At 38.8% G+C, this 72089-nt stretch overlaps 1 protein-coding gene across 1 annotated transcript; it reads left to right on the plus strand.

Annotated features, from left to right (window-relative positions):
* Nucleotides 1-31717: 31717 nt before the first annotated feature.
* Nucleotides 31718-37296, plus strand: LOC138892797 (uncharacterized). The gene is made up of 4 exons (XM_070176536.1): nucleotides 31718-31790; nucleotides 32068-32549; nucleotides 36334-36440; nucleotides 36954-37296. Exons 1-4 carry the CDS (start codon nucleotides 31718-31720, stop codon nucleotides 37294-37296), a joined length of 1005 nt encoding a protein of 334 aa, XP_070032637.1.
* Nucleotides 37297-72089: the final 34793 nt, after the last annotated feature.

A 72089-nucleotide genomic window follows, 5' to 3' on the forward strand; every position in this document is an offset into this window, starting at 1 on the left:
CACAACAATAGCATGTGGTTCCACCACGACATATACAAGAATATGAACAATAACAATGAATATAGAAATTCTAAATAAGATAGATGTCTTAAAAATAACTAACTTCGCCTCAACATGTTAACGACTTTCACAACTTCAACACCAATTAACTTAACAATGAGAGAAATAATGTATAACCATGATATTAGATAAGACTAACTCACAATAAAAGAGATAACATCTAACAATGCATTTCAAATAATGGAAATCAGCAAGGAAAGGGATAACATGAACAATTACTTCGAGTATTGATAATCACTAAGTGAAGAGATAACACGAACAATGACTTCACATAATGATAATTAACAATGAAGAGATATCATGTAACAATAAAATAGTCAAGAAGTTCAACTAATCATGAGAGCAATTTATCAAGTAGGATGTAGAACATGTGCTAAACAAGTCAATTAAGGCTTGTAAGGTTAGACTAACACAAATAAGGATAGATTGACTATGAGAACTTAGAACATGATGTGGCATTTCAATTAAAGCATAGAAATAGTATAAGTAGCCTAAACCGGTCAAATACCACGTACAACCCGTGTACCCACTCGTCATCTTGCGTACATGGATTTCACTTAGCACAATTTAATCAAACAATACCAACCCTAAGGGTATTGACAGAATACACACGGCTCAAATCTAATAGAAATTGACAGAATATCATCAGGCAGGGCTAGGGAATTCAATTGCAGTAGATAAAGTTAAGATTTTTACACTTTTTTCAAAAAGTCAACAAAAGTATACTCGGGGCCCGCCCAGTCAAAACCCGACTCCAATGGTAGATTCTGTCTATCCATGACCCTACAAGTTCATATATATGATTAGTTTCAAAATCCGAGTCCAAATCTACTTTCAAAACTTAATTTCTTATTTATTAAAAACTTGACAAAGTTTCACAAATTTTCAATTTGATTCTCATGACTTTGATGTTAAAATCTAAGATATGTTGATGGAATATGATTAGAAGTGGATTAGAATCACTTACCCAAGGTTTGTAGATGAGAATCCCCTCTCCAAATTGCCTCCTACCGAGTCTAGGGTTAAAAATGAGAGAATAAGTTCAAAACATCCCGTCTCCCAGCCCTTTAACCAGTTGCAGATGTCGCATTTGCGAACCCTCGCAATTGCGGACCATGTCTCGTATTTGTGATCCCTGACAGCTTAAGTCAACATCAAAATTGCGATGAAAGCTTTGCAATTGCGAATTGGAATGCCCTCGCAAAAGCGAACAATCGTTCGCAAATGGGAACAGTGCCGGAATCATGTGGACTTCGCAAATGCGAAGGGGAGGTCACATTTGTGACAACTGCCCCTCCTCTGTCACCTTCGCAAATGCGAGCCTGGTGTTCGCATTTGCGATACTAGAGCACCAGACAATAGATTTTTACCAACTTCAGTCCGAAACACTCCAAAACATGTCTGAAACATATCTGAGCCCTCGGGTCTTTAAACCAAACATCCACACAAGTCTAATAACATCAATCTCACATTTCGCCCGGCATGCTCACAGACATAACAATAGAATCCGTCCGGCGTGGTTACATATATAACAAAACAATCTGCCTGACATAGTCGTAGGCATAACAACACAATCTGCCAGCGTGGTCACATGCATCCAGTCAAAATCATATCACACATAAGCAAATATACAAGAATACGTGTATGAAGATCAACGAATATTAGATTTCATGCTCCTGGACTAGTATAAGGGACAAACTAAAGTCTAGGCCTGTGCAAAGTATTCCATCATGGCTCAAATCAGTAATTTCATCACAGAAATAACAATTACCAAGTTTATTAAGAGAATTAGCTTCTTCGCAACCTCAAACATAGTTCAAATAGTTCAGAACAATGTTACAAATACGAGAAACATTATAGCTTAAAGCTTGACAGTCAATTCTAGGCATATCATAGCCTACACACTACACGAACATGGATGAATACCCTGGTACTTGCACATGGGCTCAAACCCCACACATATACGAACCCATATGTCACGACCCCAATTTCCCTCCATATGATGTTGGGATGGCACCTAGTCTCTACGACTAGGTAGGCCTAACAAATAATGATAACTTGGCAGAAACATCTATCAAAATATTTAACAAAGCTGAATACTGATATAACTTTCTGATACAAACATAGTCTCAACAATACACTCCCCAAAACCGGTGGAACTGAATCATAAGCTCTACAGAGTATAACTAGAGTACTACTACATCACTGTCCGTAAGGAAATACAACAATAAATGAGAATAAGGGAAGGTGACTCCGAGGCCTGCGGACACCGAGTATGCATACCTTGAAGTCTCCAATAAAAGTAGATAGCAGGTAATATCTAACGACCGACATGAGCAGACGTACATGGATCTGCATAAAAAAATATGCAGAAGCGTTGTATGAGTGCACCACAAATGTACCCAATAAGTATCAAGCCTAACCTCAGTAGAGTAGTGACGAGGCCAGGTCAGGACACCTATTAGGATATAAAAAAATACTATGAAAATGTAAAACGGATATGTAATGGAAAGTGAAGAAACAACTGATACGAAAAAAGATAATAGCATGAACTAATACTAGAAATCAACAATGGAAATAGCATAAAAGAAGTAACTAAACGGGATACAATGATCATGTACGAACAACAACTACTAGAACAATAAAGAATGAAACAACAAGAAATATTTCCATCAAAACACTTTACAACATGAAATAAGAAGAAGAATCACAATGAGGTACCGCCTCATGTATAATAAAATCATAATCGAGGTACCGCCTCGTATAATTAAGAATCACAACCGAGGTACCGCCTCGTATTCACATTTTTCAATTTCAATTACAATCTTTCCTTATACCTCCGCGTGTAGCCTTAATTTTGAAATAGGTTATGAAAATGGTTTTCCCAAAATAACTACACACACTTTAGCCCACTTTATGATGTTGCGTGGTTTCACGTAGTTTCACTACAAGCAACACGCAAATAAGTCCCACCTTATACCGCCGCATGCACATTATTACTAAGCCTTATACTGCTGGATGCGCGTCAATATCATATCACAATAACAATTGGCACCACAAGGGCCCATATGTCACAAATTTCCAACCACAACAAAAATATCGATGTTTCCACAACAATAGCCCATGGATCCACCACGACGCATACAATAATATGAACAACAACAATGAATGTAGAAATGCTCAATAAGATAGATATCTCAACAATAACTAACTTTGCCTCAACGTGTTAATGACTTTCACAACATCAACACCAATTAACTCAACAATGAGAAAAATAATGTATAACCACGATATTAGAAAAGAGATAACACTTAGCAATGAGTTTCAATTAATGAAAATCAGCAAGGAAATGGATAACATGAACAATTGCTTCAAGTATTGATAATCATTAAGTGAAGAGATAACACGAATAATGACTTCAAATAATGATAATTAACAGTAAAGAGATAGCATGTAACAATAAAAGAGTCAACAAGTTCAACTAATCATGAGAGCAATTAATCAAGAAGGATGCAGAACATGTGCTAAACAAGTCAATTAAGGCATGTAATGATAGACTAATACAAATAAGGATAGATTGACTATGAGAACTTAGAACATGATATGGAATTTCAATTAAAGCATGGAATTAGTTTAAGTAGCCTAAACCGATCAAATACCACGTACAACCCGTGTACCCACTCGTCACCATGCGTACGCGGATTTCACTTAGCACAATTGAATCAAACAATACTTACCCCATACAAAGTAAGGCAGGACACTTACCTCAGCTAGGCCAATTCAACATTCGAAAATAGCTTTTCCCTTAAAATCTACCTCCTCACGCCTCAAATCTAACATAAATCGACACAATATTTTCAAACAATGCTAGGTAATTCAATTGCAGTAGATAAAGTTAAGATCTTTACACTTTTCCCAAAAAGTTAACAAAAGTATACTCGGGCCCGCCCGATCAAAACTCGGGTCCAATGGTAGATTCTATCTACCCATGACCCCATGAGTTCATATATGTGATTAGTTTTAAAATCCGAGTCCAAATCGACTCTCAAAACTCAATTTCTTATTTTTCAAAAACTTTACAAAGTTTCACAAATTTTTACTTTGATTCTCATGACTTTGATAATAAAATCTAATATATTTTGTTGGAATATGATTAGAAATGGATTAGAATCACTTACCCAAGGTTTGTAGATGAAAATTCGCTATCCAAATCCCCTCCTACCGAGTCTAGGGTTCAAAAATGAGAGAATAAGTTCAAAAATCGTGTCTCCCAGCCTTTTATCCAGCTACAGATGTTGCATTTGCAACACAGGGTTCGCAACCAAGGCTCGTATTTACGAACTCTGACAGCCTAAGTCAACGTCACAATTGCGATGAATGCTTCACAATTGAGAACTAGAGGGACCTCGCAAAAGCGAACAATCATTCGCAAATGCGAACTGTGATGGAATCCTACAGACTTCTCTACTGCGAAGGGGAGGTTGCATTTGCGACAACTGCCCCTCTTGTGTTACCTTCGCAAATGTGAGCCTAGTGTTTGCATTTGCGACACCAGTGCACCAGACACCAGATTTTTGCCAACTTCAGTCCGAAACACTCCAGAACATGTGTGAAACTCATCTGAACCCTCAGGGCTCCAAACCAAACATCCACACAAGTCTATAAATATCATACAAACTATATCGCGCGATCAAAACATAAAAAATAACATCTAAAACTGCGAATTGAACTCTAAAACGCATGAATTTCAAAGAAAAGTTTCAAGAACTTCTAGAATTACAACTAACCGTCCGATTTCTATCAAATTAACTCAAAACGACACAAAATTTTGCAGACAAGTTCTAAATAGTATAACGGATATATTCCAAGTCCTAAAATCAAATTTCGAGCTCGATAGCTTAAAGTCAACCTATGGTCAAACCTTTCAACTTCACATTGTCAAATTTTGGCAAATCAACACAAATCAACCTACGGATTTCCAAACTCAGTTTCGGGCATACGCCCAAGTCCGAAATCACAAAACGAAGCTATCGGAGTCATAACAACACAGTTCCGGAATCGTTTTCATAAAAGTCAAAGTTTGGTCAACACTTTAAAATTTAAACTTCTAAGTCAAGAATTAAGTGTCCAAATCAACCCGAAAGCTTTTCGGAACGAAACTAACCGACCCCGCAAGTCATAAAATCATAAACACACATATGTGAAGCATGATAGAGGAAACGGGGCATAATTACACAAAATGAAAGATCGGGTCGTTACACCATAGAATGCAGCTATCACAAATAATTCAGGCAACTAGTGCCTCAACCAAGTTTAGACAGGATACTTACCTCAAACAAGCCAAAACAAATACCGAGCAAGCCAAACATCACTCTAGAAATGCCATCCTGCACGTATAAACCTCCGAACAACTCGAAACTAGCCAAAACAACTCAAAAGAATCAAATAATGCCATAGGAGACAAACCCAAACGATAAAAATCAAATTTTTAATCAATACTCAAAGTCAACCAAAAGGTCAAACTAGAGCCCGCACTTTGGAACCCGACAAAACTCATAAATTCTGACAACCCATTCGAATACGAGTCCAAGCATACTAATTTCACTCAAATACGGCTACGAATTGATGTTCAAAATTCAAAAATTCACTTGAGGAAAGTTTAGACAAAAACTCCCAATTTCTCTTTCGAAATTATCTACCAAATGCGAAAATTGAATATGGAATCATGGATTATAATCAAAACAAAGTAGAAAAGGCGTACCGCAATACATGTGGTGAAAATCGCCTTCAAAATCGCTCAAACCCGATCTCCATAACTCAAAATATGAATGAAATACTAAACTCTCGAATAAATAGACACTACCCAGGCATCTTCGCATCTGCGACAGCCCATCCGCTTTTGCGGTGTCGCTTTTGCGACTAATTTCTCCGCTTCTACGAAAACAACTAACTAGCCGACCTCTCGCACCTGTAGAATATGCTCCGCTTCTGCGACGTCGCAGGTGTGAGGAAAATGCTCTGCATCTGTGCTTCTTCCACTTTTATGCCAAAGCTACCGCACTTGCGCCTTTGCAGATACGATGAAATCTTCGCATTAGCGAACTCCTGCTCCAGCTCCAAATTGCGCTTCTGCAATATGCCTGCCGCACGTGTACCCAAATTTCCACTGGTGCGGTCATAATAGAACCCAACCAAAAACCAGCATCAACAAACATGTTCTTAAATAATCCTAACCACATCCGAAACACACCAACAAGTCCTAAAACATAACACAGACCTCTTAGAGGCCTCAGACTACACATAACAACATCGAAACAATGAATCGCACGTCAAATCATATTGAAGAACTTTTGAACTTTAAACTTTCAAAACTCGTGCCGAACTATGTCAAATCAACCTGGAATGACCTCAAATTTTTCACACAAATCCCAAATGACATAACAAAGTTATTCTAATTCCCATAATCACAATTCGAACCGTTATCATCAAAGTCAACCCCCGATCAAACCTATAAACTTTTCAAACCTTTAAATTGTCAACGTTTGCAAATTAACACCAAAACCTTCAAGAAACATTCAAATGCCAATCCGGGTATATGCCTAATTCCAAAATCACCATCCGAACTTAACGGAACCATAAAAACTTTAACCTGGGTCAAATAGACAAAAGTCAAACTTGATTAACTCGTCCAACTTAAAGCGTCCTAGTTGAGAATAATTCTTCCAAATCAATTTCGAATCACCTGAAAACAAAAACCGACAATTCACAAAAGTCATAATATATTATACGAAGCTACTCAAGACTTAAAATATCTGAACGAAATGAAAATGCTCAAAATGACCAGTTGGGTCATTACAATCCAGCACCGGTCACATGTTTGCATCAGGTGCCAGCTATTTGCTGACTTACATCCTACTTATCTTCAGTTTCACGTGTCACTTCATCATTTGTTCAACTGGCACTAACCAATTTTACCCCATACAGATAGTCTCCCTACTTTCCGTGATACAACTTAGTATTACCGGGAAGTAGATAAGAACTATTTTCTTGGCGGGAAAGTTCTTGAACGGTTTCTGACACTTTAAAGGATGCACGTCTCCTCACATTTAATGACCCAAACACGTGTTATCCCATGATTAGGCAAAGAATACTTCCATTTTTCGAGGTAATCATGACTACGATTTTTGCCGGCTATTACTTCTCCACTACTCATCATTTTTACTCTTTACCTTTTATAACTATTTCTTCTTCTCCCATTTATCGTAGAACTCTACTGCTAAATTCAATTTTCTCAATAAGATTTTCCTTCATAAACATGTCTTCTAACACTGCTACCCTCGAAAACTCTGGCCTTTACTTCGGTGGAGGCCAAAAGAAGAACAAAACAAATGAGACTAACGTCGAGTCGGAACTTCCTACCATAAACACCATCATAACCCTTCAACTTAGCATGAAATCTAACCTTCAAGAACAAAAAGAACCTGCAAATCCCAAAAGTGATAGATAATGGACTATTCGTAGGTATCCTTCTTCCATTCGTCCTCCTAACATCCTTGTCGTGAAGGAGGATTTCAATTAGAACAACATTGAAATTCTCATCCCTAATGAGGTAGAAAGGGTCACCTTCTCCAAACCAGGGTTAATGTATGTTTATATATACCCTTTCACTTTGGGAGTGGGTGAAGGAATTGACCCAATAATCTTAGAATTTTGCCACCGGTACCAAATCTACTTGGCACAAGTAGGCCCATCCATATGTCGTACGGTGACTTGCTGATCACGTACAATCCACACCCAATTAATGAGTATGAAACGGTCATTGCAATTATAAAATCCAACCCGAGCCGGAGTGGAATCCACAAAGAGTTTAGATTGGTGCTAAGATAAGCACTTAAGAAAGAACTTGAAATAACTAGATTTATCTTTCAAACAATAGTGAAAAATTGTTATCTTAATTAACTTCTAAAATATTGAACTAACTAGTAAACAAATAGAGAGCGAAATGGTTTTGGTGTTTTTATCAAATAAGTAAAAAGCCTAGGGATGTAACCTTCACCTAGGTGTAAACCTAATGGTATAGTAAATCTATGCTTGTGTTGGTAGATCGGGGTGTGTTATGACTCTTAACTCTCAAGTACCCACTCAATACCTCTAGGTGATTATGACCAAATTGGCTTTCTCAATACCAAATGGGTAGCAATCTAAACAATTGATATGAGTCCAAGTGAGATTTTCCTTATCTCTAGTTCATATCCTTTAATCAAACTAATCAAAACATCAACTAGTTCAATTTCTTGTTAGCCAAGTTTTCCTAGGCTAGGTTCCTCTTTCTCAAGTAAGAACTAAGTCAAATATGCATGAATTAATATTTGCAACTATTAATTCAAGAGGTAAAGTATAAACAAGGCTAAATAACATACACCTAATCAATAACAAGCATGAATATTAAATACCCATAAGTTTTACAAACTAGGGTTGGATCACAACCCTAGATAAAATCTAGCTACTCGTAATCAAAGTCATAGAAAATTGAAAAGAAGAAGTAATTGAATACATAAAGATAGAATTAAAGTGTAAAAGTAATAGGTCTTCTCTAAATGTAGTCACAAATTTTCCAAAATAGCAAAGTCTAACCGTTACTAGCTGCTACAGTACAAAAGATTCCCTAAAAAGTGTTTCTCATCTATTTATAATGCTATGAAATTTGCTAAAAAAATGCCCTTCGTGAGGTCTTGCGGCAGCACAATTCAGCAACGACCCACACTTTCATTTGGTGCTCTTGCAGTAAGAAGGATTATGCGTCCGCACTTTAGCTTCTGCGGCCGCACAATTTTGTTGCGGACCGTGCTTCAAGGAGGCTTCAAGCTTGGTCTTTTGCTTCTTCTCTAATCCTTTCAAGCTTGTCAGTGCGAGAAACTTCTGCAGCAACAAAATTTGGTGTGCATATCGCACTACTGCTAAGAGCTTAAAATGCTTCAATGGTTAGTCTGCGGCCACACTATTCTTTCTAGGGGCCTCACCTGCATCTACAGCCGCAGAATAAGTTGTGTGGACCGCACATGTTTTTGCACTTCTCCTCTTTGGCTATTTGAGCTGGACATCTCCTTTTGGAATTAGATTTCTTCATTGAGCTCCTATTCTCCATCATGCCTGCAATTCACACATTTTAATTAGATTCGGAAACAAAAATCACTACTTTCGGACTAAAAGCAAGAAGGTACTAATAAGTTGTTAAAATCCACACTTATCAACTCCTCCAAACTTAAGTCCTTGCTTGTCCTCAAGCAAATATATTAGTTCCTACCTCCCCTAACTGAAAGTTCATTTCAAAGAGTTATAAGTCATTTATACTCAGTTGGGACCAATAATTACCCACAATACTCATGCATTCTCAATAAGGTGACAAAATTTTCAAACTAATGCGACTTGCGTGTAACTCTGTATGACATTTGAGCTTCAAGAATTGGCTTTACTCATCAAGGAATCTTGTTTTTTCATGTAAATCATGGTGGACTCCAAACTCTTCCTCCTCTACCCTCAATTTGCCATGCTCACTTCAAGATTTAACACTCAATTTCTAGAGCAATAAAGGCTTCACTCTTCTCTCAGAAAGGGATGTCACAAGTAGAACTTCAAGTACCATAAGCTTGCCCCTTATATAAATCTCCACTAGTGTAAGCTTACTCGGTTCAAAATTAAGTAGGACTTCTTTCGGGTTGTAATGAAATGTTTTAGATTGGGGTAGGATACCATATGTGTTAAGTGGTTACATCCTCCCTTAAGCACTCCACTTTTTATTTCTTGGCTCACATTTGCCAAACCCTTAGAGGCATTTCTTTTTCTTGGGGGCTAGAGAGACTTTCTATCACTCTTTATTGTTCATTTCTTTCTTTTTCTCTCTTGATGATCATACTAGAGATACATGTCTCATTTGGATTTCATTAATCTCCCTTATTATTTTCTTTTTGTTCTTTGTTTTTTTACATTCTCTTTCATGGAGATCATTTCTTTTCTCTCCTTTCAATGCCTTGATACCGCTTTAAGATTCCTCAACTTTCTCCCCAAACTTAGGCTTTGAGCCACGTATTACATATGAGTGTTAGGAAGGTTCGGGTGCCAAGAGAGGATTATGATCAAACGGGTAAAGGCTTGTAGCATGGTTACCAACAAAGAAAGGGTAAAATCTCAAAGGGACTGACTAGGAATAACGATAACAGGGTGGAAATAGAAAGCGCAAACGGTCCAAGGAAAACCTACAGTCATTTATCAAACCAAGCAAACTTAGAATTTCACCTTGAAACACATTCGGGGTAAGTTCTAGACTATTCACTCAAGTACTTGGACTAGCAACAAGAATTCATCTCACCTCTCATGCAACTAGACCGTAAAAGAGGATAGAGTGTAAAACCCACAATGATCACAATCAAGTTAAAAGATCAGTATGGTCCATTCAACCACTTAATGATTATCAAAGTTAACTCAAGAACCTCAAAGTCACTAAACTATAGCTATTTCTTCCCAAAAAAACCTTGTTTAAAACTATAAGCAATCAGTTAAGCTTAGTTAGGGATTTTATTCATTACTACTCACTACTACTATTACCTAAACATGAAACTGACTCATTCCCTTAAGAAAGTTGTCACACTATCCATCCTCGGGAAGAGTCACCCGGTTCACACAAAAGACCACCTTTAAAAAGAACCGTGGCATTAAAAAAACCAAAGGTTTATTATCAACACTAATAAGAAAAACATAAAAGCTACAAAAACAAACACAATTAAAGATAAATGACTAAAGATGCTAATAAATGTAACAACTACTAATGATAAACAAAAAGTAGAATCATCCAATTATTACATCCCAATGTTGACAAGTGTATCAAATCATTATCAAATATACTCCACCCCCGAATAAAAAGAAGTATTATCCTTAATGCTTAGCAAAATTAGATCAAAGAGCAGAGAGGGCGAAGAAACTCCATAAGTGTTGTCGTAATCCTTACGTAACTCAAGCCATCTTCTCTACCTTAGATTCAATTTCTTCTCTTTGCAAATATATTGAAGTATCTTTTGGTCTGTGAATATGTCCATCTGGACCCTATACAATTAATGACACCAAATCTTTAATGCAAAAATCACAGCCGCAAGTTCTAAGTCATGTGTTGGATTATTTTTCTCATGATTCTTGAGTTGCCTAGAGGTAGATTATCTTGTCACATTGCATCATTAGTGGAACATCTATGTCAGATTTCTCTTTCATATGATCTCCTAGGAATTGAGTTCTACAAAAATTTCCTTGATACGGTTACAATATTTTTAGTACTTCCAAATTTCTCATCAAAAGACATTACTAGGTTAGTTTTCTTATAGAACCATCTGTTTCAAATGAATAATAGCTACTAGCTTGCGCGCACACCCTGATAACATCAACCTGCATGGCATTGCCTCCAATGTGAAGTAACATCATACTCAGACCTTTCTTAGCCACCCCTTTTTCTTATTATAAGTCTTATAGGATTTTAAGAAACCACTTTACTTCCCATGTGAACATTCTCATGATTCCTCTTTACTGCTAAACATTTCCCAAAGAACATATCAACACCCTTCATATATATTCAATTCAACAAAAGTCATTGGCCCGAATAGGGCCTTTTCTGAAACTAGAGATCCTCCTAAATTCTTCAACGACGACTTCTTGTTTTCCTTATAAGTGTAGGAATTAGTCCACCTGATTCCATCCTAGATGAGTAACTCACCTTATTCCCAGTATTGTAGACACCAATAGTGTTTCCTGGTATTGCAGCCTAAGAGCTATCATGTTAAACACGTTTGGTTCGTAATAAGTGTTCATCCTCTCTCAATATGTTTCGAACGTTTCCTTTTTTTTCCTTTAGGTAGATTGTGTTATTTTCTCTTTGATCGCCCTTTGGTCTAGAAAATATGCTGGTAATATATTTCCTTTGTGACTGGAGCATTCATTCCCATCCCATTTTGCCCTTAATTCATAGTTGACAGCCTTATTGTGCCACACACTTGTCTGCCTCCCATGAACTCATAGTATCATTGTGCATGGTTTGTTGAGTTAATCACATCACCACTTCATCACTAGTAGTCTCACTTTCCAAAGTAATATGAAGACATGAACTCCCTCTAAATCGTTTAGTTGATATTCAGCGTCACTCAAATCATTTGTATTACAGTTGACCCTTTATATCTTCTATTAACACTTGTGCTCTAGGCGAGTCCATCATTCTAAAACGAACTATTTTGCGATAACCATGACCATCTCAATTTATAGATTTTCTTCCAATTCTTCTCGCTTCATTCCTCCTAGTTAGTGAATAGCAATGCGCTCTTCCATACATTATGTGGTCTTTTCCTTAGTTGGGAATTCATCATGCTCGCTTCTCTACACTTGTTGGGATATCCGTAGGAAAGTGTGTTCATCCATGTATCACTTAACACTTCCTTGCTTGTAAGATTCTTAAGAGGCTCTCCATCAAGTCCACATGTACTCTTGGGTTATTATAACATCACATTTATCTCTCCCACTCGTTTTGTCTTTCTTAAAACCTTGGAACTTTAGCTAAATCGCAAGTCCGTGATTAACTCATTCTAAGAACTCGCAAGTCTTTCACGTTTGATCTGTAGTACTTCCTTGGGTTCCATTGTCCCTGACTCTCTAACAATTATAAAACACTTTTGCAAACCTTACTCTTAGTTTCTAATATCATTGACCTTGTCATGTATATTGCCACGTACAAAGAATTTACATTTCTTAACCTACCACATTATTTTTGTACTAGTGGTTTATCTTTTGCATTTCCTTTCAGAGAATCACGTTATCCCTTACCACTTTTCTAGACTACACATGTCTTCAACAAAATATCCAAACATCATAGCTACATGGCCCTACTCTCGTTTTATTGCAATTAAGTAGCCTCACCATGGTCCTTCTCTCCCCACTTGGGGTGAATGTTTCACATTTCGACACCAGTCTTGAATTTAGCAATTTGAGGGACATATGTTTCACATCTATACTCCTATTGTATATGATTGACTATTAGGGAGATTTAAGTCCCCATGGTATTAACCTCATAAGTTCTCTTCTCTTATTCATCCACACATGCTTGGGATACAAATCCCTCGTGTCAATATCCTTTTTGGAGTGTAACATAACTTCGCACATTACTGGGATTTTTATAACATTCATAGTGCTAGGGTCTTCTCATTGTGGGTTCAATTGACTCTCCTTTCATAACTTCTTATCTCCCGCGCGATACCTACACATTTATCATTACTCTCCAGGCCATGCCTTTCATATATCATGTGCCTATGTAACAAATATTTTTACATCTTAGAATCATATACATGGTTCCCACATTATCCACATGTACAAGTTAAGATTAGGTCTCATTTATCACGTCAATGCCTCTTTGGAGGTGGGTAATCACTTCTAGCACTCTTCTCATATAAAGCATGCTCATGGTACTATATACTTATCGTATATGGCCATACCATTCATTCAACCTGATACATGTGCCATCTATTTAATTTTCAGGCATTTACCCATTTGTCATGTCATATGATAACATTACTTAGAATAAACAAAAGAGTGTTTAAACTTACCTTGAACCTCAACGCACGAGTTAGAAGACAATCCCATAGTCAAGCTCTATCGCACGATCGAGAGTATTGAAGAAGGGTAATATTCCTAAAATGTCCATGTAGCATCCTAATTATAGATGTGGTCGACAACACACTGATAATAAGGACTTTACTAGACACGGCTCCGAGACATCCTAGGACACTTTAAAATCTTAGGCTCTGATACCAAGTTTGTCACGTCCCAAAAACGAGGAGCGCGACCGGCGCTCAACTGAGTGAACCCGCCCAAACAAGCCTGTTTGATTTCCTTCTACCCAACTCATCCATGAATGGAGATAATACATATTTTTATTAGTTAGACAAAAAAGGTGTTCATGTCCACAATACCAATTCATTACCAATAGTTCCATCATTTTTAACATCATAAATAGAACAAGTAATACAACCACAACATAACGTAGTTTGTCTTTCCCAGCACCAATACACAACCCATACTATGTATATGGAGCCTCTATAGATAAAGAAGAGTACAATGATAATGCCGACAACAAGGCCCCGGCTATACCTCAAACAGAATACACAAAGTTCAAAAGATACATGACCCCGGGATGAGGTGGGGCTCACCAAGTCAGCTGGGAAGAAGGTCTAATGCTATCACTGATCAACATCTCCTGTTGTGGAATAACCTGTATCCATTTAAAGATGCAGCGCCCCCGGCAAAAGGGACGTTAGTACCGTCGAATAGCACTAGTATGTATAACTAAACATCCTCTCAATAGAACAAATAATACAAACAAAAATATCATAATATCAATGAAAGCCTTAAGCAACATCAAACCTCAATTTAGGATCAAGACAGTGTTCAAATTAGTTTCCATATCTCACATTGGGAGATTTTTTTAGTATCGATATTCCATTGTTCTCAATAACATTATTCACAATACCAATACCACCGTACTCTAAGCACGGAGTCCGATCACGACCCAATCGGCTAGGCTATCTCATTAGAGATATCAACTGCAATTACTTTCAGTATCAGTACCAGTCGTAGTCCGATCACGACTCGGTCGGCTAGGCTATCTATTAGGGACATCGACAACAATCACAATTTCAATTACAATTTCCAGCATAATCACCACCATGTGTGCGACATGGTGTCCGATCACGACCCGACCGGTTAGGCTGTCTTATTCAAGACATCAACCTTTTTATATCAATCATCGCATTTCATATTACTTTCACATCTTTTTATTTCTTTGGCACTAATGGCCATAATTTATAAGAACATTCTTGGCACGTTGGCCATATTTAGTATAGCATGATCTCTTTTTCCCTTTCTAACATCAACATCATCAACAACAATTCAAATCAAGGCATGTAGTACACATGTGAAAAATTAAGAGTCTAAGGCACATAAAGATTCTTCACAAAATTTGGCATAATAGCCTTCGTTTGAATTTAACATGAAGTCGAACATTTCTAATGCACAACCCATATTTTTAACACACCCTCAATTGATAACATAACATAAATAAAGCATTTGGAATACTTGTTGAACATATATCTTTCAACCCAATCTTACTCGAAATATCCAATTTTATAATGAACCATTCGGGACTTACATAATTCACATGAATATCGTGGGATCCAATTCTAAGAGAAGAGTTTAGCCAACATACCTCAATCGAGCTTCCTTAAACTCTAAAAAATTTTGGAATTCTTAGCAACTTCAATCTGTTGTAGAAAGATAACAAATTGAACCAGAATTAGGATGATGCTCATGGTTCTAGCTCATTTGAGCATTTTATCAAACACTAGGTGTGCATTAAGGTTTCAAGGTCCTTTTATGGAGGATTCCATCATCCCACAACCCAATCTTTACCATTTTTAGCTCAACAATCTTCCTACACCCTTTGATAACACATGCATATAAATTAAAGAACTCTCACTGAAATAGGATGGGGCTGACTGTACTATAAATATGTGTGTCAGCAGCTCCTGAAAAGGGGCCTTCCACTGAATAATGCCTTGCACACTCAGCTTCTCTTCCACTCAGCTGTGAGCCCCACGCACTGATTATGACTGCCACTTTAACCATTTACTCAGCACACTTAGTATTCCCACCAGATGTATTGCCACGAGCCCAAATATTATCTTGCTAATTACCCATGTCTAGACAAATTCAAAATTGAGGGTTAGGGTGTAGAATCGTACCTCTAGGATAAAGACCTAGTGAGTTTCCCTTCTTAATCTTCCAAAACATGAGCAAGAATTGAAGAATCAATTACTGAGGAACACCTTCTCACTCTATGGCACTCTCTCACACTCTAAAATATCAGATTATAGCTCAAAAATATCCCAAAACGTGTATTTAACGAAGTAGAGTCAGGTTTTAAAAACCAAAAAATGGAACTTCGGAACAAGGTCTGTGATCGGATAATCAATATGCGGACCGCATATCGATCGTATAATTGCTGACCAAAACGACCATAAATATGTATGTGTCTGCGGTCCGCATAACTGTTTTGCGGTCGCATAATGCACCGCAGAACAGTTATGCAGTCGCATAGTCGACCACATAATTGCTTCCAGACTGACCCTCTCCTGCCTCACTTCTGCGGCCATTATGCGGCCCGTAAAGTGATTCTGTGGTCGCATGATGCATCACAGAAATGCACTATCCTTCCAAATATTTTCCTTTACTTTCCGGTGCATTGTTCAACCCAAAAAGTCCTAGTCCGGCACCATGAAATATTATTTTTCTTTTGCAAAATTTTACGGGGCCTTACAAGCAGTATGGATTATTACATGAGGATAAGAAGAATCCCAATTGCTGCGAATAAAAGCATCTCGAAATTGCTTAGTAGAAGGCAATTTGTACCGAAATATGTTTGGAGGACCTTTAGCTTGGTGCCTTGCACCTTTAAAAACTGAATACGCGATGCGAGAGGTACATGAGGTACATTGCGGAAATCACACTGGTGGGAGGTCACTAGTGAAAATGCTAATTAGAGTAGGGTATTATTGGCCAAAGATAGATGATGAGGCAGAGAATTTTGTAAAAAGGTGTGATAAATGTCAGCGGCACACAAATAATATACACTAACTGGCAGAATTGCTTCATTCGATTATTACACTGTGGTTGTTTATGAAGTGGGGAATAGATATCGTAGGTCCTCTACGGGTAGAGGGCGCTCAAAAGAGGGAGGCACGACCCGTTGATTTGCTTCTATGGTAGGACAGAGGTTGTTGCACCAGATGATGTCGTTATAGGTTTGGTTTAGATTTGTTATAAAAGGAGCATCATTCTTATTTTGATTGATGTGTATACTACGGTAGGACTGAGGTTGTTGCACCCGTTGATGTGTATACTACTTGTGATTCAGAGCTAAGGATGGGATCCTCGCGTTTTCATGTGGCTTGATATGTTTGAACTGGGTTGCATGTCGCGGTGAAGTTATATTAGGATGCGATCCTTGTGATTTGTTCATATGTTTTGATCCTCCATTGTGGAATTGATTCATAAGTATGGTACTAATAGGGAGTTGTGCCTGTCGAGCTTGTTTGAAAGTTCTCCCATATGTTCTCTTTTCATATTTAGTCATAACCGCATTGTGCTCTTTGGGTCTTTAGCTTGCGAGGTGTGAGTCCAAGTTGTGTTAAATGTGACAGTTGATTCAGGTGAATAGTTATGATGTATTCATGTTTCTTGCATCGTTGTTAATGTTGTGAAGGTTTGGAACAGGTTCTAGCTGATATGAGGTTAATTGCCGGTGCTGGGTTTGATTATTGGCAGCTATTATGATCAGCAATGTGGTTATGGGCATATGTGTGGTGTGTTACATCGTGTGGTTATACCTGATGGGTGTAGGCATGAGTTGTTGCAGCTGGTTGAGGATAACATTGTGTGTTGATGTGGGAATCGGGTCTTTTGGAAATGATCGGATGGGGAGAAATTTGGTTCTAAGGTGTACCAGTGTTGGTGGAAGGAATAATTTTCAGTTTAGATGGTGTTGTCGGGCCTATGTGGATTGGAGTGATGTCGGATCACCAGCGAGTATACGGACGATGAGTACATTCAGCGATTGATGACTTCGGAATGGTTCTTGGCACGTTCGAGAACGAACGTTTGTTTAAGAGGGGAGGATGTAACGACCCGACCAGTCGTTTTGAGAATTATCATCTTTTTCGGAGGCTTAAGGTCTCGAGAAGCTTCGTGTTATGACTTGCGTGTATGGCCGAGTTCGGATTTTGGATGATTCGGGAGTGATTTGGAAGAAAGATTCTTGCTTTAGAAGCTTAAGCGGTAAGAGTTTACCGGAGTTTAACTTTTGGTTAGACGACTCTGAAATGGTGTTTTGATGATTCCAATAGCTTCGTATGACGATTTTGGACTTAGGCGTGTGTCGGGATTTGGATTTGGAGGTCTGTAGGCTAATTTGATGCATTTCGACAAAAATAGGAAAGTTGATGTTTTGGAAGGTTGAGAAGTTTGACTGAGAGGTTAATCTGATAATATCAGGTATGGATTTTTGTTCCGGGAATTGGAATAGCTTTGTTATGTCATTAGGGACTTGTGTGCAAAATTTGGGTTCACTCCGGGTTGATTTGATATGTTTCGGCATGAGTTTTGGAAGTTGGAAGATTTGAAAATTCATAAGTTCGATTCGAGGTGCAATTCGTAGTTTCGATGTTGCTTTATGTGATTTGAGACCTCAAGTAGGTCTGCGTTATGTTATAAAACTTGCTAGTATATTCGGACGGGGTTCCAAGTGGTTTGGGTGAGTTACAAACGTGGTTCAGATCATTTTGTCTCATGATTTCACTCTCGATGGATCTCTGGTGCTGGTGTAGCCGCATCTACGGAATCATAGTTGCAGAAGCGACACCGCAGATGTGGGCTGTTCATCGCAGAAGTGGGAAAATGATGGGTGAGGAAGGATCGCAGAAGCAGTGTCTTTGAGCGCACCAATGGAAGCGCAGGAGCGGAGGTCTTGGGCTCAGAAGCGAGAAAGGTCGCAGGAGCAAAAGAGAGCTCGCACCTGCGATGTCACAGAAGTGGATGAATATTCCGCAGGTGCAAGGGGTCGGCTGTTAAATGAAGTCCGCGGAAGCGGAACTTGTGTCGGAGAAGCGACACCGCAGAAGCGGCTAATGTTTCGCATATGCTAAAAGGTCTGGGCAGAAGCATAAATTCGAGGGTTTGGCCATTTTTACCATATCTTGATTTGTAGACTTTGGATTTGGGCGATCTTTGAGTGGTTCTTCACGTGGTTGATTGGGGTAAGTGTTCCTTATCCAAAATTAATTATATTTCATGATTCCATAATTATTTTTATCATTAAATTACCTGAATTGAATGAAAGAAAATGGGAATTTTTGTAAAATCTTTCAAAATGTAAAATGAGGATTTGAAGGACGATTTGATGTCGAAATTAGATAATTTTGGTATGGTTGGACTTGTATCGGAATGGGTATCCGAATTTTGTAAATTTTGTCGGGTTCTGAGGTGCGGGCCTGGGGTTGACTTTTGAGTATTAATTAAAGATCGAAGCTTTATTATCCGAAATTGTTTCCTATGATTCTTATTTATGATGTTAAGTTATTTTGGCTAGATTTGAGCCGTTCGGAAGTTGTTTCACACGAGAAGGCCAATTTAGAGTGTCGGTCTAGCTTCTTTGAGGTAAGTATCTTGCCTAACTTTGTGTGGGGGAACTACCCCTTAGGATTTGAGTCATTTGTGCTAATAGTGTCATGTGAAGTCCGTGTACGCGATGTGACGAGTATGTACTCGAGCTTAATTGTGGGAATCTAACCGTTTCAGTCCCTTAGGTTCTTATGCTCATTAAAAATGAAGTTGTCTTATCATGTTACATCCTCCATTTACTAAATTTACCCTGGAGTCGATTGATTCATGTTCTACCCTTGTTGCCTATAAACTCTTATGTGCCTTAATTGAAGTTGTCGCCTCTTTTATTTCCATATTGTCTTTTCCACAATTACTTATCCTTAATTGAAGTATTGTTATTTTTCCGAAATTGCTTAACCTTTATTAAAGTTATTGTTGTTTTTTCCGTAATTACTTAACCCTAATTGAAATTTTGTTATCTCTTTCATTGTTGAATTACCCTTATTTGGAAATCAGTGATTTATGTCATCTCTCTTATCGTCGAGTTGTACTTATGTGGAATCATCGTTGTACATTATCTCTCCCCTTGATGAGTTATTCTAGCTGAAACCACTATTCTTTGTTTTGTCTTTCAGTGTGAGCTTGTTCTTTGTGTTCTGTAGTTCTTGTGTTGATTTACTTGTCGTACTCTCGTGTTATTGTTGGTGTTGTTGTTATACTCAGTGTTGTTGAGCTGAGGCTATGCGTGGTTATGGTATTGAAATTGTTCTAGGAAAAGTTGTGGCATATGGGCACATGCGGTAAAGGACCGTATATTGAGTTGTTATGTTTTGGCATATGTGATTTTGTTACTATTGATATTTGAACATGCGGCATGACAAGGCGGGCTTTATATATGTGAGTTTTGCATGTGGGGAGACAAGATTATTATGTGCATGCGGCGAGATAAGGCGGGCATTTACTTATTGTTGCGCACGTGGCTAGACAAGGTGGGCTATGTCGGGGATGATTTGTGATGACTTGTGATAGCCTGGGGCATTGTTATTGATAATATTTGTGTAGTAGTGTGCCTACCTTGTGTGAGTTATGCATTTTACGCTTTATTGTATCGTTTCCTATGTGCCATTCTTTGTCTCTACTCTTACATGTTGACTCGAGTTATGATAGAACACTCGCACAAGCATACACGTAACTAATCACCCATATCAGTTTGAGAAGATGAACCCTGATGTCTATTGATCATTCACATATATTCTCGTATACTTGCCTTCTGTGTGAGAGTTGTACTATTGGCACGTGAGTTATCCGTGAGGTTATGAGTTATTGTTATTGTTGGCACGTGAGTTGTCCATACGGTTATGAGTTATTGTTATTGCTGGCACGGTTATGAGTTATTGTTATTGCTAGAACGTGAGTTGATTGCTCGAGGACGAGCAATGGTTAAAGTGTGGGGTGTTGATGGTAGGCTATAATCTCGCGTTTTAGTCGCTTATTACACTCCAATTTACTACACTTTAATTGAGTTTGAGCATTAATCGCTAGTATTTTGCACTAATTGTGTGTTTTATGCCTTGAAGGAGTGATTCCGATCTATGTAGATGTTATGGAATGAATTCGAGTAATTTGGAGCTTTAAAGTCTGAGTAGAAGCCCAAGGGAATAAGTTGGGATCGCGTTCGGGGGTCGAGAACCACGTCGGGATAGCTAAAAAGCAAGAAAATTCCGTACTCAGAGAAAGTCCCACAGCCGTGGCGCACCGCGGCTGCCCAATGTTCCTGAAGCCTGTCAGAACACGCTCTCTGAAGTTACCCACAACCACCCCACATGGCGCGTCGCTCCATGCGGCGCGCATGTGCAATTTTTACAGAGTTATTATCCTAGTTAGTGCAAGAAAAGGTATTTTCGTCTGGGCCCGACCCTACTTAGTATAAATACATGTAAAAACGTCATTTTATGGACTTTTGACACATCTAAGACCAAAGGAGGCTAGAGAAAAAGTGGAGAAGCGAAAGCATAAGGGATTCATCATTCAATCCTCACTCAAGACAAGAGTTTGGACCGTTTTATGTTTTTCTTTATATTTGTGATGAATTACTCCATATCTCTGGACTAGTTCCCTTTAGGGTTTGATGGATTTGGTGTATTGATATTTGTTTGTGGATTATAACTCTAGTTTTTATGTATTGAATCGTTCTGGATATTTTAACTGTTGCATTTATATTCACATGTTCATGTAATCGAGAGAGGCATAACTTGTGATATCTTTGCATTATCTTATTGGTTGAATTCATTAATTCTTCTTGGTAATAGAAAGAGGCTAGTTGAATTGTTGATTAGACCTAGTTAGGAGGATAATCAAGAGAGGTTCTCCTAAAGACCAATCCACTACGAATTCTTGCATATCTTCACTGAGCTTAAATTGGTTCATATTGTATGGTTGAGACTTAATCGAGATAAGAGTTTCTACTAAATGTTTGAACTAAGAATTGAGTGAATTCGAGACACTCGAAAATTAGAAGTGAATTAACTAGAGTTAGGTCCCAGACATTTATCTTGCACCTATCCAATCAATCCCTATTTTCTCCCATCTATATCTTCCTTGCTTACTTTTGTTCGAGTGTCATTCGTCAATTAGCTTTAGATTCTTAGTTAATTTTAGTTTTAAATCACATAATTCTCAACTATTGATTATCTTGATTAGCAATCTAGCTACACACTATGATAATACTGTTTAAATCTAATCCATGTGGATATGATATTATATTATACTATATTCGACTATCGAGCATATTTAAGTGTGTGTTTTGTGCTCATCAGAAAGCGGTTGTTCTTATTGAGTTATTACTTGCTTTCCTTTTATTTAGTTTCACCGGACTTAAACTATGTCCAGCTCGCTCAACGGCGTTATTACCTGTTTGTTCCCTGTTGCTAATTCTCATCTCTAGTTTCCTATTGTAAGTATTGTTTTGTTATTTCTATCATGCTTACATTTATAATGATATTGTTCCATGTTAGTTTCACGTCTATACTTGTACAGGTTATTAAGTCCAGTAGGTGTCTTGACTGTCGCTCGTCAATACTCTACCGAGGTTAGTCTTGATACTTACTGGGTAACACTGTAGTGTACTCATGTTACGCTTTCTGCACATTTTTGTGCGGATCCAGGTACCTCGGAGTTTGTTGATCATTAACTAGCTGATCGGTCATTGTTGTGGAAACTCAAGGTATACCTGTTGTCGCGTTTGCAGGCCTCAGAGTCACCTTCTGAAATTTTACTTGTACTGTTTATTTCTATTCTGGAATAGTTGTACTTAGAGATTTTCTAGTAAACTCAGTAGAGCTTATGACTTGTACTACCGGTTTTGGATTGTTGGCTTTGTATAGAAACTTTTTGTCTCATATCTAATAATTGTTGGTTGAGTTTGCCATTAATTCAGTAAGTATTAGGCTTACCTAGTCCTTAAGACTAGGTGTCATCACGACATCCTACATAGGGAAATTGGGGTCAAGACATGCCTGCTCAAACAATCGGAGCATCATGTACAAAATGAACCGCTGGCTTCACCAATTAAGGCCCTGTACATAGCAAATCGCCTGCTCAACCAATCGGAGCACCTTGTACAAAACGAGCAGTCGGCTTCACCAATTGAAGTTTTGTATATAGCAAATCGTCAGCTCAATCAATCGGAACACCTTGTACAAATCAAACGTCGGCTTCCACAATCTAAGCCTTGTATATAGAAAGCTTTCCATTCCTCCAACATAACAATTTTCATCACCGCTCCATCTCAATGAAGGCCATAATAGACAGTCGCAAACATCGTCGCCGACGTTCTGCGAATCGATAGCTGCCACTTAGCTTCGCAATCAAGAGTATCTCTTGGGCATGCCTTTTCTTTTCCTTTGATATTACCTTGAATGTTTTGACATTTTGCTCATGCAGCTTCAGGCATGATTATGATTTAAGTCAATCGCTCCCAAGCAGAGATTACTTTACATTTCCCAGTGCAAAGCTCTCCCAACAAGCGGAGATGCACTTTACAAATCAAGCTCTCCCAACAAGCGGAGACATTTCTCAGTGCAAAGCTCTCCCAACAAGTGGAGACGCACTCTGCAAGTCAAAGCTCTCCCAACAAGCGGAGACACTTTTCAATGCTCCGACAGCTGCAGAACGGAACATAGCCTGGCTAACAAATTGAGTCACATTCAAGTATTCCATCATCCCGATCCCAAATAACGGCTTGCCGGCAGCCATGCATCATCATTCCTGCATCATTTACATCACATCATAATATAGTATGTATTGCAATATATGGATACGTGTGTATTTCATTTTTGCAGGAACAAATATCGCAACGTGGAACTTTTTCTAAGCAGTAGACCAAACTACAACGCCATGAGGGACAACAAACTCATTAGCAGGCTAAGGATCCAAGTTCATGCAAAAAACGACCAGTGGAACTCCAAATCTTCAAATCCGTCAAGTCAAGCCGCAAAATTCAAGCTATCGTGAGTGCCCAATCCTTCGTCTCATTGTATCATCATAATACGATACTGGGGCAGTTCCTGCAAGTATCGCTTCCTCAAAATCCTCACTCTAGAACTACATGAGGCCTGATCTTCGTTAAGCACGAGGTATGTAAGCAATTCAAAGCCATAATTCTGCCCCAACTTCCCATAATCTCCCCAAAATCCTCCCAGAATCTTCCTTAACTCCCAATACTGCAGCTCATAGTCTTCATGCCATTCCTGCAATGTATGCCTAAAGTCGGGACAAAATTGGCTTTGGTTCAATTTCTTTACCCGAAAATTCTTTCATCATCTCCGGTCAAAGAGGGGCAGCTGTTGATGGCCAATTTTGATCCTACCTTTTAAAATTAATTTATTTATACTTAAATATTTACAATGAATGTTTTGAAAGTATTTCCTCTCAATAATTACCTATTTTTACAAATTAATTAAGTGTTAGCTTTGAAATTAATAACCTAGCAAATATACTTATTATTTTAATATTATTAAAATTATTTTAAAATACACCGTAGAGGTTTTATAATTAATTCACGAACTACTTCTCAAATTTTTATTAATTAGATTATTATGTTGATAATTAAAAACTAGTGTTATAATTTAGAAAATAAAGTATTTTACAAAATAATCAATTACAATAGTTAGTAGTGTATTTGATAATTATAATTTTACTACATTTTATTGTAAATTAATTAAGTTTGATTAAATTAATTTTTAAAGGGTTAAAAACTAAAAGGTTACAAATGCAATTCATTAATTAAATATAAATTGGCTATTCATTAAATCAATTTCAGCCTAAATACCCAAACCCAAGCCAAATCTGACCCAAATCCAATTCCCTTCTCTCCACCATGGCAATCCCTTTCTCCTCTTCTTTTCCAATGAAATCATGTCACGTCACTTGTCCTACCCACTCACTAAACAAACACATCTGATCCAGACAGTCCATCTGTTTGATCAATGGTCTACATTTTAACTCCTATTTTTCTCTTAATTTTAAATACCCAGAAGGTTTAATCATCACCGTTTGATTCCATCATTGGGTTCCAATGGACATCATATTTCATGTTAAAATCTGTTAATACTTAAATTATCTGGGCCGTTGATCAATTCATCCAACGGCCCAGATCTTTTCCTCCCACTTTAACCTAGAGACCGTTTGGTCTCACCCCCGAACCCTAAAATCATTTCCCCCCAAACCCCGCCGCCTCTCTTTCCCCTTCCTCTCTCTTTTCTCTCAACCTCACAACCCAAATCAATCAAAAGACCTTGCACAAATTCGTGCAAGGTCATGAATTCACCTAGAGATTCATCCTCCTTGTCTCCCACATCCGTGATTCTCGTTGAATCTTTCCTCTTTCATCGATCTAGTTTGAAACCCCCCAAATCTGAACCCCTAACCCCAGAGATGAAACCTCAAATCGCCTTTGATCTTTCAAATCCATCGCATGCATGGTTATCCATTTTTCTCCTGTACTTCAGATCTAGTTTCTCTTTCCATTATCACCATTTGATTTCAAAAGCCCTAATCAAGGGGTCACAGACCAAAATATGAAACTTCAACTCGTCTGACTTCTTCCTTCGTTCTTTCAAATCGAAGCAAACATGAAGACATTAGCTAGCTTCATCATTGATATTCGATATCCAGAGATCAAATGCTATGACCTCTAGGTATTAGGGTTCTGGCCTATGGTCTCTCATTTCCCCTATGCTCAGGTAAACTCGCTACTGATTTCCCTATGTTTTTCTAAGATTTTCACTTGATTGTGATTTTATCACCATTCCTCTGTCACTCTCCACTATCGATTTGAATATGGAACCCAAATGCTTCACTGCCACTATAAATAGGGATTTTTAATGTTCTCACCTAACATACCTAACACACAGAAAAGATACAACAAAGACACCATGAAATCACTTATCAAATATCAATTTTAGTCTTGGGCAGTAAAAACCAAGCTAGGGTTCTAACTAGCTTCTAATTTCTTTCTGATTCTAAGTCTTACACTGGTTGGGGTTTGAGCTCTTGATTCTATATGGCTAAGAAAGAGTCTTTGTTTGGTTTGCTGCTCAAGAGGAGGTCAGTACACTTCCATCCTTTCTCTTTTAATTGCTTCATTCGAAAATCATGAACGTAGTATTGTTTTCCTGTTAGTTTTTTCATTTATAATGTTTGCTATTAGTCTGTAATTGTCTATTTTAGTTCACCATGACTTTGTTGTCAATCTGTGGTCAGCTATTATATTTCATTAGTATTGATTAAGTAGCTATGTGACCTTATGACTCTTGTTCTGTATTAAATTACCTATGTGGTTAAGCTACTTAATATGCTTCAATGATTTCTCATATCTACCTAGACTTCAGACTTCCCTCCAATGCTCTGTTTTAATCTTCATGCTTATCATGTCATGTTCTTCTGAGTTCTGTTATTCTATACAAAGGGTTGTTGTTATAATCTGCATGTTTATCATGCCATGTTTTTTTGAGTTCTGTTATTCTATACTTGGGTTTGTTGTTAGATGATTCTAACTAGGACATACATGAAAGTACATAGGGTAACTCTACATCACTTGGTTAAGGTTATGAAGCTTAAGTGTTCAAAATGCTTCCTTTCTTTACATAAGTACTTGTTAATCTTTAAGTATTCTTTGAGTCATCACTATGAAAGCTTTATATCCATGCCTAACTGTGAGTTGTAAGCAGTATCACTAGGATGAAATTTCAGTGAACATCAGTGATAATTCAGCATATATTTTGGAATGATCAACCTACCTTCTATGGATTATATTGTAGTTGTGTCTTCTGTAGTTGAATACTAACTATTTCTGTAACTTGAAATGTAATATCATCATGCCTAGATATTAACCTTAGTCTTAACATATGAGTTAAACCTGTCTAGTATGATTTTTCCCCTATTCTTAAACCCCTTAATGATAATGATAATATGATTTCGTAATGTTTGAGACTCATCCTATCTTGTGAGGTCATAACTTTAATTAAAGTCTCTGTATGTGTGGAAGTTTGGCATGAATCTTTATTTATCCCTCATGACTTCATACATTTGAACACTGTTTTGAAACTATACTCGGCCCTCTCTTTCCTCTGTTAATCTGGATTAAATCTGGTATTGGAGAAACCTTTTGTTGTTACTGATTGAGTACAATAATTTGCCTATGTCATTATTTGAATCTTTATTGAGGATTTTAAAGGATTCAAGTAGTGTTATTAACCTATGTGTATGCTCATGGTAATAAATGGTGTTAAATTAATCTGTGAACGATCCATTAAGACAATAGCATATGTTGTTGCAGCTCTAAACTATGGGCTTTATCTGTCTGTGAGATATATGACTCCAGTTGTTTGGTTATTTAGCAATAATAGTATAAGTGTTCATGTCTCCATATGTGCTTAGAAACTTCACTTTTAAACTTTTTCAATATGTGTTTCATTCACTTAATACTGGAAGTATAGTCATGAAGAATAAACCGTTTCTATGTGTTTCCTATGTTATTCTAGTAAGAGAGAGTATGCTCTCGTAGTAGGAAATGTCATAGTAGTTGGTTTGCATTGAAAGAGCCTCATTGGCATTCAAACCTATAGGGAAGAATGAGTTGTTAGTGGTTAGGAGTATTTGGGAGTAGAGTTTAACTTTAGGTTGGGCTACTCTCCCCGGCACAAGCATTGCCCTGGGCCTTGAGACACTTGGGAACTTTGAAGTGTCGGGGGATTCAAATGGGGAATCAACCTTGAGTGGAATTCTCTCCTTAGACCTTGGTTCATTGACACTTGTTATTCTCTTTGGGTTTAATGTATGATGACAACGAAAGGTTTTCAATGTGGATCATTTACTATACGTAACTTCCATATTTGTATGACTTTCTTAGTGTTCAAATACTACCACTTATCTTTCCTTTATCTTTTGCTTACAAATCTCATATATGGGCATGTATATAGTACTGTTTTTCTAATTACCTTCTCTCTTCTTTTTTGAACATGTACAATGATTTGGGCCTGCTAAGTTCTTTAAGAACTCAGGCCCAAGTCCAGCCCTGCTATATCTCAGAAGGTTTAGAGTGAGTTGTCGCTCGTCCCTGTTACTGCTGGGCCTGCCACTTTGAGGCCCAAACACCAAAGTCATTTCTTTCCCTTCTCTCCTTTATTCACTGTTTTTCGTTATTATATAGTTTCACTGCGTCATTATTCTTTACTGTGTTCCTGTTGTTTTATCTCACACTTATATGACAAGTATATATATTTGATTGAATGCTTTATTTTATCTCTTAATTCATGAAACAACCCAGGCAAGTTTTTAAAGAACCTTGGATTAAAAGAAGTCTTAGTTAGCAATTAATTCTACATCCGCTAATCGTGGGCTGTTATTAATTTATCACGCTTTGCTAACTCTTTTCTTACAGATTTTGAAGCGCAAAGGCGACAGTCTCTCTTTCAAAAGGAAAAACCAAAACTGAATCACGACTTTAACTTTTTCTAAAAAAGGAATCGACTCCTCTCTAAAATCAAAGTGTTGCTGCCCCAAAACAAAGACTTTCAAACTATTTTCTTCAAGCCTACTACTTAAAATCAAGGTACATCTTAGGTTCATTTTCACCTCATTAGAGTAATATGAACTTCCATATTTTAGGAAATAAAGTGCTTTAACTTAGATTATATTTTACACATTTTCATACAAAACATCCTATCTTTCAAAGTTCTTTTCAAGCATATATAGACTAACATTATTTTCCCAAGGCTCTTCTTTCATCCATCCTCTTTAAACTACACACTTCCCTTATAGATATTATGCCCTAATATATGGTAAGTTACATTCTTTAAATACTAGTTAAAGCATAGCACAAATAATTAGTCCTAAATCTAGTCTAAGTCCTATGGAGCTACCTCAAGTAGATTTTAAGGGGTGCCTAACACCTTCCCTTTAGAAGAACAAGAAACCTTACCCATAATATCACCGGTTACAAGACTAATAAGGAATATGACCGTTAGTAGTTAAATAGGTATCCTAGAATATCTTTAAATATTATGTGGTGGCTCTCTTTCATCAACAGCAGAGAAACCACAAGTTGAATCTTGTTTTGACTAGTGAAAAATAGGGTGCAACATTGTCAACAATATAAAGAAACGGATGGAAGCATCAAAAGGTAGGTGGCTTTAAGTGATACCTGGGGTATTATGGGCCTACAGGACAATGACAAAGATAAGCATGGGAGAAACTCCATTTTTACTTTTTTATGGTACAAGGCATTAATTCCAGCGGGAATAAGGGAGTCAAGCATGAGGTTCGAGCATACAAATGAAGTGTCCAATAAGAAAGAACTTCGTACAAATTTGGATTTAATAGAAGAACGAAAGGCAGCAGCCCTGAGATGAATGGCAGCACAAAAGCAAAGGATTGAGCGATATTACAACAGAAGGGTGAATCTTCGATACTTAAAGATTGGGAAATTTATCCTTAGGAAGGTGTTTCAGTCAACACATGCGGCAAATGCAGGAAAATTGAGTCAGAATTTGGAAGGTCCATATCGTGTTCAAGGCATTGCTGGAAAAATGAGAATATTAGTTGGAGACCATGGACGGGAAAGTGTTATCTTCCAATCGGAATGTGGTACACTTGAAGAAATACCTTTTGAGAAAGTATCCACGGTCAGGTATCTTAAAGTTCATTTCTTATTTGTTCATTTAAATTTTACTAACCATTTTAGATAATAGGCAAAAAGCTAGCTCGTACCAAATGAGGATATTAGACCCAAAAGACATGTGTAATACTTAATTATTCTCGGTCTAGGTTAAAATAATTATGATGGGAAGGATTAAGCAGTCATCATCTAAAATATTACCTCTGATTCATGTGTGTATTTCCATTTTTAGGGAAAAGACCATAGAGGGGAGATGATCTAGTGTTCAAATTTTCATACTTCAAAGTTCAAACATTGGGGAGACTATGCATATGGAAAAAATACACGTAAAAACATCATAGCTCAATGGCCAAAAAACCTTAAAATGGCGAATTTTCAAGCTCAAATATTGAATGGGAGGTGAGGAACTGAAGAATTAACAGGAAATTGAAGATTCAATAGAAAATTCCCAAGAGATATTAGGTTAAGGATACAAATATAGTCACAGGATATTATACTTGTACCTATAAACCAGCTATAAAGAAAACAGTTATGAAAATGATGTACATGAATATATGTTTCGAAAGTTCAAAAAAAACATCTTCAAATTACTTCATATCTCATATTTTTACACCTATATGAAGATGAGACGTCATCTTCATCAGTGTCGTTTATATAAAAGGGCCCTATTTTATAAATAAGACCGTGTATATTTAGTCATGGCGTATTAAAGCATTTATTCTACTTGGATAATGCAGGTAAAAGCTCAAATATTAAAGAGCAAAAACAAATATAAAATATGTTAAAATTAAACATTAATATTGATGTTTATAAAATATTCCAAGGAACAAATCAAAAAACATCCAAATAATATTGTTAATAAAAGCTAAGGAGCATCTTCAGAAGGAGCAGAAGGATCAACTTGAGGAGAATACGAAGGTTGGGGATCACCAAGATCAGCCTCTAAACCGTCTTTGCTTAAATCACCCTTGGAACTTTCGACAATGGGTGTAGAGAAACTTTGACATTGTTGAATACTTTCGATTGCATCGTTAGCCTTGGTAATCTTAGCCTCGAGGTCAAAGCCTTCTTGGCTGGCCTCGGTCAAAGTTTCAAGATGCGTGTTCAAGAAGGCCCAACTCACATCTAGAGTTAGTATATCCTCAAGAGCCTCGTAATCTTTTTCAAATTTTTCCACTTTAGCGCTCAAGTCTTCTTTTTCAGCCTCGGAAGCTTTATTAGAAACTTTCAATGGTTCAAGAGTAGCCTCAAGGAACTTAACTTTGTCGAAAGGGGAGCGGAGATCTTCTTGGGCTAGAGCCAATGTTTGAACCAAATCACCCTCATAAACTTCTTTTTTATTCAAAAGTTCTTCCAAATTTTGAATCTCTTCAGTAGCCCTTGAGTTCTACTTAGCAAAGGTGTCTTCCGTTCTATCCTTTACCTTCTCTGTCTGATTACCAAAAGCCTTCAATCGGTACGGAGACGTCTGTACTTACCTTCGAAAGACTATGGAACTGTTAGGAAACTTCACTTCTTTAATTCCTTATCATGCGAATTTGTTGACTTCAAAATTCGAAATTTTTGTCTTTCTATTCTCTCATATATGGTGAGGACACGCACCGCTGGATCGAACGATCAGACACATGCGCCCCCTACTAGACCCGCGAGAGGCCGGCGTAGAGGCCGAGGAGGGGCACGTGGTGCAGCTAGAGCACCTGCCCGAGCTGCGATAGAGGAGCCACTAGTAGCTCTAGTTAGTGGCAGGCACCTGAGGCGCCTGTTGCCACCCCCGCATTTCAGGAGACCCTCGCACAGTTCTTGAGCATGTTTGGTACTCTAGCTCAAGCGGGGTTGATTCCACTTGCACCAGTCACATCTTAGGTTAGGGGAGGAGACCAGACTCCCATAGCTCATACCCCAGAGCAGTGGGGCCATGTTGACTAGGTCACAGAGGTTACACCAGTGCAGCCGGTTATTCCATTTCAACCCGAGGTTAGGGTAGCAACATCGGAGCAGGAGCACCTTAGACTTGAGAGGTACAAGAAGTACCACCCTTCTACTTTCAGTGGCCTAGCTACAGATGATGCACAAGGTTTTCTATAGAAGTGGCACCGTACTCTTCGCACCATGGGTATTGTGGAGATGAGCGAGGTTGCTTTTACTACATTCCAGTTGCCGGGTCCAGTGTATCAGTGGTGGCGGGATTACAAGGAGGGTTGCCCAGTCGATGCAGCTTCACTCACGTGGGCTTAGTTTTCAGAGATGTTCTTGAGAGAGATTATTCCCCAGAGCCTTTGGGATGCATGGTGCATGGAGTTTGAGCAGCTGCGCCAAGGTACTATGACAGTGTCATAGTATGCTGTCAGATTCAGTGAGTTGTCCAGACATGCACCTGCCTTAGTTTCCATAGTCAAAGAGCAAGTCTGTCGATATATCGAGGGGCTCAACTATGGTATTTGATTTAGCATAGCTCGAGAGTTGGAGACAGATACCCCATATCAGCAGGTGGTGGAGTTCGTACGGAGATTGGAGGGTATGCGGGATCGAGAGGGAGAGGACAGGGAGGCCTTGAGAATCTAGCAAATACAGTGGTTCCCTTGCCCCAATTGTAGCCTGTAATGGTAGAGGCTATGTGAATCGTCCAGTTCATTCAGCACTTCCAGCTTCTAGTGGTTCTCCGGCTACTTACAAGTCTCGGGTTGCCTATTATGCACCGCTACTGTCTAGTGCACCTCCTGCACGGGGTGCTTTCAGCGGTCAGTCCAACCAAACAGGCCCGACCCAGTTTCAGCAGCCACGTCATCCGAGAGCTTATTTCAAGTGTGGTGATACTCTTCATATGGTGCGAGACTGTCCCAAACTTAAGAGGAATACATCTCCACCAACTACTCAGGCTCCACGCATTCCACAAGGTCCCCTGACTTGTCAGGCCGTGGTTACTACTCCAGTTGTTGATCCACCTACACAGCCAGCTTGGGGTGGAGGTCAGGTGGGTAGGGGTCTCCTTAGAGGGGGAGGCCAGGCTAGATGTTATGCTTTTTCGGCTAGGACAGAGGTTGTTGCATCAGACACAGTTATCATAGGTATTGTTCCGGTTTGTCATAGAGATGCACCAGTCTTATTTGATCCAGGCTCCACTTACTCATATGTATCATCTTACTTTTCTCCATATTTGGGTATATCTCATGATTCTTTGAGTTTTCCTATTTTTGTGTCCACGCCTGTGAGAGATTCTATTGTTATTGACCATGTGTATCGGTCGTGTTTAGTTATTATTGGTAGTTTTGAGACCAGAGTTGATTTATTGTTGCTCAGTATGGTAGACTTTGATTTTATCTTGGGCATGGACTGGTTGTCGCCCTATCATGTTATTCTAGATTGTCACACCAAGACGGTAACACTGGCTATGCCAGGTTTACCGCGGTTGGAGTGGAGGGGTACTTTGGATTTTGTTCCCATTAGGGTTTTGTCCTTCCTTAAGGCGCAACGAATGGTAGAGAAGGGGTGTGATACATACCTAGCCTTCGAGAGAGATGTCAGAGTGGATAATCCTATCGTTGAGTCGGTTCTGGTAGTGAGAGACTATATATATGTATTTCCAGCAGACCTTCTGGCATGTCACTCGATAGAGATATTGATTTTGGTATTAACTTGTTACCGGGTTGTAACACCCCGGAAAATTTTGAAGAACTTAAGTGTAAAGCCCTGCAAAATTTGCAAAGAAAATAATGTTTCATGGTGCCGGACTAGGCTTACGTGTTTGAGAATTTTAGGCTTGGACGTTTTGGGTTGAACAATGCACGGGAAAGTAAAGGAATATTTTTGGCGGAACTGTGCATTTCTGCGGTCCATTATGCAACCGCATAATGGCTTCAAAGTGACGCAGTTGTTTGGGTCTGTTGGAAGCAATTATGCGGTCGACTATGCGACCGTATAAATGTTATGCGATGTACTATGCGACCGCATAACTGTTATGTGGATCGCATAGTGACCGCAGACTCAGGTAGAATTTTTTTCATTTTTGACACCAATTATACGAATGATATGCGGTCCGCATAACCATTATGCAGTCGCATATGCGACCGCAGAACCTGTCTGGAGCTTTATTTTTGGGTTTTTTTAAAACCCGGCCCTACTTCTTTAAATACACGCTTTGGGTCATTTTTGAGCAAAAATCTGATATTTTAGAGAGAAGGGAGAGTGTTTTAGAGAGAGGAAAACCCTAGGCTAATTATTCATCAAGTCTTGCTCAAATCTTGGAAGATTAATAAGGAAATCCCAGAAGTTCTTCATCTAAGAGGTAAGGTTCCATACCCTAGTTTTCAATTTTGAATTTGGGTAGAAGATGGTTGATTAGGAGTATGATTCATGGGTATGAGATTATTATTTATACATGCATGTACCAATAAGAATTGTGGGAAGATTGTTGAGCTGAAAATGGTAAGGATTGGGTTATGGGATGATGGAATCCTTCATAAAAAGGACATTGAAACCTTATGCACACCTAGTGTTTGATAAAATGCTCAAATGAGCTAGAACCATGATCATCTTCCTAATTTTGATTCGATTTGTTATATTTCTACAATAGATTGAAGTTCCTAAGAATTCTGGAACATTTAAAGTGTAAGGAAGCTCAAGTGAGGTATGTTGGCTAAACTTTCTCTCTTGAAATTGAATTCCATAATGTTTCCGTGAGTTTCAAAGTATGGGTTGAGTATTAAAATGTTGTGGCTTGAATCGTATTTCAAAAGAAAGCTAGTATGCCAAATTGTGTGAGAAAATCTCAATATTCTTAAGACTCTTAATTGCTCATATGTGTACCTAAAGTCTTGATTGGGAATGTCTTATTGTTGATAACCTATAAAGATGGTTGGAAGTGAAATCAGTGAATTGGGGATATAAAGTGTGGCCAACGTGCCAATAGTGAAAGGTATACTTGTGGCCAATGGTGCCGATGTAATAAAATAATGTGAGAAAGATTATGAAATGAGCTTTGACTCAACTATTCCAAAATTGACTTCGACAATATAATCGGCTAACAGTTTATGAACTCAAGGTTTGCCCATATGTGGCTGTTTTAGCTAATGCTATGCTTTGTAAGTAATTTTCAATGCGCTTTGCATTCTTACATATTGGTGAGTGTAAATTGTGTATGATTTTAATGTGTGCTTCGATTGCCAATCATTTTACTCCATTTATTGGAAAGAAATCGATTATGTTTAAAGCCTTCATTACTAATGAACTTAAAGTTGTGATTTCCAGAATATTCTACTTGTTGATAATTATGATGATGATCTATGAAAGGGAAAAAATGAAAGTGTGGAATATAAAATACGGCCATTGCACCATGAATAAAGAATCATATGTATGTCCAAGAGAGCCAATGAAATAATAATGTTGTAAGTGGTTGAAAGTATTAGGTGATATGTGATGTGAAAGGTTATGAGATGTACATATTTGTACTTTTGTTTCCAGTGTGTTATGAAACCCTATGGACGGTCTATGAAACGCATAGGTACATTGTGTTATGAATTCGTGTGGACGGTCTATGAAATGCATAGGTACATTGTGTTATGAAATCCTGTGGACGGTCTATGAAACGCATAGGTACATTGTGTTATGAAATCTCGTGGACGGTCTATGAAACGCATAGGTACATTGTGTTATGAAATCCTGTGGACAGTCTATGAAACGCATGGGTACATTGTGTTATGAAATCATGTGGACGGTCTATGAACGCATAGGTATATTGTGTAATGAAATCCTGTGGACGGTCTATGAAACACATAGGTACATTGTGTTATGAAATCCTGTGGACGGTCTATGAAATGCATAGGTACATTGTGTTATGAAATCCATTATGATATGAAATCTTGTGGACGGTCTATGAAACACATAGGTGCATTGTGTATAAGAGGTGTAGCTGTACGATATGAATAGACACTATGGATGGTCTATGAAATGCATAAGTGTATAACATGATATGTGAACACTAAGGACGGTCTAATAAGACACATTATTAATGCAGACAATAGGTTCCCCTTTTACTGTCCTTGTTTGTACAGGTTGTTTCAATTACATTATATTATATGTTCCACGTATAGATCATATGGGCATTCTATTTTGAAAGAGGATTTCTAGCTATACATACTAGTGTTATTCTACAGTACTAACGTCCCTTTTGCCTGGGGCGCTGTATCTTTAATTGATGCAGGTGGTTCTATAGTAGGTGGCATTGATCAGTAATAGCAGTACACTCCTTTCAGCCGATTTGGTGAGCCCCACTTCATTTCGGGGTCATGTATCTTTTGTTTCTCGTGTACTTTGTGGTTGAGGTATAACCGAGGCCTTGTTGCTGGTATTTCTATATTACTCTTCAGTTGTACTTAGAGGCTCCGTAGACAGGTTGTAGGTTATGGTTGATGTTGGGAATTGAACTATAAATGTTGGTACTTGGAAATTATGTTTTTCATTAATTCTATAAACTCGTAATGTTTTGAAAATTATGAATGGAGCTATTAATGGGAATGAAAAGGAAGTTGTTAATAAAATATTTTCAGTGATTGATTAATGGAGTACATCTCCTCTTTATTCATGGATGAGTTTGGGTAGAAGGAAGTCTAATAGGCTTGCTCGGCCGGGTTCTCTCGGTTGAGCGCCGGTCACGCTCCCTGAATTTGGGGCGTGACACGGGCACTCAACATATTTCTATTCCACAATATCGTATGGTCCCAGCGGAGTTGAAGGAGTTAAAGGAGCATATGCAAGAGTTGTTTGATAAGTGTTTCATTCGGTCTAGTATGTCACCTTGGGGTTCTCCGGTTTTGTTTGTAAAGACGGCGGATGGTTCTATGTGAATGTGTATTAACTATCGGCAGTTAAACAAGGTTACAGTGAAAAACAGATATCCATTGCCACATGTTGATGACTTATTTGATCAGCTACAGGATGCCAGAGTGTTCTCAAAGATTGATTTGCGGTCAGGGTATTATCAATTGAAGATTTGGGATCTGAATATCCCGAAGACTGCTTTTAGGACTCGGTATGGTCACTAAGAGTTCCTTGTGATGTCATTTGGTTTGACCAACACCCTAGCAGCATTCATGCACCTGATGAATAGTTTATTCCAACCTTATCTTGATTCATTCATCATTGTGTTTATTGACGACATCTTAGTGTACTCCCGCAACTGGGAGGATCATAAGCAGCACCTGAGGATCGTGCTCTAGACCTTGAGAGAAAACAAGTTGTATGCAAAATAATCAAAGTGTGAATTCTGGCTTGATTCGGTAGCATTTTTGGGTCATGTGGTATCGAGTGAGGGGATTAAGGTAGATCCAAAGAAGATTGAAACAGTGCATAGTTGGCCCAGACCGTCTTCGGCTACTGAGATATAGAGTTTTCTTGGTTTGGTCGGGTATTACTGCCGTTTTGTAGAGGGTTTAGCATCTATTGATGTACCTATGACCAGATTTACCCAAAAGGGTGCTCCTTTCAGATGGTCCGAGGAGTGTGAGAAGACCTTTCAAAAGCTCAAGATTGCTTTGACTACAACCCCAGTTTTGGTGCTGCCAATGGGTTCGGGATCTTACACTGTGTACTGTGATGCGTCACATGTTGTCCTTGGCGCGGTGTTGATGCAAGATGGTAGAGTAATTTCCTATGCATCTAGACAGTTGAAGGTCCATGAGAAGAATTATCATGTCCGCGGCTTGGAATTGGCAGCTATTGTTCATGCCTTGAAGATTTGGCGGCACTATTTGTACGGTGTCCCTAGTGATGTCTATACTGACCACCGGAGTATTCAGCATCTGTTCAAACAGAAGGATCTTAACTTGTGACAGCAAAGATGGTTAGAGTTTCTTAAGGATTATGATATCACTATTCTATATCATCCCGAGAAGGCCAATATGGTGGCAGATGCCTTGAGTCGGAAGGTAGAGAGCTTGGGCAGTTTAGCATATCTACCGGCAACGGAGAGATCATTAGCATTGGATGTTCAAGCCTTGGCCAGCCAGTTTGTTAGATTGGATGTTTCGGAGCCGAGTCGAGTTCTTGCTTGCGTGGTCTCTAGGTCTTTCTTTAGATGATTGCATTAGAGAGCGCCAGTATGATGACCCCCATTTGCTTGTCCTTAGGGACATGATACAGCACGGTGATGCCAAAGAGGTTTCTATTAGAGATGACGGTGTGTTACAAATGTAGGGTCAGTTTTGTGTGCCCAATGTGGTTGTGTTATGTGAGTTGATTCTTCAGGAGACCCACAGTTTGCAGTGATCCATTCATCTGGTTGCCACTAGGATGTATCAAGACTTGAGGCAGCACTATTGGTGGAGGAAAATGAATAAGGATATAGTGGAGTATGTAGCTAGGTGATTAAATTGTCAGCAAATAAAGTATGAGCACCAGAGGCCAGGAGGTTTGCTTCAGAGACTTGAGATTCCCGAGTGGAAATGGGAGCATATTACCATGGATTTCATTGTTAGGCTCCCACGGACTCAGAAGAAATTTGACGTTATATGGGTGATTATGGACAGGTTGACCAAGTCTGCTCATTTTATTCCGATGGTGACTACCTATTCTTCTAATCAGCTAGCTCAAATCTATATTCGCGAGATTATCCAACTTTATGTCGTACCGGTATCTATCATCTCATCAAGGCACGCAATTCACGTCGCATTTCTGGAGAGCCATACAATATTATTTAGGCACACGGGTTGAGTTGAGTACAGCATTCCACCCCCAGACAGACGGATAGTCCGAGCACACCATTCAGATATTAGAGGATATGCTTCGTGCATGTGTTACGGAGTTCGGGGGTTCTTGGGATTAATTCTTTTCGCTTGCGGAGTTTGCCTACAATAACACCTACCAATCGAGTATTCAGATGGCTCCTTATGAGGCCCTATATGAGAGACAGTGTCGTTCCCCAGTTGGTTGGTTTAAGCTGGGAGAGGCTAAGTTTTTAGGCACAAATTTGGTTCGATATGCTTTGGAGAAGGTCAAGTTGATCTAGGATCAGCTTCGTACAGCCCAATCTAGGCAGAAGTGTTATGCGGATCAGAAGGTTCGTGATGTTGCATTTATGCTTCAAGAGCGAGCTTTGCTCTGGGTTTCACCCATGAAGGGTGAGATGAGGTTCGGGAAGAAGGGCAAGTTGAGCCTTAGGTATATCAGACCTTTTCATATCCTTGAGAAGAATGGTGAGGTGGCCTACAAACTTGCATTGCCACCTAGTCTATCTGCAGTACATCTGATGTTCCATATATCCATGCTCCGGAAGTATCAGGTGATCCGTCCCATGTTTTAGATTTCAGCTCAGTCCAATTAGACAAGGATTTGTCTTATGTTAAGGAGCCGGTGGCCATCTTGGACAGGCAGGTCCGAAAGTCGAGGTCAAAGAACATTGCTTCAGTGAAGGTTCGGTGAAGGGGTTAACCAGTCGAGGAGGTGACTTGGGAGACAAATCATGATATGCGTAGCTATTATCCTCATCTTTTCACCACTTCAGGTATGTCTCTATACTCGTTCAAGGATGAATGTTTGTTTTAAGAGGGGGAGGATGTAATGACCCGGTCGGTCGTTTTGAGTATTTTAGCCACGTCCTCCTATTTATTGCCTCCCCTATATTATATTATGGTTATGTGACTTGCCGGGTTGGTTGGTTTTTGTTTCAGGTAAGTTTCAGAGTGAATTAGGATACTTAGTCCCAAAGTTAGAAGCTTAAGTTAAAAGAGTTGATCGGAGTTTGACTTGTGTGTAGACGACTCCGGAATGGAGTTTTGGCAGTTCCGATAGCTTCGTATGGTGATTTTAGTCATAGGAGCATGCTCGGATATTGATTTGGAGTCACGTAGGTCATTTTGGCTTGAATTGGTGAAAGTTAGAAAGTTGAAGGTTTGGAAGGTTGAGAAGTTTGACCGAGAGTTGAATTTATTGATATCCGGCTCGGATTCCAATTATGGAAGTTCTGATAGGTCTGTTGTGTCATTTGTGAATTTTGTGCAAACATTTGAGGTCAATCGGAGTTGGTTTGGTATAAATCGCGTTAGTTTTGGAAGTAAGGTTTGGATTGGGTTGCGATCCATAGAATCGATGTTGTTTGATGAGATTTTTGGCCTCAAGTAGGTTCTCTATATGTTTTGTGACTTGTTGGTATATTCGGACGGGGTCTCAGGGGCCTCGAGTGTGAATCAGATTAAAATTGGGATCAATTTTGGACTTAGAGGATTGCTGAAGCAGCTGAAGTCTTGTGTCATCGCACATGCAGTGGGAGTTTCTGTAGGTGCGAGGTATGTCATCGCAGAAGAGGAGAGGGACCAACCAGGAGAAGGGTCACAGGTATGGACACCTGGGCGCAGATGCACATCCGCAGGTGGGATGTAGTTCTGCAGAAACTGGCCTGGAGTGGATTGTGTTAGACCGTAGCCTCCACAAAAGCGAGCCTTGTCCGTAAAAGCGTGACCGTATAAGCGGGTTTTTGTCCGCAGAAGCGGAAGGTGCTGGGCTTAAGTGAAAGACGCACCTGCGATGAAATTTCCGCAGGTGCAGAGCCGCAAATGCGGCTATTGGACCGTAGAAGAGAAATCGCTAGGTAGAAAAGGGGCAGATCGAGGGTTTTATTTTATCATTCATCTTTTGACTTAGAGATCTCAGTTTTGAGCGATTTAAAGAGAGATTTTCAAGGAGTTGATCGGGGTAAGTGATTCTAAGTCAGATTTGGCTATTATACATGAATCCATCATTATGTTTATCATTTAATTAGTGTTTTGAGTTGGAAAATTTGGGAAAATTTGTGAAAACTTCATAGAATATTTTGAGGATTTTAAGGTTGATTTGAGATTAGAATTGAATAATTTTAGTATGGTTGAACTCGTTATCAAATGGGTGTTCGAATTTTTTAAGTTTTGTCAGGTTTTGAGACACTCAGTTGACTTTTTGAGTTTTCTTTTTGATTTTCTTTAAACATTGCAACTTTATTATCCTGAATGGTTTCCTATTGTTTGTATTTATGGTATAAAGTTATTTTGGCTAGATATGAGCCGTTCGGAGTTGGTATTCGCGAAAAAAGTGGATTGAGTTAGCATGTTTTGAGGTAAGTATCTTGCCTAACTTTGTTTGGGGGAATTACCCCCTTAGGATTGGTATTGTTTAATGTTAATCATGGTACGTGAAAGCCGTGTGCGTAAGGTGACGAGTGGGTGCACGAGCTAAATGATGTAATTGACCAATTTAAGCTATGTAGATTATTTTCATGCCTTTAATTAAATGGTCATAACATGTTATATTCATCACTGTTAAGCTATCCTTACATGCTTTACTTGACATTGTTAATACTTGTCTCATCCCTTTCTTGTTATTTGCCCTTACATGCTTAGTTGAAGTTATTGTTTCCTTATTGGCTTGTTAAATATTCAACTGTTGAGTTACCTTACTTGAAGTTGTTATTTCTTGGAATATCTCATTTTTGAGTTTCGTGTTGATGTTGTAAAAGTCGTGATCACATTGAGGCAAAGCTGTAAATTGTTGAAATACCATTCTTGTTGAGCTATTCAATTTCAGTTGCTATTGTTGAGACTCTTGTACACATTGTGGTTGAGCCATGGGCTATTTATTGTGGAAATATTGTTATTGTTGACTTCTTTGGCAAGTTGTGGTATTGGGCACTTGAGGTGCGATTTGTGATATGTTGTAATATTGATACGCATGCGGTGGTATAAGGATAGGGGTTGATACGCATGTGGTGAGATAAGGTGGGATTGATACACGTGTTTCTAGTAAGGTAACTACTTGAAGCCACGCGGTGTGATAAGGTGGGATAAACCGCGAGTAGCTATTTCGGAAAAATAATTTTCACAACAAAATGTAAGACTCCCGCGGTGGTATAAGAAAATATTGTGATTGTGACTGTGAAATGAGATACGAGGTGGTACCTCGGGCATGATTCTTGTTGTTATCTTTCATTTACATCACTTGTGTTTTGTTTGCATCGTTTCCTTGGTGTTCTTATTATGTGTTTTCCTCCATTGAAGTCTTTATTGCCTTAACTTTCAGTGTAGCTTATCTTGATGTATTTCTTCATTGTTTCATTTCCTTTTTGCCATTATTATATTGTACCACACTTGTTCATCTTCTTTATTTATTCCAGTAGGTGTCTTGACCTGACCTCGTCACTACTCTAACCGAGGTTAGGCTTGATAATTACGAGGTGTCATTGTGGTGTACTCATTCTACGCTTCTATACATCTGTTTGTGCATATCCAGGTACTTCATAGCAGGATAGGCATCCATGAGTTGAGCTTTAGATCGGAGACTTCAAGGTATATCTGTCGGCGTTCGCAGGCCTCGGAGTCACCCTCTGTCTTAGTTTCTATTGCATACTCTTATTATAGATATTGATGTATTAGGGATGTTTCTGTATACTCGTGTAGAGCTTATGACTCGGTCTCACTAGATTTTGGGAGTTATTGTTAGCCGTATTGTGGCATTCTTTTATGATAACTGGTTGATCAATTTGAAGTTTTATTGTTACTTTCGTTATTTCTTCATGAATGTTAGGCTTAATTAGTCTTGGAGACTAGGTGCCATCACGACATCCTACGGTGGGAGATTGGGGTTGTGACACTTTTGTTCCCTTCTAAGATTCTTTTGCAACTTTGCTTTTCTCTTCGTGCTTCTATTATACTTATTAATGGCTTCACGATCTTCAAATCATTCCTCATCGTCTGATCCTCGTCGGGCCATTATAGTATATGAACTTCCTCCTTCTACAGCTCTAGTCAGAAGTAGGAATAGAGGTAGCAGGCTTCGTAGCCTAGGTTCTATATCGAGTTGGAATACCTCTTCTTCCCAGAAAATTTTTCCTAAACCTTCTTCTTCTTATAAAGCTAAATCTTCTTCCACCCCTAGATCTTCTTCTAAAACTAGAGATTAGAATGAACCATTACCAGAGTCTGTGGTTTCAGAGATCGTTGCTCAAGAATTTTCTTTTAAATCTGATTGTCAAGCATGAAAGAAAGAAGTTTCTTTCATAGCAGCACTTAAACATGTTGATCACTATCCTTCTTTAATCAACTCTGATCTTCTTCTTTTAGTACGCCGTGAATGTTATTGGAAACTTGACTTTCCAATCACAGCCCCTAATGTCGACGACCGAATAACCTCTTATCGTGAGGGTTATTCGTTTGTCTATACTTATGCTTTCATCGTAGGATTCAAACCTATTATTGACCCAGTGATCATTGAATTATGTCGTTACTTCAACATTTGTCTTGGGAAAATAGTCCCGATAATGTTGAGGACAATGGCTTGCCTTCGTTACTTATCGGGTTTAGTTTCCTCCCCTTTCTCTTTTCATCATCTCCTCCATATGTATTCCCTAAAGCTTTTTCGTGAGGGTGTTTTCACACTTGTAGCAAGAAGCAAAAGAGTCTTAGTCAGTCCTGAAGATGACCATGACCGATGTTGGTATGCTCAGTTCGTGGCTGTTCCCACTCATGCCTTAGTGGGAGAAGAGAACGTGCAATTTCCTAAGAAATGAAACTTTGCATGTGAGTATTTCCCTTTTCTTCTTTACTACACCATTTTCTCTTTAAAAATTCTAAATTTCTTATCCATATTTTCTTATTTTTCTGCAAATATGGATGTTTTTGGTGAAATTCCAGACTTCCGTGATTAAGTAGCAAAAACATTGTCTACCGCTGTGGAGCAAAGATCTTGGAAGTTTCTATCCCAAAAGTTTGGGTGGAAAGATAAAACCCACAGTTTGTTACTATGCTTTTACCGTGAATTTTTCACTTTTTCTTTCTTATTTCAACATCTCTTGTAACTTTCAGGATTTTCTATCTGTAGAGTCTGTCCTGCTTCTGCTCCTACGGTTATATTCAATGTCATCACTTCTCAGGAGCGGATTTTGAGTGTGTATTCTTCAAAGAGGAAAAACAAATAATCTCATGCCTCTGATGAAGTGGAAGAACATGAAGGTTCTCTAGTGAAGAAGCCTAGAGTTAAGATACGTATTGTTTTGGATGATGAATCCAGTGCTCCTCAGAACCAACCTTCAGGCTTCGTTCCTTTTCACATAATTGATGAACCTGAAGATGTCCCTCTAAATATTTCAGAAGATGAAAATGCTGGTCTTGCCTTGGATCCCCCTTCAAGTCCTGCTGAAAGGCTTTTTGCTGAAGGATTTGAGGGTGAAGAAGAAGAGTTTGGTTGTTTCTGAAGAGCCACCTCTTGCAACCCTTCCTATGTTGCTCATATTGTTGTCTTTGTTGCTACACATGCTGCTACTCCCGCTACTACTCCTATTGTTGCTACTCGTGATGATGTTGTCCCTTCTAGTGGAAGAGATATGAAGCAGGTTATGATTGAATTCCCCGAGGGCATGAACTTACTAAAGAAACCCAACCGAGCTGTGATTTGGTTAAAACCTTTAATTGGCCCCCTTGAAAGGGAGAAACTTATATCCCACTCCTTTATGACTCTGATAAATGATGTTATCCATTCTGCTCCCAAGGTATGTTTTTATTCTCTTATCTCTTTCACTTCTTCTTTCTTTAAGTTTATAACGCTTTTACCTTGCCTTTTTGCAGATTAACTTAACAGGCACAAAGCTGATGAGAAAAGTGCCTTGGACTGAGCATCAAGACGTTGAGTTGAGCATGGAAGCTGACAATTGGAAGGAACAATTTGAGAGCCTTCAGTAGAGAAGGATGTTCTGGCTAGTGAAATAAAACTTTAGAATAGCAACTAAGGGTCACTACTGTTGAGTTAGCAGTATCCGCAAGACTTTACTAAACCTTCTTATGACTCGTAACACCTATGAACCTAGATCTATGATACCAACTTGTCATGACCCTAATCTCCCACCGTAGGATGTCGTGATCATGGCACCCAATCTTTAAGACTAGGTAAGCCTAACATATATGAAGAAATAACATAAGTAATGATAAAACTTCAAATTGACCAACCAGCAATCATAATAGAATGCCACAATACGACTGACAATAACTCCCAAAATATAGTGAGACCGAGTCATAAGCTCTACACGAGTATACAGAAACATCCCTAATATATCAATATTTATAATAAAAGTATGCAATGGAAACTAAGACAGAGGGTGACTCTGAAGCCTATGAACGCCGACATGTATACCTTGAAGTCTTCGATCCAAAGCTCAACTCATGGATGCCTAGCTTGGTATGAAGTACCTGGATCTGCACAAACAGATGTGCAGAGGCATAGTATGATTACACCACAACGGTACCCAGTAAGTATCAAGCCTAACCTCGGTAGAGTAGTGATGAGGTCAGGTCAAGACACCTACTAAAATAAATAAAGAAGTTGAACAAGTATGGTACAATATAAGAATGGAAACAAGGAAATAAAATAATGAAGAAATACATCAAGATAAGCTACACCGAAGGTTAAGGCAATAAAGGCATCAAAGGAGGAAAACACATAATAAGAATACCAAGGAAACGATGCAAACAAAACTCAAGTGATGTAATGAAAGATAACAACAAGAATCATCTCTGAGGTACCGCCCCGTATCTCATTTCACAATCACAATCACAATTTTTCCTTATACCACCGCGGGAGCTTTACATTTAGTTTTGAAAATTATTTTTCCGAAATAGCTACCCGCATTTTAGCGCCCACCTTATCACACCGCGTGGCTTCAAATAGTTTCCCTACTAGTAACCGGCGTATCAAGCCTACCTTATCTCACCGCATGCGTATCAACCCCTATCTTTATACCTTCGCACGCTTATCAATAGCACAACATATCACAAATCGCACCTCAAGTACCCAATACCACAACTTGTCAAAGAAGTCAACCATAACAATGTTTTCACAATAAATAGCCCATGACTCAACCACAATGTGTACAAGAGTATCAACAACATCAATTGAAAGTGAATAGCTCAACGAAAATTGTATTTGAACAATTTACAACTTTACCTCAATGTGATCACAACTTTTACAACTTTGACACCAAACTCAACAATAAGATATTCCAAGAAATTTCAACTTCAAGTAAGGTAACTCAATAGTTGAATATTTAACAAGGCAATAAGGAAACAGTAACTTCAACTAAGCATGTAAGGGCAAATAAAAAGTAAGAGATGAGACAAGTATTAACAATGTCAAGAAAAGCATATAAGGATAACTTAACGATGATGAATATAGAATATTATGACGATTCAATTAAAGGCGTGAAAAGAATCCTCATAGCTTAAACCGGTCAATTACCACATTTAGGTCGTATACCCACTCGTCACCTTGCGTACACGACTTTCACGTACCACAATTAACACAAAACAACACCAATCCTAAGGGGGTAATTCCCCCACACAAAGTTAGGCAAGATACTTACCTCAAAAATATGCTAACTCAATATACTAATAAGCGTTTTCCGCGAATATCCAACTCCGAACAATTCGAATCAAATTAAATTTATATCATAAATACAAACCATAGGAAACTATTCTAGATAGAAAAGTTGTAATCTTTGAAGAAAATAAAAAAGTCAACCCTAGGCTTGCATCTCGGAACCCGACAAACTTATAAAATCCGAACTCCCATTCGATAACGAGTTCAACCATACTAAAATTACTCAATTCCAATCTCAAATCGACCTTCAAATCCTCAAAATATAGTCTATGAAGTTTTCACAAATTTTCCCAATTTTTCCAACTCAAAATACTAATTAAATGATAAAAACAACGATGGATTCATGTATAATAGCCAAATACGATTTAGAATCACTTACCCCGATCAACTCCTTGAAAATCTCTATCAAAATCGCCCAAAACCAAGCTCTCTAAATCAAAAGATGAAGAATGAAATGAAACCCTCGATATGCCCCTTTTCTGCCCAGCGATTTCGCTTCTGAGGCTCCGCACCTGCGAAAAATACATCGCATATGTGGCTTTCACTTAAGCCTAGCACCTTCCGTTTTGCGAACAAAAACCCGCTTCTGCTGACACGCTTTTGCGGACAAGGCTCGCTTCTACGAGTTCACTTCTGCGGAGGCTTGAACGCACCAGCGGTCCAACACAATCCACTCCAGGCTCGCTTCTGGGGAACTACGGCGTATCGACTGATGCGCATTTGCGCCCAGGTATCCGCACCTACGACCCTTCCCCTGGCTGGCCCTTCTCCTCTTCTGTGATGACCCACCTCGCACCTGCGGACACTCCCACCATAGATGCGATGACACCAAACTTCAGCTGCTTCAGTAATCCTCTAAGTCCAAAATTTATCCCGATTTTAATTCGATTCACACTCAAGGCCCCCGGGACCCCGCTCGAATATACCAACAAGTCCCAAAACACATAATGAACCTACTCGAGGCCAAAAATCACATTAAACAACATTGACTCTACGAATCGCAACCTATTCCAAACCTATTGAAACCATGAAAATTTTCAAAACTAACGCCGATTTATACCAAACCAACTCCGATTGACCTTACATTTTGCACACAAGTTATAAATGACACACCGGACCTATTCCAACTTCCAGAATCGGAATCCGACCCCGATATAAATAAAATCAAAACTTCTCAACCTTCCAAACCTTCAACTTTTTAACTTTCGCCATTTCGAGCTAAAACGATCTATGGACCTCCAAATCAATATCTGAACACGTTCCTAAGTCCAAAATCACCATACAAAGTTATCGGAACCGTCAATACTCCATTCCGGAGTCATCTGCACAAAAGTCAAACTCTGATCAACTCTTTCAACTTAAGCTTCCAACTTTGGGACTAAATATTCTAATTCACTTCGAAACTCACCCAAAACCAAAACCAACCACCCCGATAAGTCACATAGTCATAATATAATATAGAGGAAGTAATAAATAGGGGAACGGAGCTAAAATACTCAAAATAACCGGCCAGGACATTACAAAAAGAGAGTAGAAGAAGTTTTGGAAGACGCCTGATGCGGTATTTATAAGAAAAAGGCATCATTATGAACCTTCATCATGGAACTGTCACTTCGAACTGTCATAGTCGTAGTAACCCTAAAAAGACGCTGCAAATTGCAAAGCCAATCATAGGGAGAAACATGTCTCGAGCATTAAATGAAAGAGTCGTACGTCTCTTTGCTTCTGAGGTAAATCATAATAATATCGGGAAGAGGCGGCAAGACATTCCCACCATAAATAAACTTAACACTTCCCGAATATTTAGTTGAGAATATTCAGAAAGTGGGGGGACTATTTGTATTGGTGAAAAAATAGACTCTGACACATGGATTAATGATGTGCTGACAGGTGGCACCTGAGTCAGAGAAATGAAGACGAATGAAGAGGCATAGGTGAAACACCCATAGGATTATTTACAAAGATACTGCATCTGACAAAAGGGAAAGAAGATATAGACGCGGGATGCATGGTTAGAGACTATAAAGGAGAAAGATTCATTAATAGCTACGGGTATGGATCCCTGAATATGCGTGATTGGCTATTATTACCATAACTCTTACAAATTACCTAAGTAACGGGCAATCAATATAATTAGTATTAGTAGTGGGCAGGAATCAAGTAGGACAAAGCAGTTAAATAGAGTACCCTTATATAACCCCCTCCCACCACCACCACCACCACCACCACCACCACCACCATCACCACCACCATATTTTGTAGCATCACCAAGGAATTCACGAAATTATACTATCAATCACTTATATTTTATTCTTTGTTATTCGAAGAATCTTGCTCTCTCTCTCTCTCTTTTTGCAAAGAAATTATGATTATCAATAAGATTTCTTTTTCCTTATACTCTTAATATTTTATTTCTATTATTTCTTACTCATCTATTGTCACACCTCCTTTTTACTGGGGAATGGTGCAAAAGGAGTTTTTCCAATTTAAGTGAGATTATTTGAAAAGGAATTTATTTATTTTATTTTAAAGCGTCGCCACTTGGAATAAATATTTACGGTGTCCCAATCACTATTTATTTTACAATCCCAATCAGGGGCGAAGCTACAGTGTAGCAAAGGTGGTCAACTGACCACCCTTCACCGAAAAATATCGGAAAATTAACACTGTGTATATAGGAAAAATTTTGGATTTACATGCATGTAATACATATTGAACACCCTTGCAAAAATGAAGAGTCATAGCTCAGTGGCAAAGGGTGGTCAAGAGGGCCTCATGGGCGCGGGTTTGAGCTTCACTCTCCACAATTTTTGTTGCGTTCCAAATTTTTATTTTGTAAAAAGACAAACAGAATAAACGACGTCGTTAGTTCTGTTTGACTAACTTTATAAAATAAAAATCTTGAATAAATAATCTTTATAAAACAAAAAATTGGAATAAACAAATCAAAATCCCTGCTACTGCAAAACCTAGGTAATTTTGGTACTGCAAGTAATTTTGGTCTCTATCTTCTCCAATCTATCTAACTCTCTGCTACTGCAAGTGAGAAGTGAGAAGTGACAAGTGAAGTTCTGGGTTTGGAAGTTCATGCTGCCAGGGGCGAAGCTACAGTGTAGCAAGACAACTCCAGTCTCCATTAATCTAGTCTCCACTCTCCATTGAACATTTGAACTGGTTAGAACTTAGAAACTTTTGTCTTTCCCTTTCCCTTTTTGCTTCAAAGTTTCAGTTTTGGTATTAAATATTAAAGTTCTCTGATTTTTGGTTTGGTACTGTGGCTAAAAAGGGTCTACTCAAGATATTTGAGCACAAATAGAAAGACATGTAAATTCTTGAGTAATAGTATGGTTTGGATTTAAGCGTCATTTTAATCCTATATGGTTTGATGATTTTAATTGGTTGGAGTATAGTGTAAGTATCGACGCTGCATATTTTTTACCTTGTTATTTATTTAAGGGCGAAAGTATTCATCACGGTGGTGGTGATGTTTTTTCAAGTAAAGGGTTTAGGAATTGGAACAGAAAAGAATGTTTTAAGAAACATGGTTTGACAAATAGCATTCATAATAAAGCAAATAGAAATTGTGATGATCTAATGCGGCAACAACAGTCTATTATTATTGCATTTGACAAACAGTCTGATCAAATTAAGCGTGAGTATTGGCTTCGCTTAAATGCTTCAGTTGATGTGGTAAGGATTCTCTTGAATCAAGGATTTGCATTTCGCGGTCATGACGAAAGTGAAACGTCATTGAACAAGGGTAATTTTATTGAAATTCTTTCATGGTATGCGGATAAATGTGATAAGATTAAACCCTTTGTGTTGAAACGTGCTCCAAACAATAATAAGATGACTTCTTCAGATATTCAAAAAGAAATTGTGACCGCATGTAAGATAGAAACTATTAAGGCTATAATAGAGGATATAAATGGTGACTACTTTGCTTTATTAGTTGATGAGTCTATAGACGTGTCACGCAAAGAGCAAATGGCTATTGTTTTATGGTATGTCGATAAAAAAGGAAGTGTGATGGAGAGGTTTATTAGCATTGTTCATGTTCGGGATACTAGTGCTTTATCTCTAAAGAAAGTAATTGTCAATGTACTTGTTCATCATTCTTTAAGTTTATCTTCTATATGTGGACAATGTTATGATGGGGCAAGCAATATGCAAGGTGATATTAAAGGTCTTAAGAAGTTGATTAAACAAGAAAATAGATCGGCTCATTCTATTCATTGTTTTGCACATCAGCTTTAACTAACTCTTGTTACGGTTTCTAAGAAGTGTGTTCATGTAGGTGAACTTGTATTATTGGTTTCAAATATTTTGAATGTGTTGGGAGCTTCTTTTAAACATGTGGATGAATTTCGAGATTCTCAAAACGAAAAACTCCAAGAGGCATTAGATATGGGTGAACTAAAAGCAGGTAGAGGATTGAATCAAGAACTTGATCTTGTTAGAGCCGGTGATACTCGTTGGGGATCTCACTACAAGTCATTTGGAAATTTTATTCGTATGTTTGGCTCTATTGTTGATGTTCTTGATACTCTTGTTGAAGATGCAGGTACTTTAGATGATAGAGCTAAGGCATCGGGGTATCTTGAAGCTTGTCAAACATATAAGGTTGCTTTCTTGTTGTATTTAATGACAGATATTTTGGGAATCACTAATGAGCTGAATGTATCCCTACAAAAAAAAGAGCAAGATATTGCAAATGCCATGCTACTTGTTCAAGTAGCAAAGAAAAGATTGCAAACTTTAAGGAGGGATGATGAATGGGATTTGTTTGTTGATAAAGTATCTATATTTTGTATCAAGCATGATATTTTGGTGCCTAATTTTGATGATCTATATGTTAACTCTAGAAGATCACGGCGAAAACCTGGTGATTATACTGTCTTTCATCATTATCGTGTTGATGTGTTTTGTAAAGTTCTTGATTGGCAACTTCAAGAACTTAATGATCGTTTTGACGAAGTGACGACTGATTTGCTTCATGGAGTTGCTGGTTTGAATCCAATTGACTCATTTTCAAGTTTTGATATCAGAAAAATAATGAAGATGGTTGAATTGTATCCTGATGACTTTGATGAATTTCAGATGAGTGCTCTTGAGAATCCACTTGCGAGTTACATTATTGATATTCGTGATTTTGATGAAAGGTTCTCCAATCTAAATGGGCTTTCTGATCTTTCAAAAATATTAGTTAAGACAAAGAAGCATTCAGTTTATCCTCTTGTATTCCTCTTAGTGAAACTTGCATTGCTTCTGCATGTTGCCACTGCAACTGTTGATAGAGCTTTCTCAGCAATGAAGTTTATCAAGAATGACTTGCGGAATCGAATGGATGATGACTTTTTAGGCGGTTTCACAGTGCCTTATGTAGAAAGAGAAGTATTTAGTATTGTTTCTAATGAGTCTATTATAAAAATATTTCAAGAGATGAAACCTCTATGAGTACAATTGTAATAAGTAGAATCTCTTTTCGATGCTTCTTTATATTAGTTTGGATTTATCCAATTGTTCGTACTATTACCCGTATTTTTATAATTTATCTCGATATCACATTGTTTGATTTAAATTTTTCGGTGCACCGTCTTGTTGAGAATTTCTTTTCTTGTTCAAGTTTGAACACCCTTAAAATATTTTCTAGCTTCGCCACTGATACCAATTCAAGGAAATTGAATCTGTTTAAGTCTGCGAAATACAGAAGACCGAGTAAGAAAATTTGTTAACCCGAGAGAAGGTATGAGGCACCCCCGAGTTCTGTGGTTCTACCTCGGTCACTTTAATAATTATACCTGGGTTAACTAATTCAGCATATTTTATGTTCTAGGGAAATTTATGCACTTTTGCCTTAAACTGCTTTTAATTGCTTGATTATTTGTAATTATGGAATTAACTTGAAACGAATCACAAGTACGTGTATTCATTTTGTTTGGCGTGTCATGAATCATGTCACGCATATGTGTACACAATTAATAATACTTTATTATTATTAAGATTATTTTGCCCAAAGATGCGCGAACGCATACCTTGATTTTAATTTTAGAAATTATATTTATGTCACGCGAATGTATACATAATCACGATAATTTGATTAATTAAGAGCGCCACCTAAAGCATGCTATCGTATTCATGATTGTTTATTTCCTAAGTTTGAGATTATTGTGAAAGTTCAAAATTATGAAATGGATTTATGGAGAAGTATGAAACTTAATTACTAGGATTATTTACAAAAAGAGTTACTCTACTAAGTTATGAAAAATATTTGCCATTATTATTATGGGAGAAATATGAGCTAGCTTATGAATTTTATTATCATGGGCCTGGACGAATCTTATCATTTAGCCCATTTGTCTATGTCCAAACCTACGTTTACTTCTAGCTAAACTATACAGCCCATTAATCAACAACGAAAACTTCTCATAATATATTGAAACTTAATTGGCATGCAACTTATCATTATTGAAGTTTTTCAACACAAATAAGCATTTCTAATTAGCCATTAAACTTATCTAGGCAACAAATCCATCTAAACAGTATAGAAACTAATAATCAGAAGGAGCAACGAGAATAAACTATCCAAATTCAGGCTCATGTTTTACAAAGTCAGAAGCAAATATAAATAAATAAGGCATTAAAATTAAATCGAGATGAAAAAGAGAAGGCACACATATAATAGCTGAATAACTCGAAGAAACAATATTATATTTTAGTTCACCAACATAAAATGAAACAGTATAGAATTGGACCTTAATGAAGCTATTCAAAGCACATTCTTTGTCTAGAAAAACTGTACTATGAACAGGAACTAGGACCTCAAATGGAAACCTCCAACCGGTGACCTCGACGCCAACGAACTCAACTTTCGGAGCTACTGTTTTTGTGCGAAAAAGGGATGTTTTCTATGTTTTCGATGAAGTTTTTCGGCTTGTTTTTATGGAGGAAACAGAGATGATTTTGTGTGAGCAAAAACCAAGATGATGCCTAAGGTTTGCCTAATTGTCCTCCTCCCTCCCTTTCCAAGATGTCAATTATATATAAATGTATGTGGGTTGTAGTAATATATGTGAGGAAGTATTGCTGAGTGGGGGAAGTGGGGAAAGGGACGTGAGGGAGAGGGGAGTTTAGCAAAGAAATGGGAAGTTAGGGGATTGGGGACGTGAGTGTTTAGGTAGTTTTTGGAGAAATCTTTTACTTCCTTTTTTTAATTGATTTTTTTGTTCTTTTTGTTATTGACTTTTGTTTATATATATATATATATATATATACATAAGAAATAAAGAAAAGAGAGTAAATGTAACTAAAAATATTAGCCAACTACTTTTAGAAGTAAATATCATATACATAAGAAAACTAAATATTTACACTATAGTTAAATTATACTAACTAAAATATCATAGCTTATTTATTAAAAACTTTATATATATATATTTCAATTTTCTCATATAAATTCTACTAAAAGTGAAATAGAAGTTTAAAATATTAATATTAGATCTAAAAGAAATATTTACACTAAAATGCTATAAAATTTGGATGTGGTCAAAAATTAGTTGTTCACAACATGCCCCTCTTTGCTTGAAAACATGAAGAGTTTTCAGGCAAAGAAAATGAACAAGGTGACTGATTTTTGACCTCACTATTATTTAAAAGGGAAAAGAAGAGAAAAGAAGAGGTTGCGACCGAGCCTTGGCTTTAGGCAGCCTACATATCTTGATTTATAAGGGAATCAGGTCACGTGTAGTTCTAGTAGAAGAAGAATAATGGAGTATGCTTAGATGGAGATCCGAGAGAAGTTCCGTCGAGGTTTTGATCCGCGGTTCCTGCTATTACATAAAAATGAAAAGAAAATTACGTACTCTTGAAATCTAAGAGTTACAAAATTCCTATCTAAATGCCATCTGGAATCTTGTCTTGATTCTTGACTGCTTTCCCCATTGACTTTAGACTGAACCTTGATGCTCCCGATGTAACTGACTATGAAATATTCTCACAGGTTTGTTTCTTGATCAGATGATGAGAAGATGGATCTTGAGACCCTATGTCTCCACATGCATTATGTCAAAGTTGGTTGCGACTGGTATTGAGATCAATCGCTCCACTTTCTTTGGCAAGAGCTGGAATCTTAATTTTTACACATCCAATCCGTGCTTTTTAGAAAAACCTACAAGTCATCACAAACAAACAAAAGGAATAAAAATTTTCTGCCCTAATTTGCACTAGGAAATTTTTGTGAGTTATTGAAAATACATTAAACTATCTTTGCTATTGCAGAATAAAGAATTGAAAAAGACACGGGTTTCTTCTTCTTTTTTTTTGAATAATAGGGGATGTTGTACCCTATGTTAACAAGAAGAAAGGCAACCAGAGGATGTAGTACTCTATGTTGACAATAAGATGAGGCTCTGGGCACTCTGAGATGCTACTAGGGAATGTCGTACCCTATGATGGCAGAAAGTAATGCTGCCAAGGGATGTAGTACCCTGTATTAGCAATAGGAAGAGGCTCGAGACACTCTAGGGTACTACTAGGGAATGTCGTACCCTATGTCTGCAACAAGAAATGCAACCAGGGGATGTAGTACCCTGTGTTAGAAATAAGGTTAGGCTCTTGGCTCTTTAAGATCCTACTAGGGGATGTCGTACCCTATGTAGGTAAAGAATAATGTGACCAGGGGATGTAGTATCCTGTGTTGGCAATAAGATAAGGCTTGTGGCACTCTGGGATGCTACTAGGGAATGTCGTACCCTATTTTGGCAGAAAGTAATGCAGCCATGGGATGTAGTACTATGTGTTGGCAATAAGGTGAAGCTCTTGTCACTTTGGAATACTACTAGGTAATGTCGTACCCTATGTTGGCAGAAAGGAATGCAGCCAGGGGATGCAGTACCCTGTGTTGGCAATAATATGGGTCTCGAGGCACTCTGGGGTGCTACTAGGGAATGTCGTACCCTATGTTTGCAGCAAGAAATGCAACCAGGGGATGTAGTACATTGTGTTGAAGATAGGGTATTGGTTCCTAAAATGAAACTAAAAATAAAATGATTACATGTATATTGGAAGAAAATTAAGGATTTGAGAACTTCATTTTGTGGTGTTCGTCTTTTCACGAACTGTTTCCTACAACTGTTTTGTTCCTGTTCTGAACAAAGAAAGAATCGTTAGTTTTAACACGAACAGTTTCCTACAACTGTTTTGTTCCTATTCTAAACAAATAAAGAATCGTTAGTTTTAAAATGGAGGTCGGTTTGTGGCCTTGATTATTTTGATCTCTTGATCTCGGCTCATCTTCTTCTCAACTGCAACTGATTATTTCCTGAATACCAACTCCATTTCTGACCCCGGAGAACCTTTGGCTTTTCCAAACTTTGCCATGACGATTGGTCACGTGGGACTTAACCTTTTTTAACTTTATTTTGCTTTTGTGGACATTTCACTTTTGACTTCTTTCTTCCAAAGTTTTCAATTTCGGAGCATTGGGAAACTTTTGGCTTTTCAAACTTTGGCAATGACTGTTAGTCACGTGGGGCTTAACCTTTTAGCTTTATTTTGCCTTTGCTCGCGCTTTAATTTTACTTTCTTCTTCCAAAGATTTCAATTTCAAAGCATTGGCCAATCATGGTTAGTCGGGGTCGACTTAATGCCCTTGCCGAGGCTTGGCGCCTTTTGAATATATCAGCTCACTTCAAACGAGAACCCTGTAAATCGGTCTTGCCGTCTTTTCTTTGCCTTATTTTTGGAACCAAGTTAGAACGAAAGGGATTCAAAGAAAAACAAACAATGGAATATAGAATGAGTTTAAAACAAGAGGTATCCCTTTTGGGGAGCAGAAAGACGGAATTATCTGGGAGTACATGTAGACTTCAATGAACATGACATACCTTTTGGACTGGATGCCTGCTCTGTGTAAACCGTCTGACTCTCAGAAAATCATCACAACTTTTTACTTGAAACCGAGAAATCTTGCCCAGTACCGTGTTGATTTCATGGCTGCATGGATCCTCTTTTCGAACAACAGTGCCCTTTGCGGCTTTTCACTAGCTCACCTTTCTCATTTCTCTTCTCATCATCGCCTTGTAGTGCCTTTTGTGGGTTTTCACTAACAAGACTCTCTCATTTTTATTTTCTCTATTCACCATCGCTTTACAGTGCCCATGAGGGTTTTCACCAATAGGACTCTCTCATTTTATTTCTCTCATTTGGTTGCATCTGATCTAAGTAATCGTATCCTCTAATTCTTGAACATTCTCGCTAATTGATCGGAAGGACTTGAAAGGATTTGGGTAAAATGAATTTGGATTGAATTGTAACTTTGGAACCTTTCAGGCGAAATCATCGTCGAACCATTGTAACATTTACCCCGGTTTTCACTTTTGGGGGAATGTAAATTTTTATTTTGGTGTGAACGAACCACAAAGTGAGGCTGCCTACGTATCCTTTCGGAATCAGGTCGGACGTAGTTCAATTAACATGAACTTGTTTTGGACTTTTTTTTATTTTTTTTAATTACTTTCTTTTCTTTTTCTCTCTCATTACATACAAGGTTCCAAAGAGGGTGGCCAAGGAAAACATATTTGGCTCAAAGGGTTATCAAAAGGTTAATAGTATTTGGGTAGTGAGAATGAAAGCCTTCGTCATCCCAATCAGAGAGCATTAAAGTTGCGTAAAGGGTCAAACATAGTACCTTTTGATCGCGCCTGCATTAACAGTTGTATTATGAACATTTCCTTTGATGTCTCCCAAATACAGTACTCCCTTTGGCAGCACTCTTATTACAATGTATGGACCTTCCAATTCGGGGCAAATTTTCCTTTAGATTCCTCGTGATACGGAAGAATACGCCTCAGAACGAGTTGCCGTACTTCAAATTTCTTTGCCTGCACTTTCTTGTTGTAGGCACGGGCCATTCTTTGTTGGTACAACTGCTTGTGGAAAACTGCAACCAATCGCTTTTCATCAACCAAAGTCAATTGCTCCAATTGTGTCTTGACCCAATCTGCATCCTCGAACTCAGTTTCAACAATGATCCGAAGAGAGAGAATTTCAACTTATACTGATATCATGGCTTCAGTGTCATAAACCAATCAAGTAAGGGCAGTTTTCGTTTGGACTTGGTTTAGGCTTGTTGTCCTAATTCTATGTTTATTTTCTAACAAGCCTTATCTTCGAAACATTCAACTTCTTAATTCATTATTTCAAGGTCTGACAGCGTTTTAGGATCTGGGCATGAAGTCTGCAAGCATGTCATGTTATTAAAACTGCATTTAACAGAACTAGAAAGAAAGTAAGAAAAGTGACAAGAGTAAGAAAATAGACATTCGTGGGTGATGAAATATTAATTTTATTTATTTGAATTATATTTTTGATTTTTTTAATATATATATATATATATATATATATATATATATATATATATATATATATATAAGGGTTTACATCAGAAAGTAAGGCAATAGAGTAAAAACATTCGGATTACACCCTGAAATAACCTGAAATGCAGAAAAGACGGCAAGACTGGCTACCGAGACTCCTGTCCGATAGGGAACTTTTCTAGTTTGGCGACCGCATATAGGTTTTTCTTTTGTCATGGCCATGGCTACAATGGCTTTCAGTGCTAGATCAAATTTCTCGTCATCACAAATCATTCCAATGACTGGCCTTTTGTTGTGAGTAGGCAAAAGATTGGTCGTCACATTAGGGGCCTCTTCTTCCCTAAGAACTATTGCCTTGACCTCAATGAGGTCCTCCACTGCTATTTTGAGAGTTCAATATTGCTCAGTATCATGTCTCAAAATTTTTCCAGAGTGATATTCACATATACGTCAGCTCGGTGCGAGGGGGACTTGTGGTTTGGCCAGTTCGTGGCCACTAGCTGCAGCAGACCTAGCCTGGTTAGCTTTCGGAACAAACTTGAATATGATTCACCAAAAATGGTGAAATGATTCCTTCTGGGAGGCTTTCTTGGGCAAGGATTGCATTGGAAAAATATTTGTCGGGGACTATATAGAACTTGGTAGGGACAGGCATTTCTGATAGGTGGAGCTCGATTTTGTGGGTAGTTTTGTGGCCAGGTGTATGATTATGCATTCATCACCGTATAGTGTGTCATTTCCACGGCATATGCAGCATTATGGTATGGGTAATAATGTTTGCGGGCTTCTAGGTGGCATATATAATTGGTTGAATGACCTACGGCCCCCTCGAGCTTGAATTTATCATGGCTCCCTCTTCTCTTTTTGTCCTGTTCGTCAAACCCCCCTAACCATTCTGAACAGCCTGTGATGTGTCCTTAAAGGCAACCTGACTTAGTACCATTTTCAACAATTTTCCCAATTTTAATAGCCTCAGCGAATGACTTTCCCATGTCGGACATCATATTTTGGAAGTAGTCTGACTCTTGGGCCTACAGAAAGACCTTAACCATCTCCCCTTCATCCATTGGAGGCTCTACCCTAGGGGCGTGCATTCGCCACTTGACAGCATATTCACGGAAACTTTCCTTAGGTTTCCTTTTCATATTGGACAACGAATTTCTATCAGGAACAATATCCACATTGTACTGGAACTGGCAGACAAAGTGGCTAGGTCAACCCAGACATGCCAATGGGTAATCTCTTGATCCATGTACCGCTCGGAAGCAATTCCTGTCAAGCTTTTCCCAAACTACACCATGAGCAATTCTTCTTTGCCTCCCGCTCCCCTCAATTGGTTACAATACCTCTTCAGATGGGCCACAGGATCACCATGCCCATCGTACTTATCAAACTTGGGGGTCTTCTAAGGGTGAGTCTCCAATTTAAACCACAAACCAACCACCTTTGTTTAATTTTATCTTTTATAAGAACCAACAAACGTGTTAGAGTTATACATTTTACATATATTAGCCACACATTTTATGCCATGCACCTAATGCCATTTGTATTTCTAAAATAAGTTTAGAAGGCTTCATGCTTCATCCCGGCTTATTGGTTTATTTTATCTTGACTTTAACACTCTCTTTTTTAATTTTTTTTTTTTTTTTGTCAATCATTTTCCTCATTTCATTTTGTTTACTCTTTTGTGGTTTTAAAAGAACTTTGATCGAACCCATTGGAGGTTGCCTACGTATCATGTTGAATATGAATCAGATCATTACGTAGTTCAGGAAAATTAGAAATAAAGTAAATAAACTAACTCTTTTTTTTAACTTTAAAAAAAAAATTAAATCGTAAAATCTCCTAACAAGAAAAATATTTTTGGATTTTAAATTATTTTATTATTGGAAATTTTCGAAAGAAAGAATTCTAAACAAGAAAGAAAATATTGTTAGATTTCGATTTGTTTTAAAACTTCTAAAAAAAGAAAGAAAATACTTTTGAATTTTTAAATTTGATGTCTCCGAGAAAAAAATTCTAAAGAAGGAACTAAAGAAAAATATTTTTGGATTTTTGAAAATTGAGGGCCGGAACCAATGAGGTTTGCCTACGTATCTCATATCTGGTGAGAATCAGACCCACATAGTTTGGTGAGAAGCGAGGAATATTTCAAAATCTCAGTCTATTTTTAACATCTTTTGAGTAAAATTTTGACACGGCTTGATTTTTAAACAAAGGGATTTTATGAGAACCGGCTAAATTTCACTCTTTTATTTTTCTTCCTCCTAGGTTTTCTTAATTTTCTTTCCCTTTTTTAGCAGCCAGTCAACATGCAAACAAGATCAAACATATGCACAAGTAGCACGTAAGATGCATCAGGATTGTCTTGTAATTTCGGGTACACCTATCCTAAACGGACCCAACCCTTGTGTTGAGTCCCCAAAGTCAAATGCACGTGATGCAAACAAACATACCTACTAGGGATCCGGCAAAAGGCTATGTTATTCTAGGTTTAAATCCTGGAGAGTGTTTTAGACCTGGCTTACCCAAGCGGACAGCTCGAGCCGAGGTGGGGGCAATGTTCCGGGAGCACAAAAGTCTACCCGGCCTAGTTAGTGACCCAGACTCGTTCTAATTCGTATGACTTATAATAGAAAAATGGGCCACGCGCACGTGTGCACCATAAATTCAGAAGACTCAGAAGGGAAGCGCAAGAATACAGTTTAATACAGTTCAAAAAATATTAAAGCGGTAAATAAGCAGCAATAGAACATTAGGACCACAAACACAAAAATAAGATCCAATCAATAAAGCCAAGTATAGATCACATTACAAGCTCGAATTCTGAACCCTGAACCAAAAAGTCTAGGTTCTGTTCCCCAGCAGAGTCGCTAGAGCTGTCACACCTCCTTTTACTGGGGGATGGTGCGAAAGGAGTTTTTCCAATTTAAGTGACATTATTTGAAAATGGATTATTTATTTTATTTTAAAGCGTCGCCACTTGGAATAAATATTTACGGTGTCCCAAGTCACCATTTATTTTACAAGCCCAATCAGGGGCGAAGCTATAGTGTAGCAAGGGCGGTCAACTGACCACCCTTCACCGAAAAATGTCGGAAAATTAACACTGTGTATATAGGAAAAATTTTGGATTTACATGCATGTAATACATATTGAACACCCTTGCAACAATGAAGAGTCATAGCTCAGTGGCAAAGGGTGGTCAAGAGGGCCTCATGGGCGCGGGTTCGAGTTTCACTCTCCACAATTTTTGTTGCGTTCCAAATTTTTATTTTTTAAAAAGACAAACAAAATAAACTACGTCGTTAGTTCTGTTTGACTAACTTTATAAAATAAAAATCTTGAATAAATAATCTTTATAAAACAAAAAATTTGAATAAACAAATCAAAATCCCAGCTACTGCAAAACCTAGGTAATTTTGGTACTGCAAGTGATTTTGGTCTCTATCTTCTCCAATCTATCTAACTCTCTGCTACTGCAAGTGAGAACTGAGAAGTGACAAGTGAAGTTCTGGGTTTGGAAGTTCTTGCTGCCAGGGATGAAGCTACATTGTAGCAAGACAACTCCAGTCTCCATTAATCTAGTCTCCACTCTCCATTGAACATTTGAACTGGTTAGAACTTAGAAACTTTTGTCTTTCCCTTTCCCTTTTTGCTTCAAAGTTTCAGTTTTGGTATTAAATATTAAAGTTCTCTGATTTTTGGTTTGGTACTGTGGCTAAAAAAGGTCTACTCAAGATATTTGAGTATAAATAGAAAGACATGTAAATTCTTGAGTAATAGTTAAAGTTTATTGATTTTGTGTGTTTCGGACTAAGGAATAATATGTTTTAACTACTTTATACATTCAGGGAATTGAAGTTGCAATGAACTTGTTGAAATTTTACAGCAAAGTACCAAAAATAAGTTCGGCATCTCAAAATTCATCTAAAAGAGAAGAAAATGCCAATCAATCAGATTTTCCCTCGCATTCTTCTCTAAGACAGGAAATTGATACAATTGCTCCACCATCCGATCCAGCTGAAAGAACTCCAATATTGGAGTATCATCCAAACCATCGCGATGAAATAAGGAGGGCATACATTCAAGGTGGTCCTTGCCAACCTCGATATCATGAATTCCCTCAATCTGACTTTTCTGGATTTAAGCATCGTTTTAATCCTATATGGTTTGATGATTTTAATTGGTTGGAGTATAGTGTAAGTACCGATGCTGCATATTTTTTACCTTGTTATTTATTTAAGGGCGAAAGTATTCATCACGGTGGTGGTGATGTTTTTTCGAGTAAAGGGTTTAGGAATTGGAACAGAAAAGAATGTTTTAAGAAACATGTTGGTTTGCCAAATAGCATTCATAATAAAGCAAATAGAAATTGTGATGATCTAATGCGGCAACAACAGTATATTATTGTTGCATTTGAATAACAGTCTGATCAAATTAAGCGTGAGTATTGGCTTCGCTTAAATGCTTCAGTTGATGTGGTAAGGATTCTCTTGAATCAAGGATTTGCATTTCACGGTCATGACGAAAGTGAAACGTCATTGAACAAGGGTAATTTTATTGAAATTCTTTCATGGTATGTGGATAAATGTGATAAGATTAAACCCTTTGTGTTGAAACGTGCTCCAAACAATAATAAGATGACTTCTTCAGATATTCAAAAAGAAATTGTGACAGCATGTAAGATAGAAACTATTAAGGCTATAATAGAGGATATAAATGGTGACTACTTTGCTTTATTAGTTGATGAGTCTATAGACGTGTCACGCAAAAAGCAAATGGCTATTGTTTTACGGTATGTCGATAAAAAAGGAAGTGTGATGGAGAGGTTTATTAGCATTGTTCATGTTCGGGATACTAGTGCTTTATCTCTAAAGAAAGTAATTGTCAATGTACTTGTTCATCATTCTTTAAGTTTATCTTCTATATGTGGACAATGTTATGATGGGGCAAGCAATATGCAAGGTGATATTAAAGGTCTTAAGAAGTTGATTAAACAAGAAAGTAGATCGGCTCATTCTATTCATTGTTTTGCACATCAACTTCAACTAACTCTTGTTGCGTTTTCTAAGAAGTGTGTTCATGTAGATGAACTTGTATTATTGGCTTCAAATATTTTGAATGTGTTGGGAGCTTCTTTTAAACGTGTGGATGAATTTCGAGATTCTCAAAACGAAAAACTCCAAGAAGCATTAGATATGGGTGAACTAAAAATAGGTAGAGGCTTGAATCAAGAACTTGGTCTTGTTAGAGCCGGTGATACTCGTTGGGGATCTCACTACAAGTCATTTGGAAACTTTATTCGTATGTGTGTCTCTATTGTTGATGTTCTTGATACTCTTGCTGAAGATGCAGGTACTTTAGATGATAGAGCTAAGGCATCGGGGTATCTTGAAGCTTGTAAAACATATAAGGTTGCTTTCTTGTTGCATTTAATGACAGATATTTTGGGAATCACTAATGAGCTGAATGTATCCCTACAAAAAAAAGAGCAAGATATTGCAAATACCATGCTACTTGTTCAAGTAGCAAAGAAAAGATTTGTCACGCCCCGAACCTAGGAGCGATACAAGCACCCGATGCCTCACCTAACCTGGCGTACCAAATTGCGACTAAGGGACTCTGAACACATAATGTCATACTTTGGCCATGGGGCCACCTTGCAAGACAATTTGCGAAGCAAAATATAAAACTGAATGGAAACTAGCGCTAACTAAACATCAATATAAAGCTAGGCCGAAAAGGCCGTCATAGCTACTACAGCTGACAAACCACCAAATTATACATACCAGGCCTACAAACCCAACATACTGTACTAACCAACAGGATATGTCTACAAGCCTCTACTGATAGATGTACTATGATCGGAACAGGCCCCCGACCTACCCATAACATATATACAGATATACATAAGATGTACACAAAACTCTAGACCTGGCAACTCCGAAAGACGTGGAGCTTACCGATCACGCTGAACTCGAGAAACACCTACTGAGGAGGTCTACTCGTCTGTCTATCTGAACCTGCATGCATGAAATGCAGCGTCCCCGGAAAAGGGACATCAGTACGAAATAATGTACCGAGTATGTAAGGCAATAACATAACTGAAAATCGAAACTGAACTGATAATATAATAACTGAAAGTAACTGGGAGTCAAAGATGATCTGGAGATATACTTACCTGCTGATAGTGACTAAACTCCTTCAATATAGTAAGTAAAATAATTGTACGGCCTTATAAGGCTCGGTATATATAACTGCTCTGCCATAGTAGGCTCGCTCATAGGTGCTCGGCCATACTAGGCTATGTATCTCGACCATGCTGGGCTCGCTCATAGGCGCTCGGCCACAGTAGGCTCGGTATATAACTTTCCATCTGATCAGAGGTTGCCCAATAGGGGCCTGCCCATCGATTATAGCTCGATGGTAATGAAAATACTGTAATACTGTATATATAGGCTTGCTGCTCTCTTGACTGGAAGAAGACAATACTAAAATTGAATATAGAGTCTCGATAAGGAATAATATTGTAACTTATGAGACTAGAATAGTGTGAATAAATTCATGAATATGAACTTCTCTTTTGTCTCATTACTAACACATGTAGCTACGAGATCATGCCAAAATGAAGGAAGGCTTAGCCTTAACATACCTTATCACAATCTTTCCAATCACCAAGTTGAACTCACCTTTTTGCACCTTAATCTACAAGAACGATAATAATACTATCGTTAAGTTATGAAAGGTACAACTATCGCACAACGAACGACAAACTTATTTTGTATTAAAACGGGCAGCATCTCCCCTATAATCCTTACTTCCTCCAAATTCAAGATAACACCAACAATACAAGAACAGAACAATAACAACATATATACATCATTTTCCAGCCCTATATACACCATCAAATACTACAAAACAGCCCAACACACCCCAATCTCTTCGTACACAAAACGACCACCGTAGTAGTGTCAAACGACCCGAAAATGTTATGACGAATGACCAGCCAACCACCCTACATTTATATGGTGTTTCTACACCCCCTTCCTCCTCCAAAACTCCACAAAACAGTAGTAAAACACGCAGCCCAACAGCAACACAAAACAGTCCACAAAACAGTCCGCTACAAGTGAATAACTCGAACTCACGGCTTCCGATCACCGTCCCGTGAGTTCTCACAAGTATAGAACGACTTACCATGAATTTATAGAAGAAAAACTGGATGAAAGAGAGCAGTAAACTCACCTTATTTGTTGGATAACTCAGCTCCTATCTTGGTTCTTCAAACTCTAGGTTTTACCTCCAATTAGAACTTGAAAGGGAGAGAAAATCAATTAGGGTTTGTGGGAAATTTTTGGGAGGATTCTTTGCAGAGCTTATGTCTGGTTATTATGCTCTATTTTAAGTCTAATATATGAAGAAAATAGGCCTTTAAAAGGCCTCTTTGGACGACCCGAAATGGCCCATTTTTGGGCTTTCATTTAAGCAAGTAGGTGACACACCTACTTGTCACCTAGCAGCTTGCGCAGTATCGCAAAAATGCCCATATCTCATTACTCCGATGTCATATTGACAAACGGTTTAATGCATTGGAAATTAGACTCATAGATCTTTAATTTGATGGGTGGAACACCCCATAAATCTAAGTATATTGGGAGAAAATCGCAGTTACATTTGACCCAAAGTTTCAGTAAAACTTATGAATGTAACTTGTGATGACTTTCATCGACTTTTGTTCCACAACTCGCTTGACATTAAAACATAACACACGGATGTCATACGACTAATATAAATCATAACATAATCTTCTTACCATGTTAATCACCCTAGTCTCACCCCAAAGGTACATGTTATAACATTCCCAACTTGTCGACTTTCGACGAAACATTGTTTTATTCAATTGCTTTAGCTTCTGAACTGTCCAAACCTCTTTGTACTTGTTGTTCATGATCTTCAATATTTGTAACCTCATAGGTAACATGATTAACTTACTTTATATACTTTTAAATATTATCTTATTTTTGGTCCTACATTAGTTTGCTTACGACGCATTTTTACGTACAAAAATATAGGGTGTAACATCACTCCCCCCTTGGGAACATTCATCCTCGAATGTTTACTCTTAGAGACTTTGGAAAATTTTGCCAGAGTATCCTTCGTACACTAGGTTAAAACCAACCTGCACGCAGCCAGAAACATACTATGCATGCCACATATGGCCAATCTTTATAAATAGCAGCAATTTGCCTCACCGACCATAAATCATAAATATTGAAAGTGAAAAATTAAAGCTTACCTGATGACCTGCTAGCCTACATAGAGCTATGTTGTAGCGTCCCATCTCGAACCATATCTTCAGTTTGAAATAGGTGGGGGTATTTAGACTTCATTTCTCCCTCCGATTCCCACGTCATCTCTTCTACATTCTTGCTCCTCCATAAAACCTTCACGGAAGCTACCTCCTTATTTCGTAGCTTGCGGATTTGTCGGTCTAGGATGGCAACTGGAATTTCCTCGTATGACAAGTCCTCTGTAATCTGTACATCATCCGTGGGCACCACTCGGGTAGGATCGCCAATGCACTTCCGTAGCATAGATACGTGAAAAACCGGATGGACAGACTCCAATTCTGAGGGAAACTCTAACTCATAAGCTACTTGGCCCACTCTCCGAATGATCCTATAAGGCCCAATATACCGTGGGCTAAGCTTGCCTTTCTTGCCAAAACTCATCACGCCCTTCATAGGTGATACCTTTAAGAATACCCAGTCATTAATCCTGAACTCTAAGTCTCGTCGCCGCATGTCAGAATATGACTTCTGATGACTCTGAGCTGTCAACAGTCGCTCTCGGATAAGCTTTACTTTCTCTATGGCTTGCTGAACCAGGTCTGGCCCATGTAACCCAGATTCTCCAACATCAAACCACCCTATAGGAGATCTGCACTTACGCCCATACAAAGCCTCGTATGGAGCCATCTGGATACTGGAGTGGTAACTGTTATTATATGCAAACTCGATAAGAGGTAGATGTTCATCCCAACTTCTTTTAAAATCCAACACACATACTCGTAACATATCCTCGAGCGTCTGAATTGTGCGCTCGGCTTGTCCATCAGTCTGTGGATGAAAAGCTGTGCTGAGATTCACCTGAGTCCCTAGACCTCTCTGAAATGACCTCCAAAAATGTGCTGTAAACTGAGCCCCACGGTCAGATATAATAGAAACCGGTACTCCGTATAGCCGTACTATCTCCTTAATATATAACTTTGCATAATCTTCTGTTGTATATGTAGATCTGACCGGTAGGAAGTGAGCTGATTTCATGAGCCTATCGACTATCACCCATATGGAATCGAACTTACGATTAGAACGAGGTAAACCCATGATAAAGTCCATGTTTATCGCCTCCCATTTCCATGTCGGGATCTCTATAGTCTGCATTAGCCCTCCGGGCTTCTGGTGCTCTACCTTCACTTGCTGGCAACTAGTACATTGGGCGACAAACTCAGCAATGTTCTTCTTCATATCGTTCCACCAGTACACATCCTTAATGTCATGATACATCTTCGTCGATCCAGGATGGATGGAATACCATGAATAATGTGCCTCTGACATAATCCTGTCTCGTAGCCCTGCTACATCTGGAACACACAAACGACCCCTGTATCTGAGAACCCCATCTCCCTTGAGCTCTAACAATGGCTTCTTCTGCTGCGGAACTCGCTCTCTCAACTCGACCAACTCTGGGTCCTCGTACTGCCTTTCCTTGACTTCAGCTATGAGGGATGATTTTGCAGTGTTTTGGATTACAACTCCACCATCCTCAGAATCTACTAACTGAACCCCCAACGAAGCCAATTGATGAATCTCTCTAGCTAATTGTATTTTCTCGGGCTCTACATGTGCTAAGCTACCCATAGATCGGCGACTTAAGGCATCTGCAACAATATTAGCTTTCCCTGGATGGTAGAGAATGTTAACATCGTAATCTTTCAATAACTCAAGCTATCGCCTCTGTCGCAAATTCAGCTCTTTCTGCTTGAAGATATATTGTAGGCTTTTATGATTAGTAAATACATCAACATGAACACCATATAAATAATGCCGCCATATCTTAAGTGCATGGAAAACCGCAGCTAACTCGAGGTCGTGGGTCGGATAATTCCTCTCGTGCTTCCTCAACTGCCTTGAAGCATATGCAATTACCTTCCCATGTTGCATCAGGACACATCCTAACCCGACACCTGATGCATCACAATATACGGCATAACCCTCTAGACCCTCTGGAAGTGTTAGAACTGGAGCTGAGGTCAACCTGTTCTTAAGCTCTTGGAAACTCCGCTCGTAAGCCTCTGTCCATTGAAACTTAGTTTCTTTCTGTTTCAACTTCATCAATGGTGCCAAAAGGGAAGAAAAACCCTCTACGAACCTCCAGTAGTATCCTGCTAAGCCTAGAAAGCTACAAACCTCTGTCGGAGTGGTAGGTCTAGGCCAAGATTTCACGGCCTCAATCTTCTGAGTGTCCACCTTTATCCCTTCATCTGATACAATATGCCCCAAGAATGCTACAGACTTCAACCAGAACTCACATTTAGAAAACTTAGCATACAACTTACGATCACGGAGGGTTTGGAGTACCGCTCGTAGGTGGTCCGCATGCTCATCCTCTGAACGGGAATAAACCAGAATATCATCAATAAATACTATCACGAACAGATCTAAAAATGGCCGGAATAGGCTATTCATCAAGTCCATAAATACAGCGGGTGCATTAGTCAACCCGAAGGACATGACAAGGAACTCGAAGTGGCCATATCGGGTCCTGAAGGCTATCTTCGGAATATCTTTTTCCCGAACTCTGACCCGGTGGTACCCCGACCTCAAATCTATCTTTGAAAAGCATCTATCCCCCTGCAACTGATCAAACAAGTCATCGATCCTTGGAAGTGGATACTTATTCTTAATAGTTACCTTGTTCAACTGCCTATAATCGATACACATCCTCAGCGAGCGGTCTTTCTTCCGCACAAATAGTACTGGTGCACCCCAAGGTGAGGTATTGGGCCTGATGTAACCTTTCTCCAGCAAATCTTTTAACTGCTCCTTCAACTCCTTCAATTCGCCAGGTGCCATTCTATACGGAGGGACGGATATTGGTTGAGTTCCTGGAAGCAAATCGATGCTAAAATCAATCTCTTGCTCTGGAAGAATACCTGGAAGCTCATCTGGAAACACATCTGCATACTCTTTGACTACGGGAATAGACTGAAGTGTAGGTATCTTAGCATCTGCATCTCTAACTCGCACAATATGATAAATGCACCCTTTTGCGATCATTTTCCTCGCCTTCAGATAGGAAATAAACCTACCTCTGGGTGTTGGTGTATTACCTACCCATTCAAGGACTGGCTCACCCGGAAATTAAAATCTGGCTGCCTTTGCTCGGCAATCAACTGTGACATAGCAAGCTGCCAACCAGTCCATGCCCATGATAGTATCAAAATCCATCATCTCTAGCTCAACTAGGTCAGCTGAGGTCTGACGACTACAAATTGTCACCGTACAACCTCGGTAAACCCGTCTAGCAATAATCGATTCTCTGACCGGTGTAGATACCGCAAAAGGATCACTTAGTATTTCAGGCACTATACCAAACTTCCTCGCGACAAATGGGGTAATATACGATAAAGTAGATCCTGGGTCTATCAAAGCATAAGCATCGTGAGAGCAAATGGTTAATATACCTGTCACAACGTCTGGTGAAGACTCCTGGTCCTGTCGACCCGCTAAAGCATAGATACGGTTCTGATTACCACTTGAACTGGAACCTCTACCTCTGCCCCGACCTCTACCAGCCGAAGACTGAGACTCGCGCCCTGAAGGATGCACGGACATAGATGATCCTGTTGCTGAACTCGCTGGTTGTGCCATTCCCCCCGAATCTCTATTTGGGCAATCTCGCATCATATGCCCTGGACGCCCACATATATAACAAGCATCAGAACCTGCTCGGCATTGGCCCAAGTGTCCTCTACCACAGATGTCACACCGTGGAGGAAATGACCATGTCTGCGCAGATCCTCGCTGTCGCTGCAAACCCGATGCCCGTGAGCTCTCACCTGGTCCTGACTGAGTATAGCGGTCATACCTGTAACCCTGTAACTGAGGTGGCGGAGGCCTAGGTGGCCGTCCGAAGTACTGGGTCCTATAACTACCCTGATATTGCTCCTGAGACCTGGGAAATCTCATCCTCTTACGTTGCCCTTGCTCAGCCCTCTCTGTACCCTGCTGCCGATGCCTACCCCTTTTTATATTCTGGGCGAATGCCTGAATCCGAGAGATATCCATACTATCCTGCAATGCAGTGGTGGCACATGCCTCGGTTAACTCTGGGGCTAACCCTGCTATAAACCTGTGAATCCTGTCCCGCATAGTAGCAACTATGGATGGTGCATATCTGGCCAATGAGTCAAAACGGAGACTATACTCTCGAACACTCATATTACCCTGCTTGAGGGCTAGAAACTGATCGACTCGAGCCTGTCGGATCTCCCGTGGTAAGTACTGGTCAAGGAAGGCATCTGAAAAATTCTCCCAAATAGCTGGAGGTGCATCACGTCCCCTGGACCTCTCCCATCCCTCGTACCAAAGGATGGCTATATCTCGGAGTCGAAAAGCTGCTAGCTCAACTGCCTCTTTCTCCGTGGCATGCATAACACAAAAGATCCTGTGAAGCTGATCTATGAAATCCTGCGGGTCCTCCCTCTGATCTGTCCCCGTGAACTCTGGGGGACTCAAAGCAATAAACTCTCGGACCCTTGAACTCCCAGACCCCTCAGAAGTTCCTGCACTAGCTGATGCCCTAGCCTGTTGCTGGGTAGCTACCAACTGTGTCAACAAATGCACCGCACTCCTTAAGTCCTGATCTGATGGAAGTGGAGGGGGAACTGGATGTGCGGTTTCCCTAGGAATCTCCGTAGTTGGTGGAGGAGCCGGTAATGGCTGAGTAGGGGTCTCACCTTGAGCCTCAGACTGGGCCCCATCTACTGGGGGTACCCTGCTGGTCCCCTCACCTACTGCTGTATCTCTCCTCTGGCTAGCCGTAGTCTTCCTAGTCACCGTCATCTGTGCATGCAAACACCAACACATAAGTTTAATTCAAATTTCCTATAACTCAGTTCTGTAGCACGATTTAGATTTCAAAGAAGGGTAACCAACTCCTAAATGCCCTGTAGTGCCCTGCTTATATAATGTGGTGCACAACACATCTATAAACAAGACTCTACTAGACACGGCTTGTAGACTCCCTAGGATAGAACTGCTCTGATACCAAGTTTGTCACGCCCCGAACCTAGGAGCGAGACAAGCACCCGGTGCCTCACCTAACCTGGCGTACCAAATTGCGACTAAGGGACTCTAAACACATAATGTCATACTTTGGCCATGGGGCCACCTTGCAAGACAATTTGCGAAGCAAAATATAAAACTGAATGGAAACTAGCGCTAACTAAACATCAATATAAAGCTAGGCCGAAAAGGCCGTCATAGCTACGACAGCTGACAACCCACCAAGTTATACATACCAGGCCTACAAACCCAACATACTGTACTAACCAACAGGATATGTCTACAAGCCTCTACTGATAGATATATTGTGATCGAAACAGGGCCCCGACCTACCCATAACATATATACAGATATACATAAGATGTACACAAAACTCTAGACCTGGCAACTCCAAAAGACGTGGAGCTTACCGATCAGGCTGAACTCGGGAAACACCTACTGAGGAGGTCTACTCGTCTGTCTATCTGAACCTGCATGCATGAAATGCAGCGTCCCCGGAAAAGAGACGTCAGTACGAAATAATGTACCGAGTATGTAAGGCAATAACATAACTGAAAATCGAAACTGAACTGATAATATAATAACTGGAAGTAACTGGGAGTCAAAAGATGATCTGGAGATATACTTACCTGCTGATACTGACTCAACTCCTTCAATATAGTAAGTAAAATAATTGTACGGCCTTATAAGGCTCGGTATATATAACTGCTCTGCCATAGTAGGCTCGCTCATAGGTGCTCGGCCATACTAGGCTATGTATCTCGACCATGCTGGGCTCGCTCATAGGCGCTCGGCCACAGTAGGCTCGGTATATAACTTTCCATCTAATCAGAGGTTGCCCAATAGGGGCCTGCCCATCGATTATAGCTCGATGGTAATGAAAATACTGTAATACTGTATATATAGGCTTGCTGCTCTCTTGACTGGAAGAAGACAATACTAAAATTGAATATAGAGTCTCGATAAGGAATAATATTGTAACTTATGAGACTAGAATAGTGTGAATAAATTCATGAATATGAACTTCTCTTTTTGTCTCATTACTAACACATGTAGCTACGAGATCATGCCAAAATGAAGGAAGGCTTAGCCTTAACATACCTTATCACAATCTTTCCAATCACCAAGTTGAACTCACCTCTTTGCACCTTAATCTACAAGAACGATAATAATACTATCGTTAAGTTACGAAAGGTACAACTATCGCACAACGAACGACAAACTTATTTTGTATTAAAACGGGCAGCATCTCCCCTATAATCCTTACTTCCTCCAAATTCAAGATAACACCAACAATACAAGAACAGAACAATAACAACATATATACATCATTTTCCAGCCCTATATACACCATCAAATACTACAAAACAGCCCAACACACCCCAATCTCTTCGTACACAAAACGACCACCGTAGTAGTATCAAACGACCCGAAAATGTTATGACGAACGACCAGCCAACCACCCTACATTTATATGGTGTTTCTACACCCCCTTCCTCCTCCAAAACT

The sequence above is a fragment of the Nicotiana tomentosiformis genome, chromosome 5 (genome assembly GCF_000390325.3).
Source record: "Nicotiana tomentosiformis chromosome 5, ASM39032v3, whole genome shotgun sequence".
Lineage (NCBI taxonomy): Eukaryota > Viridiplantae > Streptophyta > Magnoliopsida > Solanales > Solanaceae > Nicotiana > Nicotiana tomentosiformis.

What these genes read in the sequence shown, in the direction of transcription:
- LOC138892797 (XM_070176536.1), top strand. Translation starts at nt 31,718, where the DNA reads ATGTTCTTGAGAGAGATTATTCCCCAGAGCCTTTGGGATGCATGGTGC. An exon ending in GTTTGAGCAGCTGCGCCAAG is followed by an intron (nt 31,791 to 32,067) that starts GTACTATGACAG and finishes CCCCAATTGTAG; the next exon opens with CCTGTAATGGTAGAGGCTAT. An exon ending in AAGATTGATTTGCGGTCAGG is followed by an intron (nt 36,441 to 36,953) that starts GTATTATCAATT and finishes TGCTCCTTTCAG; the next exon opens with ATGGTCCGAGGAGTGTGAGA.